At 40.2% G+C, this 59,380-nt stretch overlaps 2 protein-coding genes across 3 annotated transcripts in view; both read left to right on the forward strand.

Moving 5' to 3' along the window:
* LOC114688581 (solute carrier family 22 member 19-like) overlaps positions 1-1,244 on the forward strand; it is a 22,974-nt gene extending 21,730 nt beyond the window's left edge. The window contains exon 10 of the mRNA XM_028863153.2: positions 1,051-1,244. Coding sequence (XP_028718986.1) covers positions 1,051-1,111 — 61 coding nt within the window. The 3' untranslated portion in view covers positions 1,112-1,244. The remainder of the gene's footprint in view (positions 1-1,050) is intronic.
* Positions 1,245-26,886: 25,642 nt separating this feature from the next.
* On the forward strand, positions 26,887-53,529 carry LOC114688582 (solute carrier family 22 member 19-like). Of its 2 annotated transcripts, none has more exons than XM_037207566.1 (11): positions 26,887-27,085; positions 27,810-28,256; positions 30,797-30,900; positions 31,254-31,408; positions 31,510-31,678; positions 32,904-33,027; positions 36,957-37,072; positions 38,374-38,588; positions 40,254-40,362; positions 52,001-52,204; positions 53,356-53,529. In XM_037207566.1, exons 2-11 carry the CDS (start codon positions 27,855-27,857, stop codon positions 53,414-53,416), a joined length of 1,659 nt encoding a protein of 552 aa, XP_037063461.1. In that variant the 5' UTR covers positions 26,887-27,085; positions 27,810-27,854; the 3' UTR covers positions 53,417-53,529. The 2 variants fall into 2 exon arrangements, with proteins under 2 accessions (XP_037063461.1, XP_028718988.1); XM_028863155.2 differs by having other exon boundaries at positions 26,887-27,038.
* Positions 53,530-59,380: the final 5,851 nt, after the last annotated feature.

Below are 59,380 nucleotides of genomic sequence, written 5' to 3' on the forward strand. Positions count from 1 at the left end.
TGTGTTAATGTGGTGCATGTGTAAAGTATATATGTATGCAAAGGCCAGAGAAGGACATTAGATGTTCAACTCATTCTTTTCCCATTCTGAGGATTCCATCAATGAACCAGGAGCTAGGATGGAGCCCAAAGGGTACCACAATACTGCAATTAGAAGCATTTGTGTCCTTGCCCAGCTTTTTACATAAGTTCCTAGGATTTGGACTCAGGACCTGCTTCTTTTGCAGAAAATACTCAATGCACTGAACTTACCCATTAAACCATGAAACAGATGTTCTTGCCTATATTTCACAAGTATGCACAAATACAAATGGCATTTCATCCTTAAAAATCAGAATCATCTGTCAGCCTGGTGAGTGCTGGCAAGCTGTTTGAAACTGACAGTTTCTGGAGGCTTAGGGGTCTGCCATGATCACTCAGTAACTTAGAGGAAGGAAATAGAACCAGACAGAGGTGACAGTGAGTTTTTGCTGTGAGATTCAGATCATCTTGGTTTCATTAAGTATGAAAAGTTCACAACAGGAAGAATGACAAGGTCAATAATGAGATTAAACAAAAAGAATGAGCAGGATTTTTAAATGTGGGTGTATTTCCTGTGCTATTTTTCCTTCAAACCACCTTGGAGAATGTTATGACCACCAAGGTAGTAAGTATCAAAGCTGACTCTTTTTTTTTTTTTTTTTTTTTTTTTTTTTTTTTGGTTTTTCGAGACAGGGTTTCTCTGTGTAGCTTTGTGCCTTTCCTGGAACTCACTTTGGAGACCAGGCTGGCCTCGAACTCACAGAGATCTACCTGCCTCTGTCTCCCAAGTGCTGGGATTAAAGGCGTGAGCCACCACCGCCAGGCTCAAAGCTGACTCTTAGAGATTACTAGGGAGGAGTTGGTTTTTATTTCCCCAGATTTACTTAAATCCTTTGGTAGGAATCTTAGACTTTACAAAAGATGATGGGTGAAGGATGAGATTGTTCTTCTGAATTCAGGATATAACTTTATTCTCTGTGTCCTTTCAGGTTCGTTTACATGTTGATGGTATTTGTTGTGTGTGTTCTAGGTGGAAAGGTTCAAGGCATACAAATGAGGAAGGTGCCATCATCAAAGTGACACCGTTTTAAGGAACTCTGAGAATTGCCTCTGGTCAAATAGCAGGATAAAGAAAAAGTCACTCAGAATGTGCTGTCCCAGGAACATTCCTAGCTATTAGCAAATTTTTCAATAAATGCTGATGCAAATATGGATTGTATTTTATACCATTTTACTAAATTATTATACATAAACACCTATTATTATTCACAGTAAGAAATGTGGAGATGACACACAAGTGCCTGCCCTCATCCCACAGATTGGGGCAGCAGATGCCACTACAATGAACAAATGTGTGATGGAGACATGGGAAAGACAAAGCATGTGGTAGAGATGGGAGAGAAAGAGAAGTACAGCAGTTCATGTGCTGTGGATAGAGGTGGAGGTTCAAAGGCTGTGAGGAACAGACAGATATGAGGAGCCTTTGCTGCCTCTTGAAGCCATGTTGATGTCCTGGGGCCCTGCTGTTACTGGGACCACACAGATTGAGTGGCCTGTACTGCCACCTGAGGCCATGGGGATGTCTGGGCCAGGACTGTCAACAAAGGCCATGTCCGGGTCCATGGCCCTGTCACAGCTGGGGTCTGTGTGGATGTCCATGGCCCATGTTGCCACTGAGAACCACTCAGATATCTGTGGTCTGGACTGTTGCTTGATGCCATTCAGATGTCTGGGAGCCCTACAGTCACCAGGGGCCAAATTAATCTGAGTGTCCTGTGCTGCCTCCTGTGGTCATGGTGATGTCCTGGTCCAGGCTACTGCTAAGGTCCATGTCTGGGTCCAAGGACTTACTGCAGCCTGAGTCTGTGTTGATGTCCATGGCCTGAGTTACCACCAAAGATCATACAGTACTCCATGGTCTGTGCTGCTACCTGAAGCCATGTTTACATCCAGGAATAGCTGCTACCGAGCGCCATGTTTGGGTCTGTGGCCCTACATTGCTGGGGTCTATGTTGATAACTGAGGCCTGGGTTGCCATCAGGGATCATTTGGATGACTGTTGTCTGGTCTCCCATGAGGATGTCTGGGCCTGGGGTGCAACTGAGAACCATGGGTCCATGGTCCTACTTTAGCCAGAGTCTGTGTAGATGTCCATGGCATGTGATACCACCAAAAGCTGCGTGGACATACACCAGTCCATAGTCTCTGCTGCCACCTGAAGCCATGTTGATGTCCTGGTACCATGCTTATCTGACTCTACCCTTCACTGGATACGTGAGATCTGGTTTGACCCTATGCAGCTGCAGTACTCAGGAGAGCTGGCCTCGCCCCTTGCCTGGGCCATGTGGGATAGCTGGCCCTGATGGCATGAGTTTGGAGAGCTAGCCCCAACCCCTGTATGCCCTGTTGTGACTTAGACTTGGAACAGATGCCACCAATGGCTGATGTGAGAACAGGTCTTTAGAGTGGAAAACTGCCCCCACCCCTTCCCAGATGCAGCACTCAGGAGATCAAGCCCCACTCCTCACTGGGCAGCACTGTAGAACTGGACTTGGTGGTATAGGTACCAGTGAGCCAGCTCTGAGTGTGTAAATTTGAGAGAGCTGGTATCAAGGCAGTGTGGGAAACTTGGCCTGAAAGGCATGAGGGCTAGGAAGCTCTGAACTACTTTCTGCCTTAGCATATGTGAGAACACTATGAGAATGCTAGAATAGAGATAATATGGAGAATGTATTCAGCCCTAAAACTTATACACTCCTTCACTGCTGATAATGCTATGCAGCAGGAGTGAAAGCTATTTGACATTAAACTGCAGAATAATAATAAAAAAACAATAAGAATTAGACCTGAAATCAGAGATGGATGAAGAAAAGGACCCAAGAAGAGTTGGACAGGGGAGTAAGAGGTAGATTTGATAAAAAATTATATATAAAAGAAAAAGTGTAATATTAAAAGACAAACTAATGGAAAAATCTCCCATTACACATTTTTAAAGTTACCTCTAAATTTCAAATTTTAGCTATGTATCTTTTAGGGCAAATTTTGATAAATTCAAACTACTCTATTTGTGCAAACCATATATGCACAAATTTCACTTACTATGTATTATAAGATGAAATTTGCCCCATCAATGACAGTTTTATGTTAAAATCTTACTCCTATTACTGACGAAATGGAACTTTATTTGTAAGTAGAGGTTTATGTTTATAATTTAGTCAAAATGAAATCATCACTGTAGGATTTAATCCATTAGAATGGCATTGTGTGAGATAATTTAGAAGGAGATGCATCACAAAGAAGGACTCTGTGAGGACAAAGGTAAAGGACACCATGGACAATCAATGAAGGAGGCCTGGAAAGGAATGCTTTCAGCAAGAGCCAAGCGAGGCTGCTTCTTTTTTTTTTTTAATTTATTTTATTTTATTTTTCAATATAATTTAGTTCTACATATCAGCCACAGATTCCCTTGTTCTCCCTCCTCCCGCTCCCCTCTCCTTCCCACCATCCCACCCCCTATTCCCATCTCCTCCAGGGCAAAGACTCCCCCGAGGATTGAGATCAACCTGATAGAATCAGTCCAGGCAGTTTCAGTCCCCTCCTCACTGGCTGAGCCAAGCATCCCTGCATAAGCCCCAGGTTTCAAACAGCCAACTCATGCACTGAGCACAGGACCTGGTCCCACTGCCTGGATGCCTCCCAAACAGCTCAAGCCAATCAACTGTCTCACCTACTCAAAGGGCCTGATCCAGTTGGGGGCCCCTCAGCCATTGGTTTATAGTTCATGTGTTTCCATTCGTTTGGCTATTTGTCCCTGTGCTTTATCCAACCTTGGTTTTAACAATTCTCGCTCATATAAACCCTCTTCTTTCTCGCCAACTGGACTCCAGGATCTCCACCCAGGGCCTGGCTGTGGATTTCTGCATCCAGTTCCCTCAGTCATTGGATGGGGTTTCTAGCACGACAATTAGGGTGTTTGGCCATCCTATCACCAGAGTAGGTCAGTTCTGGCTGTCTCTTGATCATTGCCAGCAGTCTTTTGTCGGGGTATCTTTGTGGATTTCTGTGGGCCTCTCTAGCACTTTGCTTCTTCCTATTCTCATGTGGTCTTCATTTACCATGGTCTCCTATTTCTTGTTCTCCCTCTCTGTTCTTGATCCAGCTGGGATCTCCCGCTCCCCTAAACTCTTTCCCTCGACATGAGGCTGCATCTTGATTCCCATTTTTTTACCCCACAGAACTATGAGAAAGCAGACTTCTGTCATTTAACCTAAGAGAAACTAGACTGAGAAACAATTTTTTCCATTGTTTATGGAGAAAATAACTTAACTCCTTTTTTTGCATAGTTTTTGTCCATATTTTTAACATACTTTATGGGAAAAATAAAAATGCCTATGTCCTAACTTAAAACATATTTAAATTTATCAAAAGATTATTAATAGTCCTTAAGTCTGTTTACTTTGGTTGTGTTGAAAACAAAATGTACAAGGTGATAAATGGAACATACATACACACACACACACACACACACACACACACACAGAGAGAGAGAGAGAGAGAGAGAGAGAGAGAGAGAGAGAGAGAGAGAGAGAGAGAGAGAGTCTTAGTATTCTATTGCTAGGAAGAGATACCATGACCATGGCAACTCTTATAAAAAGAAACCATTTAATTGGGGCTTGCTTACAGTTTCATAGGTTTAATCAATTATGCTGATGGTGGGGAGCATGGTGGCACCTAGGGAGACATAGTATCTGAAAGTAATACATTCATATCCATAGGCAGCAGGTAGGCAAAAAACCTCTGCACCTGGCTAGGGATTCTGAAATGTCAAAGCCTGCCCCCAGAGAAGTATTTCCTTCAATAAGGCCACACCTACTCCAGCAAGGCTACATGTCTCAATCTTGTCAAGTAGTGCCACTCCCTATGATACTATTAGGGCCATTTTCATTCAAACTATCACAAGTGTGTGTGTTTGTGTGTGTGTGTGTGTGTGTGTGTGTGTGTGTGTGTGTGTGTGTTTCCTACAAATGAAATATATATGTTTAAAAATGTTTAACATTTTTAAAGGACTCAGCCCAGGCCTCTTTCATCCATTGCATTGTACTCAAGTAGTGCATCATGGAGGACAGGTTGGAGTATAGCTAAGTTGCTAACTTCTCAATGGTCATTAATTAAGAAAAAAGAAATGAGATTTCTAGTAATTTCTTAAAGACTACTACATCAGGCATCTAACACCCTGGAAAACAGAGAAGGCACTAACTACACTTTGTGGGGGATAAAGCAAAACAAAAATCTAATGAAACTGGAAAGAGATTTGTAAGGAATAAGAAGGTCTGGCAGAAGGGGTAGGAAGTAAGAGGGGACCCAGAGGTAGAATAACTAGAATACATTATGTCAAAGAATGAAATCTATCACTAAAAGCTTAAATTGGTTCAAGTAGAAGATGAAATACATGCATTTGAAAGTCAAAAACTTAAGAATTATTCAATTTAGTACATTTCAAATCCACTTGAACTTTTAACTCTTGGGATTACAACTTACTTAAAATACTCTGTGAATTAAATTAAAATGGATGCTGATATATCACTATTGGCCATCATAGGCTGTCTTTGTAGGAGATGGCGCATAACTGTACTGGCTAATTTTATGTCAACTTGACCCAATCTAGGGTCATCAAAGAATGGGGACCCTCAATTGAGAAAGTGCCTCCATAAGATCTGGCTGTAAGCAAGCCTGTTAAACATTTTCTTTTCTTTTCTTATTTTTGTTTTACTCATACAACATACCAAACACAAATTCCCTCTTATCCCTCCTGCTAAAACATTTTCTTAATTAGTGTTTGTTGTGGGAGGGACCATCCTGTGGGATCATCCCTAAGCTGGTGCTACTGCTTTCTATAAGATAGCAGTCTAGGCCCTTGGTACTGGTTTCTATAAGATAGCAGTCTAGGCAAGCCATGGTACTGGTTTCTATAAGATAGCAGTCTAGGCAAGCCACGGTTGAGCAGGCCAGTGAGCAGAACATCTCCATGGCCTCTGCTTCAGATCCTAACTGCAGGTTCCTGCTCTGCTTGAATTCTTGCTCTTGCCACTTTTGGGGATGAACTGTTACATGGAACTGGGAGTGAAATGAAAGATTTCCTCCCCAAGTTACTTTTGGTCCTGCTGTTTCATCACAGCAGTAGTAAGCCTAACTAGGACAATGACCGTCTAATAAATAGTAAATATGACCCCTAACAACATACATTTATTTCTTCCAGAAAGTATCATTAACCAAATAGTACATGAGCAAAAGAACCTTTTCAATCCTTTTTACATTGTAAAGAGGAGATTAAATGATCACCCAGAGAAAATGTACTATTTCTTGTGGTAATATTTTATCTGTGTGCCCCAATAAAGCTAATCTGAGGATCAAAGGAAAAAGCCAGCCACTACAGTAAATGTAGAATTCAGGTTATGGTAGCACATGCCTTTAATCCTAGCATTCAGGAGGCAGAGATCCATCTGGATCTCTGTGAGTTCAAGGCCACACTGGGAACAGAGGCAGGCATGGTGGCACATGCCTTTAATCCCAGCACTAACCATAGAGGTCTGGAGGTCTGTACAAACAGATAGGAAGTGATGTAGCTGGGTGGAGAGAGTAAGTGAGATGGCAGAACAGAAAGGCATATAAGTGTGGTTATACAGGAAGTAGATCTCTTTGGAGCCTGAGGAATCAGCAAGATGAGGTTGGCTGTGGCTTTTCCTTCTTCTGATCTCGCAATTTTAACCCCAATATATGGCTCTGGGTTTTTTTTTTTTTTAATTAATAAGACCATTTAGCAATTTGTCTTACAGTTCCTAAATACTTATTCTACCTAACTCCTTTTTGCATAATTTTGAAGTCAAACACCATATTTTACTAAAATCTATGTTACCCTTGAACCTGTAGGCCATCAGAACCTCTCAAGGCCGAGTGAAGATGCTTCCTGATACATTCAATACTTGAAGAGTAACTTTCAAGATAGGTCACTCATCACTTGGCAGCCAGCAATCATTCTGGTGCTATGTTACAATAAACCATAACTGTTCATCTCATGGTAGCCTCTCTGTGGTGTTGAGGGTTGTATGTAATCCCAAACAGCAAGTGGGACTAACAGGTAATAAGCATAGCTTTTCTATGACCTAGTATTCTGCAGAGTTTTGTGTCAACTTGACACAATCTAAATTCATCTGAGAGGAAGGAACCTCAATTGAAAAAAATGACTCCATAAGATCAGCATGCATACAGGGAAATCTGTAGGACATTTCTATAACTAGTGATTAATGGGGGAGGGCCCTGCCACTGTGACTGAGGATACCCCTGGTCTGGTGGTCTTGGGTTCCATAAGAAAGCAGGCTGAGCAAACTACAAGGAGCAAGCCAGCAAGCAGCACTCATCCACAGCCTTTTGCATTGGTTTCTGCCTCCAGGTTTCCATCCAGTTGTGAGTTTTTGCTTTGGGTTCCCTCAGAGGACTGTCATTTATGTAAGCCAAGTAAACCTTTTCCCCCACCAAAGTTGTTCTGGTCATGGTGTTTCATCACAGCAATTATAACTTTATCTGACACACCTACTGTCAGAGACAAGCATGTCATTACTGACTTGTTCCACTCACCAAAATTTAAACATTCTGGCTTCATAAATATATATGGACATGAGTCTGTGTCTTGGTACAAGGGATGATAACTTATGGACATATTTTCTATCCAGCACAAAATTAATCCCCTCTTGCTGATAACTAAGTTATAGATTTCTGCTACATGTAAACTCCACCTATCTTCCTCAAAATAACCAAATCTTTATACTTTTATACCAGCAGGTGAAAACACACAATGTAGCCATGTATATCAGCTCAAGGAGCTAGTCACATAGTCACCAGGGTTTGGCAGGCTTTTATCCTAGGTTACCTATAAGCTTATATTTTGAATACTTGTCCCCCAGCTAGTTGCACAATTCTAAAGTTTGGGACAAAACTGTCAAAAATAGATCATAAAGGCAGGCCTTTGTAGGGCATAGTCCATCTCTTTGTGCATTCTGTGTTTTCTGAAATGACAGATTTTTTTTATCAGTTTCTTCAAGGCTCCTCTCACTCATGTTGAACTTCATCAACCTACTCCTGAATGACCAGTTAAAAAGCTACTGTCACATTTATCAGAGTTTAATATAATGGCATCTGACTGCAGGGACCAAAGTCTATATTACTCATTCACTGGCACCAAAGAAACCACTTGACACCTAGTCAACTTTTGTTTTTTTTTTTGTTTTGTTTTGTTTTGTTTTTTTGTGAGACAGGGTTTCTCTGTGTAGCTTTGCCCCTCTCCTGGGACTCACTTGGTAGTCCAGGCTGGCCTCGAACTCACAGAGATCCGCCTGGCTCTGCCTCCCAAGTGCTGGGATTAAAGGCATGTGCCACCACCGTCCGGCGACACCTAGTCAACTTTTAACAACAATCTCTCATCACAAATAGTTTCTGAAGGTTTACCATTCTGTTGCAACCTAGAATCTTTGACTTATGTTCTTGTATGTGGTAGGACTCAAAATGATAGCAGTAGATACAGTAGTGAAAAGACTTGACCAGGCATATGTTTATCTTCAAGATGATGATGTGCTGGCATAGGACTTGATTTATCATGGGAATCTGCAGAAATTTGCATTTACTCTATGGTGTATAGACACTCACCTTGAGTGACCTCAGAGAGAAATGCCAAAACAAATGGCCATATTGTCTGTTTGTTGCGTGAGGTCTAAATCATAAGTCATCACTTCTATGGGATAGGGGTTGTTAGTTAATATGTGTCTATATGAATGGCAAATAGAAAATAGGAAAATCATTCTCTAATTCTTAAAGATGTGATTATCAGAGAACTCAGGGGAACTTTTCACTGAACAAAATTACACCACAATTTAACTTTCTTCTCATAATAATACTGAGACACATAAGTGTTGGTCCTATATACACCTCCTATCAAATCTCTGCACACAAGATCTACCTTAAACCCTCTTTACCATGTTGTGGGAGCACAGTCCAAGAATGGATTCATGTGAGATTCTGAGTGCTTATGAGAAAATTCCAAGAAACCAAGACAAGATTCTTGTGATCTCAGTTTCTTCAAATATACAGCATTGTCCTTGAAATGTGTTGTTGTGTCCTTCCCAGGAGTAGTGAATAGGAGCTAGTTATCTCAGATTATTGAATGCAACTGGCTATTGTCACTTGTTTCTGTGCCTCTAAGGAAAAAAAATGTGGTATTGCCCAGTGCAGCTTGTCTGCCATGTGTGGCTCACTGATGCCTGTGGCTTGCCCTAGTGATCAGACTCTTTACTCATTTGAACGGTCTAACCCTCAGAGTATAAATTGGTACTCTGAATAAAGTTGGCTATTGTATGAGATTTTAGTCTGACTCATTTATCAACTCCATTCCCCCAGGTCTCACTGCCTCCAGAGTGGTAAACATCTGGAATCACAAATTAGGGACCTGGAGTGGGCTAGGAGATAAGAGTGGAGACATTCACAGAAGGAGGTGAGTGAGAATAGTGGGGAAGAAACCAGGGAAGCTTTGCCTTGTGTTGATCTTGTGCACCATTTCTTAAAGTAAGGAGGAACACATGGATTAAAATCACAACTATCAGATTGCTTGCAAGTTGTTTATGATTATAACATCTGGTTTCCAGAAAAAAGGAACTATGGAACTTGTAATGAAAAGTATTGGAGAGAGTCTGAAAAAGTATTGAAACGCTAATCATAAGTTAGAGATGTCTAATTTCTGACTGAATATATACTTGAAGATCAAATCTTAAAACTGGGAAAGGAGCCAGGCAGTAGTGGCCCTTGCCTTTAATCCCAACACTCAGGAGGCAGAGTAAGACAGATCACTGTGAGTTCGAGGCCAGCATGGTCTACAGATCGATATCCAGGACAGGCAATAAAACTACACAGAGAAACCCTGTCTCGGAAAAAAAAAAAAAAAAAAAAAAAAAAAAAAAACTTAAAAAAAAAAACTGATACACAAGGCAAAAGATGATTTTTTTTCCCAGTCAGGCAAAATCAAAAGTATACATAGTGCATTACTGATAATTATGCTGGTGACAACTCCCTCAATCCTTTATTCGAACCTCCTTCATATAAGTAACCTCCCTGCCCCAAAATGACCCTGAAGCGCGGGAGGAAAATTTGATAATCAGTCCAAGCTCAAATTCTCTCCACTTTGATGAGGACTTAGGAATATTCAATGGTGAGGTGGGAAAGATAGAGGAATGGAGCAGTGAGTGAGCAGTGGAGAGAGGCAGAACTGGAGACACAATGTCATTGACTGGTGTGAGAGAAGTCTATGGTGGAGAGGGGAACATCTTGTTGTCAACTAGGTCCTACAGGGTGGTATGCAGCAGGCTGGAGCTTGCACTCCAATGGAGCCCTCAAACACACTGCCCAGATACATGATCACCCTGGTTCTGAGCAGCAACAGCATTTCCAAGATGAAGAACAGTTCATTTTCTGGATTGGACTTTCTCAAAAGACCTCTACAGTCTGTCATGTCCTTGGAGGCTACTTTGATACCTATGACCCACAGCCCAAGGCTGTGTTGAAGCTCAAGATTCATGTGGATATCTGTGGCCCTACAGTAGCCAGGAGCCACGTTGATGTCCTGGGCCTGAGTTACCACCAAAGTCCATACAGATGTCCTCTGTCTGTGTGCTGACTGAGGTTATGATGATGTTGGCAGTGCTTACACTAGGGGACATGCTGATGTGAGTTGCCTGTGCAGTCCCTGAGGCCATCTTGACATCTGTGGTCATGCTGCCATGAGGGCCATGTCTTGGTCATGATCCTGCTGCAGTGGGGGGCTGCCCTGAGCCCTGTGGCTGGTATGCCACTGAGGGACATGTAGATGTCTATGGTGTGTGCTGCCACCTAAACCCACGTTGATATCTGTGTCTAGTGTTACCACCATGGGCCAAGCAGATGTCTGTGAAATTCCTTCCACCTGAAGCCATGTTGATTCCCTGGGCTGTGCTGCTGCTGGCCATTTGGGTCTGGTTGGCTGCACTGCCACCTGAGGCCATGTTGATGTCCTTGTCCTGTATGGCTAACAGGGGCTCTGGTGGTGTCCATGGCATGTGTAGCATCATATAGCTGTGTTGATGTCTGTGGTCTGTACTACCACCAGAGACCATGCTGAGGTCCATGGTCCCTACTGCTGCTGGAGATCGTGTAGATGTCCATGGTCTGAGCTGTCTCCAGAAACTATGTGTAAGTCCATGATCTCCTGCTGACTCTATAGGGCAAGAAAGCTACTTTTGCCAGGATATTGAAGACTGCAAACTCACAGTGAGAAAGAGGAACATAGAAGGCTTCTGTGACAACTCCTATCCTTATCCCACAGCACCCCCTGTAGAGAGGTCGCAGTTTAGATAGGAAGTCACCAAATAGGACTCTTAAAATTGTAATAATGCTGAAGTACAGCTTTCCATAATTGATGGCTTCTGATAAAGGTGCAGGTGGGGAAGGACCCAGTTTTCTTAAGGGGCTGACAACCAGGAGTTTGAACATGCACAGTGAGTATATGTGTAATACAAATTGGCCTTGTTTTTGTTTGTTTGCTTGCTTGTTTTTTTCCTTTTTATTCTTTTTTTGGGGGGTGAGGGGGGATATAACAAGGGTGATGGGGTGGACCTGGGAGCACTGGGAAGTGTGTGCGCTCAGGAGATTTATGGTGTTAAATTCCCAAATAATCATTGCAGAATATTTGTTTACACTGCGTGAAGATGTTTCACTGTGACTGGATTAATAAGGAGTTGAATGTCCAATAGCTAGGCAGAATGGAATAGGTGAGACTTCCAGGCAGACAGAGGATCTCAGGATGAATCTAGCTTTACAAGAAATTTCAGTGAGACACTGAAGAAGTTGGACATATGGTATAGAGGAGAGGTAATTGAGTCATGTGGCAAAACAGAGGTTATTAGAAACAGCTTAATTTGAGTTATAAAAGATAGTTGGGAATGAGCCTAAGCTAAGGTGCAGCTGAAGGCTTCCTTTGTCCCACCTGGCCCATGGTCAGGACAAATCTCTTCCACCTGCCAGTCCTGCAGTCTCAAGTAAACACACAGAGGCTTATATTAATTAAAACTGTTTGGCCTAATGGCTCAGGCTTCTTGCTAGCTAGATCTTACACTTAAATTAACTTATATTTCTTATTTATGTTTAGCTACAGGGTTTGGTACCTTTTCCCAGTTCTGCTTTCATGTCTTGTTTATTATGGTGGTGGTGGCTGCAGCAGTTGGCAGTGTCTCCTGACTCCGTGTTCCACTTTCCAGAATTGTCCTCCCTCTTTGTCCTGCCAATACTTTCTGCCTGGCTAGTGGCCAATCAGCATTTTATTTGTCAATCAATCAGAGCAACACACTCACAGCATAAAGACATCCCCAGCACTAAGGCCAAGCTTTTATAATTAATAATAAGTCTCTGTGTTGTTATTTGTGAGAAAAGTCTGAGTATGATCAATAAAAATATTAGAAAAAAAGATGGCAAACCTCCAGCTAAAGGACAAAAGGAGATATTGAACATATGATCAGAAGTCAAGTCTGTCTACCTGTGGCCAGGCAAGGCCCTAGGCACCAAGGGAGAAGCTAATCTCCTTAACAAACAGAGTCCTATGCCACCTGAGAATATCTTTCTGGTAATGATAGCTGCTTTGACCTTTGTCTGCTGGGAAAGCCCCTGAGCACACATACCGGTCTTATGTTCTTCATCCTCCTTTGCTTCAACTTGTACATTGGATAGATCCAGCTCATGTTACCTTTACTACTCTGTGCTTATGACTGGACCTTGGGACATCTGAAGTAAGGATTGCATTTAATTTTTCCTTGGGATTTGAATCACATCCTATTTACATAGAACATCATACTAATTGTGTTCTTTTTAAATGGCAAATAGTGGCTTATGTTCTGTAAGATAACAGAACTACTAATCATATGGGTCTCATTTCAAGTTAGTCTCCAGATTTTTCTGATCAAAATGATAATGTAACCAATATTACTGAACTTAGTCTATATACCTGATCCTGATAGCACAGTATTACACACAATGCTTTCATTGTTTCAATATTATTTATTGGTGAAATTATTAAGGCCACTCCACTTAGTTAAAAGGAAGATTTATTTAGTGGGTAACTTACAAAAAGGGAAAGGTAGGTCGCAGGTTCTGGGGTGGTGTATCACAGTCTAGCGGTGTTCTCTGGAGCTCTGCTCGGTCCACCTCCACCGTTCAGGGTCCCGGCACAGAGAGAGCGCTCGCCTATCCAGCTCTCCAGTCTCCAGGCGCCTCCCCTGGCCCCACCTCATAGGCGTGACAGTTGCCAGAGTCTCAATGGGGGGTGGAATTTCCAGATCCAAGCTGGAATGGCTACCCACTACAATTATTAATTATGTTCACAATTTTTTCTTATACAAAACTCATATATCAAATGATAATTAAATTAATCTGCAAAATTTCAAATCAAAACCATTCTTGATATCCTGCATATAAAAATTAGTAAGGGGGAGTTGTCAGAACACAGTCTAAGAATGGAGTCATGTGAGGAGATTTCTGAGTGCTTGTAAGACAACTCCAAGAAACCAAGACAAGTGTATTGTGACCTAAGTTTCTTCAAACACAGAGTTGTTCTTGGATTATGATTTCATATCCCTCCCAGGTGTAGTGTATAGGACTGAGTTTACTTTGGATTATTCATTACAACTGGCTATTATTATTTGTTTATATGCCTCTGTGGACAATCATGTTTCTGCCACATGCAGCTTGTCTACCCTGCATGGTTTCTCTGTCACATGCAGTTTGCCCAAATTGATTGTACACTTTGCTCATTTGACCTCTCTTGTCCCTCAGAATATAAATTGTCTAATGCTCTGGATAAAGTTGGCTTTATTAATGAGACTTCAGTCCACCTCATTTCAGTTCCATTCTCCCAGATCCTACCATCTCTACTGTGGGGCGTTTACCCACCACCCCCACAGTTCCCCAGAGTTTTCTTGAGTGTGAGCAGCAGGAAATATTAGATAGAAGGATTTATAGTGGAGAATCTTGCAGAGATAAACAGATAAAAAATAAAGGATAGCCTCGAGAGGACCTGGAACCTTTTCCAACGGGCCATGACTGTCTCTGCCCCAGGGGTTTTATAGAGACGCCAAGGGGTGGAGCAAAAGACCTCCTCCCCCAGCACAGCCAAGTGCAGACCATCTCAGACACCTGCACTCAGGCCCGTGGTCCTGATCATCCTCCAATCGGACCTGCTGGGTAAAGCCACAAGGAACCCGAGAACAGGCTCCCACACTCTACCATGGTAAAGAAGAGGTAATTGAACCAAAGAACCTGTGGTGTGGATACATAAAACACATTAGTCCTATGAGCTAAATGTATGGAATACTACAAAATGCAAGAGTGCATGCACACAAACAATATAAGGAAAGGATAATGAGGATTCTGAAATCTGTCACCCCAATATGATGAAGTAGGTCAACCTCCAAACAGGGCAACTCTCCAAACATGAAAATGACAAACGCCATAAAACATGATATACTCAGAAATAGATAGCCAAGAATAAGAAGTTGGGTGGCTCAGAGACCTAGGATAGAACCAAATGTTACTGACAAAAAATAAGGCACAAAATGATTCCTAGTAACATTCTGTTGTACTCACAGATCAGTGCCTAGCCCAATGGTAATCAGAGAGGCTTCTTGCAGCAGCTGATGGAAGTAAATGCAGAAACTCACAGACAAATATTAGGTAGAGCTTGTAGAACCTGCAGAAGAGGTGGAAGAAAGATGTTTAGAGTCAGAGGGGTCAAGGACACCAGGAGAACACAGCCCACAGAATCAATTAAGCAGGGCTCATAGGGGCTCATAGTGACTGGAGTGGCAACCACAGAGCCTGCATGGGTCTGCACCAGGCATTTATGCTGTGGCTGTGTAGCTTGGGGTTGTTGTTGGACTCCTAACAAAGAGAGACAGGGGGGTTCTACTCTTTTGCCTTTTCATTGGACCTTTTCTCTCCTAATGGGTTACCTCATCAAACCTTAATATGAGGGTTAATGCCTAGTCCTATTGTATCTCCTTATACTGTCTTTCATTCCTATAAATATTCCATTGATTTCACTGGGAGGCCTCCTCTTTTAAGAAGGAAACAAAGGAGCTGTGGATCTATGGGAAAGGGAAGGTGGGAGTGAATTGGGAGAAGGGGATAGAATGGAGGCTGTAGTCAGGATGTATTATATGTGAGAAGAATAAATTTTAAAACATAAGTTCCATTTAAACAAAGAAGAATTCTCCTGTAATTATTATGGAAATATGACAGTAGCAAATAACTCAGTGACTAGCCACAAGACAAAATACTATGCCTCGACCCTTTAACAATTGTTGGACACTGAGCTCGTGATGATACTAAAATACAGTAACACAGCACTCAAGGGAAAAAATTTTGTTGTAAATACATTGTGGAAATAAAGAATGCAAAATGATATTACAAGGCTTTGTTTACATTAGATCATAGCTTCCTCAGATTTTAAAAGGATTATTCAGCCAGTTCCTGTGTTTATAACAAGATTCAACATGGACCTAAATTTAATGTCTGGGCCAATAAAGCCAGAACTCTTAAACCAATGGGAGAGAGCCAAAGGAATAATGATGAACTAATGACCACATCTGGTCAAGACAGCATAGCAAAGTTAAGACTACATTTCTGATCATTATGACAGGATATCCCATGCTCAACTGGCCTACAATACACCAAGACAAGGAGTCCACATTATGTCTTTACTCAATTCATTAGACTCTTTTATGAAAAAGGAAGGAATCAACTATTAACTTACACAGTGAACTTGAGTTTACTAAATCTTTCAATAGCTTTTTGTTTTTGTTTCTGTTTTTTTTGTGTTTTTATTTTGTTTTATAATTTTTTATTTAAAAAGACATTTTTTTCCTCTTACATACTAACCCTTGTTTCCACTCCCTCCTCTTCTCCTGATCCACCCCACAAGCCTCCATCCTAACCCCATCCCCTCCTCATAGAGCGAAAGGCCTCCCTAGGGTAGTCAATAGAGGATGGCATACCAAGTTGGGGCCAGACCAAGTCCTTCTCCCCTTCATCAGTGCTGAGTAAGCCAGTTGTAGGTGCAGGGAATCAGTCAGGGCCTCTAGAAGAGCAACCAGTGATTAACAACTTTAGCATCTCTCCAGCCCCCATTCAGGGATTTTTCACTTTTGATTTTTGTATGATTGGTTTGTTTTGTTTTGTTTTTGAGAGAGAAAAATCATGAAGTTGTGTGGGTTGGAAGGAGAGCGGGATCTTGGAGGTTTTAAGGGGATGAGGAAAAGGCATAATCAATATGTATTATGTGAAAAAATTAAAAAGAAAGCAGGCTCATAGAAGATACCGGTAAGATTAAGTTCAGAGTGAAAAAGGGATAAAAAATGCCCAAGAAGTGACATCAAGAGAAAAGAATTTTAGGTCAATGTATATACTGTGTGTTAAAGCTTATTTATGCATCAATGCAAAAACATGACACTCCTCTGAAAGCAGACAAAGAAACACACTGGACCCAAATACGAATGACAAGAGCTCAAGACTATAGAGTTTGCTTATGCCAAATCCCATGTTCCTATCTGGTAAGAGTTTCCTGCAGTTTATACTCAAAGATGGAAATTATGAATCAGAACATTTTACATCAGACATACAGGTCACAGAAAAGGGGGAACAAATCTCATCTATGGGCCTCGGGTGCTATCTGATGGCATTATAGCCTTTTGGATGTTAAAAAATGGGGTCACTTTGTAAATTCCAAAGACTTTGCCTAGTGGTCACAAAGTCATTTACTCACAAATAATGAGGACAGTAAATGGTTATTAGGAGGGTGAGAGATGGCCCAGAGTGAATAATTCAGCTCTGCACCTCCAACATTCCACCCTCTTCACATTATTGAAGTTCTAATCAGTTTATTAGCCATTGTAGTAACAACTTCTTTCCAGGAAATTTCATTCACATGTGTATGTATGTATGCCTGTAGGTAGGTAAGTGTGTATATTATACACAGATATTAATTTAAAATAGCAGAATATACCTCCTTGTGTGCCTCTCTATTACTCACTGAAATGTAAGAGCTCCAACACTTATCTTTCACTTACTGCATTTCTGGGAATAGAACACAAGTGATCCTCACAATTACTATCTGAATCATCAAACTTCTTTGGGAGCTTTGAACTGGAGCACTTTAAGGCCCTGTCTTTGTCCAGCCTCTCACAACTATGAATATGTATACATGGGAATGAATTGATCTAACTCATGTCAGATAGCAAAGGTGGAGAATTGCACCATAATTCTTTTGCATTTACTTTCAGATTCTTTTCATTAACTCTGTTAAACAAATTCATCATAAGCAAATTACTCCCAAGAAACAAATGAAAAATGCTTCACTATAGTTTCTGGAAATTTGTATGATGTATCAATGGCTGCATGCCATGGGACAGTTGAATGTGGTGATATTTTAATTGTGCTGAAATGTGTTTTTATTTGTATGGTAATAAATAAAGTTTGCCTGGAAATCAGAGGTCACATAGTGAGGTCACCTAGTGAGCCATAACAGAAGTCAGGGGGTGGTAGCACACACCCTTAATCATGTCATAACAGGGCAGGCAGAGTCTCTGTGTGATCAAGAACACAGCCAAGCATGGTGACATGAGCCTTTAATTCCAGTACCAACCATAGAGACCTAGAGGTCTTTATAGACAGGCAGTGATGAGGATGTCATGTGGCTGGGCTTAGAGCCAATGACAAGGCAGAACAGGAAGGCAATAAAAAATCGGGTTAGATGGGAAGAAGCTCTCTCTGGGGAAGCAACAACGGTGAGGTGGTAAGATAAGGCGAGTTTTGGCTCTTCGCTTGTTGTCCGATCTCTTTGGCTCTACCTCTGTATTTGGCTCTTTGTTTCTTGTTTTATAAGATGGTTTAGAAATTCATCTACATTTGGCACCAAATGTGGCAAGAATTCATTAAAAAATGGTTGGTAGCCCTACAGGCCAGGAGTTACAGGCCGCAGGTATTGCCAGAGCTACAAGTGGTCCGGCTACACACAGCTGGAGATACTTGAGTCCAGATTGCCAACTCACGTGGTCGGAGCTTAAAGGAGCCAGAGTACAAGTGGCTCAGGAGTGAAATGGCTCAAGCCGGAGCATGTGGCTGGACTTCAGCTTTTAGGTTTTTTTTCTTCTCCTGATAGGTAGTAGGCTCTCTCTCTCTCGCTCTCTCTCTCTCTCTCTCTCTCTCTCTCTCTCTCTCTCTCTCTCTCTCTCGCTCTCGCTCTCGCTCTCGCTCTCGCTCTCGCTCTCGCTCTGGCTCAGACTGCAGCCACACTAGGTAGCTGTTTTGAAACTCCCTCGGACTTCTACTGTTCTATGCAGACTTGGTAAGTCAATTAGATAAAGGGAGAAATCACTTAAAAGTTAAAATTTTTCCCACAATAAAAAAATGAGAAATATCTTTACAATGGAATGATATTGGTCTTTTTTTGATAAAACATTAGGCATTCTGTAAATGGAGCAATAAAATGAGAGGATTGATGTTGGTGGGATGTATATAACATCAATTATACATATTTGTTTAATTATCCTTATTTTTGTATTTAAAAAAATTGGTCAATTTAAGTGCCAAGATAAAAGCTTTAAAAAACCTGTTAAAATGAATTATAGAGAAATTCAGGCTCAGACAGAAGAATTTAAGGGTGAAACTATTTAAGGATTGGAGTATAAGGTTACAGAGAGACAGCCTGTTCAAATAATCAAACTTAGTTTATCTGGTAACCATACAGCAACTTCCTGATCAAGGGCATGTACAAACTAATTGGTCTCCAGTTGAAATGATAGATTTGAGGAAGTTTAAGGAAGCTATAGTATCCTATGGCATACATTCTCCATTTGTGAAGCAAATGTTAAACTCCTGGTCAACTTGTAATAGGATTATTCCTCAAGACTGGAAAGAATTAGTAACCACTGTCCTGGAACATGGAGCACAATTGCAGTGGCACATGTGGTACAGACATGAGGCTAAGACCATAGAAAGTCAATGGAAAGCTGGAGTTGCGGAAATGTCCCAGAATCAGCTTCATGGAGAATGCCAATATCCTGAAATACAAAGACAATGTTTATATGATAACCAAACATTAATTCTATGCCACATGGCAGCCATGAATGAATGGAACATAATTCAGGAAACAGGAAAGAAAATTGGGTCATTCATGAAAGTTACACAGGGCCTGAAATAATCCTTCATGGATTTCTTACAAAGGCTGTCTCCAGCAGTAAATAGAATGCTCCCAAATTCAGAAGCTAGCCACATAATAATCAAATTTGTGGCTTTTGAGAATGTGATGCAGCATGCAAAAGAATAATTAGGCAGTTAATAGCAAGATCTGCACCTTGGAGGATTGGATCAGGACACAGTTAATGTTGAATCTCATGACCATGATTATATGTGGATAGGAGAAGCAATTTCAAAATGTTTGAGGAATGTAAGAGGTTTTAGGTGTGGAAAGGAAGGTCATTTGAAAAGGGAATTGCTGTGGGATGTTCTGTATGTCCTGTGGGAGCCCGCTCTTGGGTTCCTCATGGCTTTACCCAGCAGGTCCGCATAGAGGATGATTAGGACCACAAGCCTGAGTGCAGGTGTCTGAGATGGTCTGCACTTGGCTGTGCTGGGGGATGGTCTGTATGTCAAGTTGCTCTGATTTTCAATAAATCCTGATTGACTGTGACTAGGCAGGAAGTATAGACGAGACTAACAGAGAGGAGAAAAGAAAGAACAGGAAGGCAGGAGGGGACACAGCCAGCCGCCACCCTGACTAGCCGCATGTGAAGATGCCCGGTAAGCCACAAGCTACATGGCAAGGCATAGATTTATAGAAATGGGTTAATTTAAGCTATAAGAACAGTTAGCAAGAAGCCTGCCATGGCCATACAGTTTATAATGCAATATAAGTCTCTGTGTTTACTTAGTTGGGTCTGAGAGGCTGTGGGACTGGCAGGTAAGAGAGATTTGTCCTGACTGTGGGCAAGGCAGGAAAACTCTAGCTACAGGGAATGTAAACAGTGCATTCCTAGAAAGAAAGTTTATTCCAGGAACAAAATGTCCCTCCCTTCTGGAATATGCAGAAGGTGTGATAAGGGTAAAAAATGGACCAATGAATGTAGATAAACAAGGGACAGACAAGGTAATCCTTTGCCTCTGTCCTCAGGAAACACCCAGAGGGCCCTCATGAAGGCCCCCACAGGAAATCTAGTTCAGACCTTTCCTGCATTCATTGACAAAACCCCTACTCAGAGCAATTAAATAACCAAATGCCTATTGGAATAAACTGGACTGCTCAGGATGATAGAACAGCTGAGACATAGAAAATCAAAATAATAGGAAAAGGTATAAAGCAAATTTTTGGCAAACTTCTATAAATGAACAAACACCAAAATTAAAAATGCAAATAAATGATGTTTTCTTGGATGGTTTAGTAGACACAGGTGCATACATGACAATGTTGGAACCAGAATTTTGGCATCCAACTTGGCCTCTTCAGGAGGTAAATGTTCAGCTGTTAGGGACTGGAACATTATCTCAAGTGAAACAGAGTGCAAGATGGCTAGAATGCATAGGTCCAGAAGGACAGAGAGTAAAATTGAAGCCATATGTGACTAACATAGCTATGAATTTATGAGGCCAGTCCTATGACAACAGTGGAATACTCGGATTAACATTTCTCCAACCTAAGAAACAAATCATAAACTAGCACATGTTTCTGAAAGAAATATTAGAAGGTATTATTCTAATGGGTGGTCACCAGCCATCCAGACTGTACAAGAACAGGGGAAAACAACTGATGATCTTCCAAAGACACCAACAGCTCTGCCTTTAAAATGGTTAACAGACAATCCTGTATGGGTTCAGCAATGGCCTTTAACAATAGATAAACTGCAGGCTTTAGAAGAGCTGGTACAAGAGCAGTTAAATGCGCAGCATGTTGAAGAATCAACCAGCCTTTGGAATTCTCCTGTATTTGTTATTAAAAAGAAATCTGGTAAATGGAGAATGGTAACAGACCTAAGAGCAACTAACAAAGTAATTCAGCCAATGGGCTCTCTACAATCTGGAATTCCTTTGTCTACTCTGTTACCTAAAGAATGGCCTCTTATAGTTATTGATTTAAAAGTCTGTTTCTTTTCAGTACCCTTACAAGAAAAAGAGAGAAAGATTTGCCTTCATGGTGCCTACTATTAATAATTCTTGGCCAGACAAGAGATAGCAATGAAGAGTTCTCTCATAGGGAATGTTGAATAGTCCAACCCTATGCCAATATTTTGTACAACAGCCATTGGAAGTGATATGTAAAAAATTTTCTAAATCTATAATTTATCATTATATGGATGATATTTTACTAGCTGACTCAAAGGCAGATGCTTTAGAAAGAATGTTTGAAGAATTAAAAAAAATTTGCTTTGTTGGGGATTACAAATTGCTCCTGAAAAGATACAAAAAGGAAATTCTATTAATTATTTAGGTGATAAAATAGGTCTACAAAAAATTAGATCCCAACAGGTGCAAATTAGGAGAGATTGATTGTGGAATCTTAATGACTTTTGAAGATTATTCAGAGACATTTCCCATCTACAAACTATTGCTAGGGTAAAAAATGATGAACTGAGTAATTTGATCAAAACCTTAGAAGGTGACAAGGACTTAAATATTCCAAGAGAATTACCACCTGAAGGTGAGAAAGAATTGGCCTAGGTAGAAAAGAAAGTACAAGAGGACACATGGATCATGTTGCTCTAAAGCTAGATTGCATTTTGGTTATTTTACCCTCCAGGCATTCTCCTCCAGGAGAGAATTTTAATGTGGAGGGAAGATATCATATGGGAGTGGATATTTCTACCAAATAAACAGAGTAAAAAATTAAAAACATATGTGAAAAAGATCTCTGCCTTGATTTTAAAAGGAAAATTGAGACTTTGTCAATTAGCAGGAATAGACCCATCAGAAATTGTTGTACATTTGACTAACAAGGACTTTAAAAAATTATGGGCAGAAATTGAACCTTGGCAAAGAGCTTGCAATTATTTTTTGGGAAAGATTAACAGCAAATATCCAAAAAGTGATAGAATTGAACTTATAAAGAGAGCTGATTGGATTTTGTCTCACATTGTACAGAAAACACCCATATCTGGAGCTTGTACATTTTATACAGATGCAAACAAACAAGGAAAGGCAGGTTTACAAATCAGAAAATTTAAGTAAAGTGGTTCAAAGTCCTTATAATTCAGTTCAAAAATTGGAACTGTATGCTATTCTGTTGGAATTAGTGGATTTTTCAGAACCTCTAAACATAGTTACTGACTCTTAGTATGCTAAAAGAGTGGTACTGCATACTGAGACTGCAGAATTTATCCCTGATGAGTCAGAATTAGCTTCACTATTTATTCAGTTACAAGACATAATCAGGAATAGGAAGCATCCCTTATACATAACTCATATCTGATCCCTAATGGCTCTGCCAGGCCCTCTAGCACAAGGTAATGGTGAGATTGATCAATAATTAATAGGAAATGTGCTAGAGGCCTCAGAACTTCATAAAAAACATCATGTCAATAGTAAAGGTTTTAAAAAAGGATTTTTCCATAACCTGGCAACAAGCCAAGAAAATTGTAAGGAAATGTCTTACTTGTTCCTTTTACAATCAGGCACCATTACCAGCAGGATGTAACCCAAAGGGTACTCAGAGGAATGAAATCTGGCAGATGGATGTGTTTCACTTTGCAGAATTCGGAAAATTGAAATATGTACACCATACCATTGATACTTATTCAGGATTTCAATGGGCAACTGCTTTGAGTTCTGGAAAAGCTGATTCTGTAATTACTGATTTGCTAGAACTTATAGATATCATGTGTATACCTGCACAAATTAAAACTGACAATGCTCCAGCATATGTCTCTGGTAAAATGAAGCAGTTTTTTGCTTATTACAATATGAAGCATATTACAGGTATACCACATAATCCTACAGGCCAAGCAGTCATAGAAAGATCAAATTGAACTCTAAAGAATATGCTAAGTAAACAAAAAGGGGAACAAACCCCCAGAAATGATTACATAATTCTCTATTTGAATTTTCTCAGTGCTAATGAGAAAGGAACAACAGCTTCAGAGAGACATTGGATAATAGAAAAAAACTGCAGAATTAAATCAGCCTATATACTTTAAAGATGTGCTGACCTCAGAATGGAAACTAAAATATGTGTTACATTGGGGACAAGATTTTGCTTTTGTTTCTACAGGAGAAGACAAGGTGTGGATACCATCAAAATTGATAAAGGTTCAATTTGAACAAGAGAGGCCTCTTAATTAGAGGAGGTGATAGTTCATCAACCAGCATGACCATCCAATTTAAACTAACTTATACCACTAACAATTGTTTTTCATTTAATCAGATATAACTTGCCAAAAGGGAACCTCCCAAACTTAGTCTTGGGGAAAGTTTTTGTTTTTGTCTTTCAGGAGAAGGAAGGCTAAAGAATGTCAAGGACAATGGTCAAATGAGACATCTGAAGAAAAGTGACAAATCCTCTAGAAAAAATGTCCTAAGAAAAGGAGTAAATTGGCCTATTGGTATATCATTTATAAAATTTCATAAGTCTTAATTGATGTTTGTTTCTGCTCTTCTCTACAGACACTTAACACAAAGGGTCTTCTTGTAGTTCCAGTTCAATTAAAAATTAAAGCTGGCTTTGGAGTTGGAAAATGGCTCTTTCCTTATTTAAATCTAAGCTTGTTGTTAAAAGGACAATGCAACATCTTTATTTCATGCCAGAAGAAAAAGCCATCTTCTGATATGGAACAGAAGAAAAGAAAACAAAACAAAAAATACGGGAATATTCTATTGCTACTAATCTCAATTCTTTGATTCTATTTTGATTCTTTAAAGTTTTCCTAAGGTGTAAATTTTATATCAAAGTCTAAAGAGATTAATATATATGTATTTTAAACTTAATATTAATGGTCATACAGAGTACTAACTAATTCAAAAAAGGCTTCAATTAGCTGCCTATACATATTTTTGTGTTTGAGTCTCTATCAGTTTTCTGCAGGAAATTATGAACAGGTCTAACATGAAATTTGAAGTATCCAGAAAGGTGATGGGGCCCCACAACAACACTCCATGTGGACAATAATAATACCACTAAGCTGACAAACATCACCCACAGATCAGCTTTGGACTACACACGTCTCCGAGCAATTTTGAGATAGCTAGCAGAGATGATCCAGTTTCAGACTACTTGAACAAGGACTTGAGGTAAACCCTGAACTTTGGCCTTATGCAGAGACTGGACAACAAATGATATAGCTACCTTTCCTAAAACTTGAAATTAACCCAAAATTTTTCTTTTCAGAATCCCATATTGAAGCCTTCACCCACAACCAGCAGGAAGTAATTTTAAGAACAAGATGCTTACATTCCCAAAGGGGTGGTGTGGGGCAGGTGGTTTTTGGTGTTTCTATGGGTTTTGGGCTTGGGATAATTTTTCATTGTTTAGGAGGGTTGGTTACAAGTTTTTGTTAATGGTTAGGAAAAGGGCTAAGCAAAGGAGATTAGATTTAAGGTTCCTGTTTGAAAAAATATTATATATATACATATATGATAGAATAGTGGGTAGACTATTGAATCTACTCTGAAAAGTAAAGAGAGGATATAGATATGATATAGATTTTAAAAAAAGTAGAATATTGAATCTACTTCCAAAAGAATATTACTAGTTTTTTTTCTTTTTTAAAATTTTATATGAGATTTCCCAGTCATTTTACATATCAGCCAAGGATTCCCCTGTCCTCCCTCCTTTTAATAACTTAGAATTTTTTTCTTTTTTTATGACTATGAGACATGTCACCCCCTGAAGTACCAAACTACTTCAGAGAAGATATGGGCATTGAAGAAACTGCTTACTTTCATTGTGGCAAAAGTTAGCCACTGGACAACAAAGTGTCCTCACATTGACTGCTGACAAACAGGACAAAATGGACAGACAGGACACAAAACAAAGGACTACTGATACTTGCCAAGATAAGTGTGGTTGTAGCTTTAGCAACAGGTGTCCTCTGAGGCCAGGACAATATGGTGCCATCCCTGAAGTGGCCTTTGCAATCTGGAAAAGATACAGTGCCCCTTTCTTTGAAGGCAGCTGAACAGGTAGTGGGCCCATGGCTTCTGGTGTGCAGTGGAACAGTAACTGAAACAGTTATTCTTGAAAGAGTAACTAGGATGACAGAGTCTAAACCCTCAATGGTAGACTGGCATTTAATAAAATTGATGAAGCCAAGCCAAGAAGAATGGACAGAGCTGAATTTCTAAAACGTCAACAATTTCCAGAATTGAAAATCCTGAATCATAACAGAACACTGGTGGAATTCATGTTTATCTGGTACATGGACTACTTTCACTGAATGTGAGGGTTGAATTGTAGGTCTTGTGTACATCCTACTTCACAAATGAGTCTGTCAGATACCATAAGCCTATAGGCTGAAGATGATGCCCTAATGCTATGGAGAAACCTCTGGTGACTGTCCAGGCAGCTGGCTGTTTCTGTCAACTCACATGTTTTTTGAAGCTACTTGCTTGCAGGTCCTGTTTTATTAGGTAATATTATTTCCTTCTTGGGTCTCTGAGGGAGTTGAAGATTAGATAGTTAAAGTTATAGTTAGTTGAAGATTAGAGAGTTATAGTTATAGTTAGTTGAAGATTAGATAGTTATAATTAGTTAAAGATTAGATAGTTATAGTTAGTTGAAGATTAGATAGTTATAATTAGTTAAAGATTAGATAGTTATAGTTAGTTGAAGATTAGATAGTTATAGTTACAGATTTCCCTGTTAGGAATTTCACAAATAACCAAATGTATGGAAACACATGAACTATGAACCAAAGGCTGAGGGGCCCCCAACTGGATCAGGCCCTCTGAATAGCTGAGACAGTCGATTGACTTGATCTGTTTGGGAGGCATCTAGGCAGTGGTACCAGGTCCTGGGCTCATTGCATGAGTTAGCTGTTTGAAACCTGGGACTTATGCAGGGACGCTTGGCTCATTCTAGGAGGAGAGGACTGGACCTGCCTGGACTGAGTCTATCAGGTCGATCCCAGTCCTGGGGGAGACCTTGATCTGGAGGAGGTGGGAATGGGGGGTGTGCTGGGGGGAAGGGGAGGGGGGCAGGAAGGGAGAGAACAAGGGAATCTGTGGCTATTATGTAGAACTGAATAGTATTGTAAAATAAAATAAAATAAAATTTAAAAAAATAAAAAAAGAAACTCACTAAAGAGGTATGAGTATATATATAAATTTGAAAGACAATATAAGATAGTTCTATGTTAGTAATACATGTTAGGATAGAAAGTGATTCAGGTACGTTACTTACCAAAATAAGACAGATAATGGAATATTTTCTCTGAGTTTGTCAAATGCAAATGGATTAGAATTGTTGAGGTATTTATTACATATATATATGTAATAAATATTAAATAGCTTTTGTACTTATTGTATATAGTTTTTCTTGTATTAGTTATAACTTTCTTCTATTTTCTTTTTATTAGAATAAAAGTGGGAAATGTGGTGATATTTTAATTGTGCTGAATGTGATTTTATTTGTATGTTAATAAATAAAGTTTGCCTGGAGATCAGAGGTCATATAGTGAGGTCACTTAGTAAGCCAGGAACAGTAGTCAGGCAGTGGTAGCCCACACCCTTAACCTGATCATTTGGCAGGCAGAGTCTCTGTGTGGTCAAGGACACAGCCAAGCGTAATGACATGAGTCATCAATCCCAGTACCAACCATGGAGACCTACAGGACTGCATAGGCAGGCAGTGGCAAGGAAGTCAAGTGGCTGTGCTTAGAGCCAAAGAGAAGGCAGAACAGGAAGGCAATAAAAACACAGGTTAGATGGGAAGAAGCTCTCTCTGGGAAAGTGATGGCGATGAGAGGGTAACATATGGCTAGTTGTGGCTCTTTGCTAGTTCTCTGATCTCTTTGGCTATTACCTCTGTATTTGGTTATGTGCTTCTTATTTAATAAGACTGTTTAGAAATTTGTCTACATGAAGGGGTGTTGGATTTTGTCAAATGCCTTTTCTGCATCTAGTGAGATGATCATGTGGTTTTTTTCTTTGAGTTTGTTTATATGGTGTATTACATTGATGGACTTTCGTATGTTGAACAGGGGAATCTGTGGCTATTACGTTGAACTGAATGGTGTTGTAAAATAATAATAATAATAAAAAAAAAAGCTCTAGGTTTCACATTTCCGGGATAAAAAGAAGGAAATTTTGTTTACTATGATTAGATCGAATGTGTGCTACATAGTTGTGTTTTAAAATTAAAAAAAAAAAAAGAAAGAAATTTGTCTACAGATGAACTCTGGTTTATTTTCAGGGAGTTACAGGTCACTTACCAGAAGTGACCATGGGGGTGGTGCTCAAAATTTCTAATAAAGTAAATGTTTAACAGACTGGATTACAGGGAAAAAAAATAGCAGGATTTTTTGTTACTTGGTAGAAAACAGGTCCTTCCCTGAAACCAACAACACAACAAATCACAGTTCTATGACTGGTGTGATGTGAAGATGGGCATATTAAGAAGAGCTCAAAAACAACCCTATTTAGGGTGTTTCTGTGAAACAGAACTTTATTTCAATATTTATACTCCCCTAGGTGTAAGTATTACTGCTTCGCATTGGAGACAGTCATTCAGCCCTAATGGCCTTTCAGGATCTCTTGAATCAAGTTGGAAGCATGGGGAGATACCAGATCCTTCAGATGGCTTTCCTTCTAATTTGCAATGTCATGGTGGTTCCTCATACTGTTTTGGAGAACTTTACTGCAGCCATCCCCGGTCATCGATGCTGGGTCCACATCCTTGACAATGTCACTGTCTCTGACAGTGACAGTGGAACCCTGAGCCAAGATGACCTCCTGAGGATCTCCATCCCTCTGGACTCCAACCTGAGACCAGACAAGTGCCGTCGCTTTGTCCAACCACAGTGGCATCTGCTTCATCTGAATGGCACCTTCTTCAATGTGACAGAGCCAGACACAGAGCCCTGTGTGGATGGTTGGGTATACGACCAAAGCACTTTCCTGTCCACCACAGTGACTGAGGTAAGTGCCTTCAATAAAATCACCCCCTCAGTGAATTCATTACTGCAGTTCGGCAATAGCTCAAATATTGTATGTTATTGGAGCTTACTTACTGCCTGATTAATTGAATAAGACTCTTATTCAATAATTTTAATGACTCAAATATAAATAAAGATGTATGTTTCTGATCCTTTTGTTCTAGTAATGAGCTCATGATAAGAAGTAATACTTAGAAGAAAATTAGACAACAGAACCATTTAGCAAAATAACAACAGTAGCTTCTTCCTCAGGACCTTTCTCCTTCTAAGTCATGGGATTCTAAGCCACTTTACATTTTCAGGCATGACTTTCTTCCTCTGTAGAATCAAATCCAATCAGAAATGGTTGTTTTCATATAAGTTATGTCACTATTGCACCAATGACCACACTGCCTTGTAGGTTGGTACTGTAGAGTGTAGGGTAAAGTGCTAGGTAAGGCCATTGATAACCTTTTTCTACCTACAGTCTGCATAGCAATATTTGCAACTAGGAAAGGTAGCCAACAGGGAGAAAGTGTCCAGTTTGCTTTGACAGTGTTCTCTATGTTATGCAAAAAAAAAATGTGTGTGGTGTCTTCAGGAATAGGGTCTTAACATTTAGTTACTGTAGGTAACCATGAGCAATAGTAACAGCCTGTGTAGTTTTGGAGTCCTGTGGGACCTCTCTGACCAGTAACTTGTATAACATTATTCTGTATGTCTGGCACTGGGATTGTTGCTTAACATCACAGGTCTTTTTGGAGCATCATTGTCCAACCAAGTATTGTACTTCCTTTCAAATTCCTTATTTTAAATTATATTTTAAAATTAGCTTACTCAACATGAATTTTGATAATGCTTTACAGACATCTGTCAGAGAGATGTTGGAGAGAGGTATTGAGGGAAGAATGAGAAGGATGGAAGTGATATAATTATATTTTAGTTTAAAAAATTTAGAGCAACAAAAACAATTTGAAAGATGAAAAAACATCCTTATATGTGAACTCTCAGAAATAGTGGTTACTTGCACAAGGCCAGCACAAGATCAAGCCAATCAAAATTCCAGCATAGACTGGAGCAGAACTCAAAAGGCCCCATTCCTAGCTGGAGATCTATTAGGAGTTGATGGTTGCTAGGGGAGGGACTATTACTCTACTTTAGGGGGATGGCCAGTACTAGGTTACCTGTACTCCAGTGCACATACAGGCAACATTAAGCAAATAGTAGACTATAGAAAAAAAGAAAAGGGACATGAGGTTTGGAAAGGGATGTGATCATGAATTTCAGAGGTTGTTGTAGGGGACATAAAGGTTGGATATTATCAAAGTGCTTTGTATACATGCATGAAATTTCAAAGAATAAATTAAATAATAATCAGAAAATATATGTAAAAGACATGAATCTGGTGTGCCTTATTAGTTTAAGTGCCCAAGTATTATGACAAGCAAGCACTATTCAGATTTGATTTAAAATTTAAAATATATAGGAGGTTTACAAAGCCACAGTTCTGGCTAAATATGAAGGTCCATGACAGAATGCATCTGCAGCACTTGTGAGGACCAAGATTCAGTACTGAACACTGCAAAAAAAAAATCCCAGTGGTTCACATTTCCTTATAGACCAGAATGTGGGTGATTGCCAGTACACTGCACCCATGCAGTTGCCCTGAGCTCCATCCTCTGTATTGACAAAAGTTTATAAATAAATAAGTAAAACAAAAACAATGATCAGGCACTAGTTGTGCTGTACTCTGTGAGGAGTCATAGAAGAGGCTGTGCACTGATGAATAGGATCTGGTACAAAAAAATTAAGGTCCATGAATCATTGCATTCTAGGGTCACTGTATATGAATTTCTAAGTGGTCTTATTAAATAAAGAACACAGAGACAAATATAGGGGTGAACACTGAAAGATCAGAGAAACAGAACAAGCCATATGCCACCTCACCTTGCCAATTCCTCAGTTGATTTGTTTCCTCAGACTGAAAGCCTCTGAATCATCCAAATGGTTCTCAGCTGAACTGTGGCTAAAAGCTAAAAGTTTCTGGTCCTCATACCTTATATAACTTTTTGCTTCTTGCCATCACTTCCTGGGATTAAAGGCATGTGTCACCATGCCTGGCTGTTTTCAGTGCAGCTTTGAACTCTGGAATGTTAGGATTAAAGGCATTTACTACTAAGGCATAAACCTATGTTTAATATGATCGCTGTTCTGTCTTGGACCCCAGATATATAAACCACAGGCCACATTTAAGCACTTCTTACCACAGGTTACAAGATACTTCATAACCTATATAATTATAGAAAGACTACTGGGAACAGATTTATTCTATTTATTGTATATAGCTGGATATATATATATATATATATATATATATATATATATATATATATATATATATAAAACACTGGATAGTAGAAGTCATGTAATAATGCAAAGGGAAGCTGGAGAGGAAGATGGGCTCAGTGGAACGGGAAGCTCATGTTGAATAATTTTGAACCAATTACAATGACAGGCTGTCTTCCTGATTTCCTTCTCTTCCAGTGGGACCTGGTGTGTGGATCTCAGGTACTGGGTTCAGTGGCTAAATTCGTATTCATGATTGGAATTTTGGTAGGAGGTTTCCTAGGTGGCCATTTATCAGACAGGTGAGTGTCTGTGCTTTGCAGTTCTCTCTACATGTGAGTATTTCCATCATCTACAACTCATTCATCTAAAAAACAGTCATTGCAGATTATGTTCCTCTGGGTGTACCTTTTACACTAGAGATCACTAAATACAAACAGACATTTTATTTGGTGTTTAAAAGTTTGTGTGTTGTGTTGACTCAGAACTAACAGTCCATTAAACATGGAAGAAGTCAAAAAAGATTAAGAGACAAAGAAAAACATGGTATAGAAAAATGAGAAAAGTTAACCACAGGGATTACACAAAATGCTTCCTGTCTCTTCTTTTTAACAGCTGCATTATTCCACTGAAGGAGTCTTTGTCTTTTCCTCAGGTTTGGGAGGAAGTTAACCTTCACATGTGCTTTACTTCCAATGGCCATCACTGGGACCTGTGCAGCTTTGGCTCCCACCTTCTTCATCTACTGCTTACTTCACTTCCTGAAAGGGGCTTGTATCTCACTCATATACATGAATACTGTTTTGCTCAGTAAGTCAGAGCTTTGGATGGACATTGTTCAAGCTTTTGTTTGATGTTGATGTCCTTCCCATCTTGAGTAGAAATCAAGATTCATTTTTCTTTCCTTTCAGTGATAGAATGGACAAGCCCTAAATTCAAAGCCTTGGTGACAACCTTGACATTATGTGCTACCAGTTTTGGAAGAATAGTAATGACAGGCCTGGCATTTGCATTTCGAAACTGGCACCACCTCCAGCTGGTAATGTCTGTGCCAATATTTTTCTTCCTTATACCCACAAGGTATGAGCTTTCTTTCCTCCTCTATGGTTTGCACTCCTGAGATGACCATGTCCATTAAATCTGAACATAAGAAATGCATTGGTCACTGTCTCTGTTAGCTCATTTATGTGTCAGTCCTGTTGTGTCTCGAAGACAATGTTTCATTGTATCATTGCTCCTCTGGGTGATATAATTAGGGGAAAAATTATTCATGGGTTCTTTTTTTTTTTTTTTTTTTTTGGTTTTTCGAGACAGGGTTTCTCTGCGTAGCTTTGCGCCTTTCCTGGAACTCACTTGGTAGCCCAGGTTGGCCTCGAACTCACAGAGATCCGCCTGCCTCTGCCTCCCAAGTGCTGGGATTGAAGGCGTGCGCCACCACCGCCCGGCTTATTCATGGGTTCTTAATTTAGGGAACAGACATATGATGAATAAATATTCCTGTTGCATGAATCTTAAAGGTCTTATTAATAAAATCAAACCTGAGCCAGGTATTGGGGTGAACACTGGAAGATCAGAGAGACAAAACAAACCACAGCTAACCTAACCTGGCCAATTTCTCAGCTAATCTTGTTTCCTCATACTGGAAGCCTCTGTGTCCTCATATCCAAATGACTCTCAGCTGAACTGTACTACTCAAAACCTAAAAGCTTAACCAAATGCTTCTAGTTTCTGGTTCTCACGCCTTATATACCTTTCTGCTCTCTAACATCACTCCCTAGGATTAAAGGATTGCTTTCTGTGATTAAAGGCGAGAGTCACCATGCTTGGCTACATCCTTGAACACATGGATTTCTGCCTCTGGAATGCTAGGATAAAAGGCATGTGCTACCACTGCCTATCCCAAGTATCTAGTGGTTTTTCTGTTCTCTGACCCCAGATAAGTTTATTAGGGTACACAATATTTTGGGGAACACAACACCACCACTTATTCCCTACAGTCTAACAAGAAATTTGGAAATTATCTGGAGAAACATCCTTCACATTCTAGTTCTATGACCTTCATTAAATCCTATATCCAAGTGAGGGGGACAGATCAATGTGACTCCAGGTCTTCATTCTAGGAGTGCAGATGCACTGCATGGCTGCATCCTTCCTGTTTTCCTAGGCAACGAACCTCATGATGTAAGATTATACATTTTGTTATAACTGAATAACTGATAGGTATTCATTTTAACACAACTATTCAAGAATATTTAGTATAGAAAATTACTTCGTGAGAATTTGTGAACAATATCTTCTTGACTAGGTGGCTGTCAGAGTCAGCTAGGTGGCTGATTGTGACCAACAAACCCCAGAAGGGCTTACAGGAACTTAGAAGAGTTGCATGCAAGAATGGAGTGAAGAATTCTGGAGGTGCACTGACCATGGAGGTAAGCATAATGCAAGCTTCTTATGACATAAAGTAAACACAAGCTTGATATGTGTATGAGTTAATACCCAGGAAACAATGTGCCATCATTAAATCATTGAATACAGTTCTTTCATTCAAAGAAGACTTTGTAAAAACAAACAAACAAAAAAGAAAAACACTTCATTGATGATTTCTTTCACTCTAAACTTTTTATTAGGATATATAAGTTATACATATTGCATTAAGTCTGAAATTTTTTACATGCATATAATGCATTGATTTATTTATACCCCCTCATTATTACCAAACCTATGATTCTCATATACTTCTAACTAGTCCTATTTCTACTTTCTAGTATCCTAGCCTCTCTTTTTGTATCTTCTTTTTTGTGATCTAATTTGTCTAGTTTAGGTCATTTACAGAAACATATTGAGGATTTACCTACAGGAACATGAACCACTTAGATGTGGGTACATGACTGAAGAAATGTCTATTTCTCTCTCAGCAAACCTTAGCTGCCAATATATCCTCAGGAGGGAGTATGGCTTTATGAGCCCCTATGCACTAACAATGACTGACTACATACCGGTTGTGAAATGGAGATGGGGCTCCTCAGCTGTTCTCTCAATAATGTTAGCATTTCAGACATGCCCCTTGGGGACCCGCCAAGCATCCTGACAACATCATCTTATGTAAAGTCCTCTTTAAGAGAAACTCCCCTATCTATCTCTCTCTTCCTTCCTTTCCCTTGTCAAAAAGGCACACACACCTCTATCTCTCTTTGTGTCTCTGTCTCTCAAACCTCTGTTCTCTCCTTTACTGACTCCCTGACTCGCACTCTCTTTCTCTACCCTGTCTTCAATCTCTCTCTCTCCCTCTCTTCCCCCTTCTCACTTTCCCCCAATAAAGCATTCCATGTGGGTTCTGTGTCTGCACGGTGTGAGTGACTTTCTGCCCTGCACCCTTGCCTGCTTTGGCCATGTCTACAAGGCTTATCTCCCTCACCTACCATGGAGCACATTGGCTCAAACCCACCAAGGCCTCTCTCCCGACATTTTAACAAAAATACACCATCTACCCTCACAGACGGTATATTGACTGGCATAAAATTGGCAAGTCTTATGCAGATAATCACAGCTGATGAAAGTTCATAGTCCAATGCATGTCTGTAAGATGGAATCACACATTTTTCCACCACTTCTTCTAGACCTTTCTTCCCCTTTTCCATGATGTTTCTGTAACCTGGAAGGGGGTGACAGAGACATTTACCTTGGAGATAAACACTGAACAGTCACTTACTTTGACAATTGTGAGTCTTCAATGACTGCTCACTAAATACAAAAAAGATTTTTTTAAGATATTAAGGCTGACAGCAGCACTAATCTATGGCCATGAACAAAGATATTTAAAGACTACTTAATTTTTTAGTGCTTAGAAGATTCCATTATGAGCCCCAGAAGCCAGACATGGACCTTTAGTATTAAATGTTTTCATTTCTGAGGTTCAGTCCTGCATAGGTTCAGTCATTTGTTCTTATATCCCCACACTTCTCTTTTGAAATAGGAACATTTATTCTGTTCTCTTGAATACTAGAAGTAAAACATATAGTTTATTATATAAAAGTTTGAATTATGAAGGGAAAAGCATTGTTGACATATTTTATTGATGTTCAAAATGAAGTATTTCACAGGGCACTGGGGAAAAAAGAGACTCTCTTGAGTCTCAGATAAACCTTGGACTCTGGACTTTTAAATTATTTGTATAACTCCATCGACTAATTCCTATCAGAACCTGGAGACAAGAGTTGGAAAGTTATGGCTCAAAGGTGATGTGTTCTGATGTGAAGCTGACAAAAAATAGAGCTGTGGTGGTTAATTTTGATTGTCATCTCAACAAGATCATCTAGAAGAAAACCTCCAGGCACATCTGTGAGGGATGACTTAGTTTTTAGTTCAGCTTCTGGCCACCCCTCTGTGGGATTATCCTGATAATGTTAACTGAGGAGGGAATATCCACTCTAAAGAACAGAAGACCAGCCATGAACTTGTGTCTCAGAGTACATAAACAGAAACCTAGCTCAGCATAGGCACTCATGACTCCCTCTTCTTCACCATGTCATATCCCAAATGCTGTGCAGTCTTGAATTTTCTCTGTAAATAAATTAGTGCACTGCTTTGATTCATCCTCACTCACATTTTCAGAACATGGTCAGAATATTGCCAGAATTTGTTGTTGCTGTTCCTCAAAATGGAAAGATGAATGTCCTCCACCCAAATACTCAATGATGTGCCCTTTCTCATCTGAAATCTCACGGAGAAGGCCTTCACTGTTAAGATTTGTATCAGCATTTCAGTATAGTGAACTTCCAAAGAAACATTCTCTCTAACCTGCCTCTGAAAACTCTCTAAAAATCCACCACCAAATCACAACACATGGTCTACACCATGGTCAGATTTTTAAGAATAACAACTGCACATACGGCACTGAATTATTTTGCTGGCTACATTTGCTTTGCTGTGACCAAGATCGATGTGACTAAGCCTTATGACAGAAACAACAAAATGGAATAAAAAGGATTTGGGATCACGGATTCACAACATTCAGTTAATCATGAACAGGCATGACAATACTGAGACAGGATTTTGTGGCAAACACTCATCACATCATTTTGGGCCAAGAAGCATAGCCCTAACCAATGGCAGCTACCACCTTCAAAGCTCCCCCCCCCCATGAGGTAAGCTTTACCTCCTGAGAACTCCTCAGCTTCTGAACACAGAACCAGCCAGAGACTCAGCATCTCAGTATCACACTATGTATTCTTTCAAATATCAGGACTCCAAAATGGACATAAAGACCTTGAGAGGAATTCCTTTTTCTGAGTCTATTTTTCCATCAGTGATGGGAATGAATAAACATGGGATGATCATTAGAGAAGAATGAGACAAAAAGGAATAAATCAAAGAAAACAGGCAGACACACACACACACACACACACACACACACACACACACACACACACGTGAATGCACAAATCAGAGAACCATACTAAGATGCTATATCATTCAAATTCATTATGATATGAATGGAGATTTGGACCAGAATTATAACTCTTTACTTGCTGTCAACATTCTGTAGCCAACTACTGTTTAAAAGGTTCTCTCTAGAAATACAAACGTTTCCTTTAATTCTTTGGCTCTCAATTCTTAACATTTTTTTTTTCTTTTTGTGGCTGGAGAGACAGCCGTGGGTGCTGGGAACCGAACTCTTATATTTTTGGTTGTGAGCCTAGCCTTTAACGGCTGAGCCATCTCTCCAGCCCAATTCTTAACATTTTTATTATGCTTACTATAAGTCTCTTGGTGTCTGTGTTGTTCAATAGACAGAAGTAGTTGTAGTAGAATATTTTAAGTGGTGTTACGTCTGTTTATGTTGCATTTGTTTAATTCTGTGAAGCTGTATAACCATGCCTGTGCAAAACACCTGATGGTTTAACAAAAAATACTGGCCAAAGCAAGGCAGGAGAAAGGGTAGGTGGGGCTGGTAAGCAGAGAGTGTATAGAGAAGGAGAAGACTGGGAGGAGAGGTGGAGATTGAGCAGTCATAGGAGGAGGACCCCAGGGGCCAGCCTCCCAGGTACACAGCAAGCAACAGAGTAAGAGTCACACTTACCGAAGTTAGAGAAAAAGAAAGGCCCAGAGGCAAAAGGTGGTTGGGTTATTTTAAGTTAAGGAAAGCTGGCCAGAAACTAAGCAAAGCTAAGGCCAGGCATTGATAATTAAGAATAAGCCTCCATGTGGGATTTATCTGGGAGCTGGATGGCGGGCCTCCCAAGAAAAGAGTAAAAACAACATCTAGTAGATTCTGACCTGGTGTTCTGTGAGTGCCCAGTATGCTCCAAAATGCTCACCATTTTGTGAAAACTAAACAGTTCTTGATCTCTTGCTGAAGGTTGTGAGAACCACCATGAGGGAAGAGCTGGAGGCAACACAAACAAAACCTTCTCTGCGTGACTTATTCCGCACCCCCAACTTGCGAAAGCGTGTGTTTCTCCTGTGCCTTTTGAGGTAGGCTTCATACAGTGACTCTTAAAACAGTAGAGAGATGAATTTTCCCAACTCAGAGTTGAAGATAAAAATGAGGGATTTCTGTATCTGGTGGTATTCTAGAGGTTTGGAATATAGAAGCACAGAACTAATTATAGAGTGAGGGGTATGTTTTTACAGCACCCTGGCAGGGTTATCAATGAATCTTCAATCATGTTCCAGACTTCTCTGCATTTGCCATTTGTCATTCTCCATTTCAACAGAAATAAAATTTCTAATGTAAATTACACACTTATATACATTTCAATAATATATACAAATGTAAAGTGAAAATATCCTCCCTTGGGGAAAGCCCAGTTAAGGACACAGTCAACTTGCAAATGAAATATTAGTTTCTGCAATGGAGTCTCACTAGGGAAACAAACCACTCTTAGGGTAGGCCCCTATTCCTAACAGTACAAGGCCAGCACACATACACACAAAAAACCACAATGGTATCTTTGGAGGGATTTTTTGTTTCATATTGTTGTGTCAGGGCATTTTTCTAATCTTGCAGATCATTTGTGTATACATTATGGCTTCCAGTGTTTGTATAGGATCCTGTGTGTGTGAACATGTGTGTCTCTGTATCTGTATGTGTTTCTTGTGCTTTACTCTTTTGCTCTTTTGTTCTATCTGCTCCTTTGTCCTATTCTGACCGGTTTTTGTTTCATCTCACCTTAGTTTATTATGATTTCTTAGATGTCTGTGTGCTTTCTAAAAAGAGACAGAAATGGTGTGGACCCTCATGGAAGGGAAACTGAGGAAGAACTGGGATGAGTTGGGGGGGATTTAACCAGAATATGTTATATTAAAATATACCTATTTTTAATGAAAAGAAGCCTTGAAGCTGCAAGTGGTCAGGATGTGCTAGTGGGCTAGGGAGAAATTGTGAGGAAGAATTAGGGAAGAATATCATCAAAATACATTGTTTATATTTGTCAAAGAATTAAGAAAAAAATTTAAAATTAAAAGAAAACATTAAAACCTTCACTAAGATCAAGTTAGAAAAAAAAAACTCTAAAAAGCTGATTGGAACTATCATGCATTCCACAAATACTCTGCCTCTCCTTAAAAATCCAAGAGTAATAAATATATCCTGTCAGGATACAATGATTTTATGATGATTATTACATTATCACTCAAGTAAAACCAAATAGGCCAAAATACAGAAAAGCCATCATACTTAACAACAAACACCATCTTCTTGGGATGGTCATACACTTGCCTTTGGACGTCAACTCTAAGTAGTATGATGTGACTCTCCTCTTTGTTTCTTACAGATTTACAACAGCAATTCCTATATTTGGCTTCAGCATCCATCTCCAGCACCTGAAAAGTAATGTCTTCCTAATGCAATGTCTCTCTGCTGTAATGTCCATCCCAGTATGTGTTGCAGCCGTGTTTTTACTGAACCACATTGGCCGTAGAATAAGTCAACTCTTCCTCTGTTTCCTGTTTGGAATCACCATCCTGGCTACAGTGTTCGTTCCTGAAGGTGAATAAAGAGCTTATAGTGAGAGGGGAATAAATATCCAGTCCCTTTCATCAGTGTTTTTCAGATCCTACTTACCAGAAAAAAATACATCCAGAGATTTTTCTGAAAGTAGACATTTAGAAAACTTTCCTCCATTCAGACACTGGGGGAAAACCAAAATCAGTAAGTGGTTTAATTATATGAAAGTCTAGTACATTCAAGAAGTATTTGGAACATTGAAGCCGTTTATTCCCAAGTTTCTACAGGTCAGTAATAGATCATTTACTCGTTGTTCAATTACATTTTTAATGTAATTAAATTATTTTCTGCTTCATTGTCCTCTTTCCAATCCCTTGGAAGTATCTGCCCCTCTCTCATTCATTCTCAATGATATTTTCATAGTGGTCATGTAGGTTTCAGCTCTTATAATTCTGATCCAAAATGATCTAAATGTACTGTTACAACCTCTGTCCCACTGAGTCTTGTTGCTTCAACTTGAGTGACAAGGTGTTTCCCAAACTGTATGAATGTAGTCATGACTCTCGGGACACTGCAAGTACAAACCTAAATTGGAGAGTTGTATCAAGATAATAAGCATTGCCTGTGTTGATTACAAAACAAGTGCAAGGAAGTAAGAGTGGTCTAGGCAGCAGGACTGCCAGGCTGAAGCTGGTGGTGTTATGTGGATGTGGGCAAGGAGCACAGTTCTCAAGTTTTGCTGAAGCTCGGGACTGTGGTATGTTTTAAAACCTGCACAACTCTTGAATGTCAGCAGCAGCTCCCTTATTCTTAAATCTTGAAACACCATTTCAAATCGAAATGATTCCAGCTTGCCCACGTCTCTCCTTCCATGACACTCTTCTACCATATTGAAATAGAAAATGAATAAATATCTCATGTGCATATTTGGAGTCACCCAAAATGCAAGTGCCATGAGATCTACAACTTCTATTCTTCTAATTTTTATTATGTTTTTTTTATAACATTTACTTTTGTTTCTGACATTCATGCAGCTATAGATAGAATGTACTATGGTCAGGTTCACCCTCCCTCATTCTTATCCATGGCACATTCCTGCTGAATATTCAAATGAATACACAGTCCTCTGTAATTTCCCTATGACAGCTCTACATTCTGTTGGAAGGACAGTGAGATGCTGGGTAGAAAACAGGAAAGTCGATGAGTATCTCCTTGATTCATCAAGCTCTCTACTTCTGAAATGTGTCAGAGATACCAGGTGTAGGAATACAGTGAACCACAGTGTTGATTCTCTAAGGCGTGAGGAACAGAAACTAGAAGCATTTGGTTGGTTAAGCATTCAGGCTTTTGAGCATCTGTTCTGCTGAGACCCTTTCTGGATGAGGACTCAGAGGCCTCCAATCTGAGGAAACAGGATCAGCTGAGGATCCGGTGAGGTGAAGTAGCTGTGGCTTGTTCTGTCTCTCTGATCTTCCAGTGTTCACCCCAATACCTGGCTCAGGTTTGATTTTATTAATAAGAACGTTTAAGATTCCTGCTACAATTCTCCATAAACCAGTACATGCAGATAGGTCACCTTTCTTAACTTATTACCCACTGAGGACTTTTACTCCCTTCAGCTTCTCCACTCTGTATTCCCCACTTACAAGTGGAAAGTTAATTCCTTCACCTCAGAATGACAACTGTCCCTGATTTTCCTCTCCACAGAAATGAGGACCCTGCATGCGGTTTTGATAACACTGGCAGGAGCAAATTATGCTGTGATTACTAGCAGTATTATTCTACATTCAAATGAGCTACTCCCCACCGTGATCAGGTACATGACTTGGTGTAAACACTGGGTAGTTATCAACAGCAATCAATAGTAGTGATTACAGGAGTGACCAAAGTTTCTAAGAAGTTTGCTTTTTGCAAGATAAATTAGTCCAGCTGTATTAACTAATAAAGATCTCATGGGGATGTTTGGAGCTGCCCAAAAGGTAGGTGTTATGAGAAATAAGACCTCTGTCCCTTTCATGTATAATTAGGTTTTTATGAAATTTATTTTGTTTTAGCAATTTCATGCAGATGTAGACTGTACTGTGTTCACACTCTTATCACTCTTACCTACGTGCCATTCATGCTGAATTCCTTCTTTGGAGCTGCTGCCACATCTACCGTCCCATCTTTGTGTTCATGTGTGTGGGTGTGTGTGCATACGCACACATGCACACATGCACTCGAGCACCCCTGCATGTGCTCATGTATGTGCCGTAAAGTGGGTGTGAGTAATGGATCTGGTCATCACATTTTCACAAATGCTTTGTCATCCCTTTGTTCCCTCTTCTGCAAGCCCTTCTTCCTGACAGTGGAATCCCCTGTCCTCGTCATTTCAAATCAATGCCAACTTCTCAGCTGATTCTGTTTCCTCAGACTGAGAGCCTCTCAGTCCTCATCCAAATGGATCTCTGCTGAACAGTTGCTAAAAGCTAAAAGCTTAAAAAGGCTCTAGTTCTTGGTCCTCACACCTTAGAAAACTTTCTGCTTCCTGCCATCACTTCTTGGGATTAAAGGCGTGTGTCTTCCCAATCAAGACATGAGATCTCAAGTCTTGGGATTAAAGGTGTGTGTGCCATGCTGGTTTATTTCTGTGTCTTTGTTCTTGACAGTAGTTTATTGTGCACAATTACCACAAACATTACCTTTTTTTCTGAGCTGTGTGATTGTGATCTTATTTTTTTGTTTTTTTTTTTTTTTTTTTTTATTTTTTTTTCATTCTTTTTGCACTACTTTTTTTTCTTTTTCTATTTCACATATACATGACAGTGCATTTTCTGTAACTGATGTAGTGCAATGTTTATGTCATGCAATTGCTATCTTTTATTTGTCTTACTTTTTGAGTCTATTTTGTTTTATTAATTTGCCCCATACCAACAGTGCATTAGTGATTCTTTCTCAGCACATTTTCTCAAGTATCTGGTGTCAGAATTCTTGATGATAGTCATTCTGATCAAGGTGAGGTGATATCTCAAAGTAGTTTAAATTTGTCTTTCCTATACCACTAGGGATACTGAACATCTTTTAAAATACTATTGGCCATTTATGTTTCTTTCTTCCTTTTTAAAAGCTATCTATTCAGTATATTAGCCCATTTATTGACGTACAGGTTTATTTATTTGGTGTTTAATTTCTGCACTTTATAAATTCTGCATATTCCAAATTTTTCTGAAGTGTAGCTGGTAAAGCTTTTCTTCAAAGCTGCAGGCTGTCTCTTTACTCTGCTAATCATTTCTTTTGCTGTGCAGAAATCATATTTTCACTTAGTCTCATCTGTTGGTAACAGGATTCGATTCTGTGCCATTGGTGTTCCATTGGTGTTTGGAAAGTTGGCTTGCCTCAGTAGCTTAAATGGTCTCCCTTATGTGTGTTCTAGACATTTCAGATTTTAGGTTTAAAATTGGAGGTGTTTATTCAATTTTGAAGTGATTTTTGCACAAAGTGAAAGAATCAAGTTTTATTCTTTTGATGATAGTTGGCCAGCACCATTGGTTGAATAGGTTATCTTTACTCCAGTGTTAATTGCTTCCTCCCTTGTCAAAACTCACTTTGATTTTTAGCACAGTTTTGTCATTGTATTTCCATGTCCTCTATTCTTTACCACTGATTCTCTCTGTCTGTTTTTATGTGAGTCCCAGTATAGCTCTATTGTGTAATTTGAGATTGAGTATTGGAATACTCCCAGCATTGTTCTTTTTTTTTCCTTTTACTTTTTTTTAATTTTATTTTTTTTATTTTACAGTACTATTCAGTTCTACATAATAGCCACAGATTCCCTTGTTCTCTCCCTTCCTGCCCCCTCCCCTTCCCCCCAGCACACCCCCAATTCCCACTTCCTCCAGATCAAGGTCTCCCCCAGGACTGGGATAGACCTGATAGACTCAGTCCAGTCAGGTCCAGTCCCCTCCTCCCAGATTGAGCCAAGCGTCCCTGTATTAGTCCCAGGTTTCAAACAGCTAACTCATGCAATGAGCCCAGGACCTGGCACCACTGCCTAGATGCCTCCCAAACAGATCAAGCCAATCAACTGTCTCAGCTATTCAGAGGGCCTGATCCAGTTGGGGGCCCCTCAGCCTTTGGTTCATAGTTCATGTGTTTCCATTCGTTTGGCTATTTGTCCCTGTGCTTTATCCAACCTTGGTTTCAACAATTCTCGCTCATATAAACCCTCCTCTTTCTCGCTAATTAGACTCCCGGCGCTCCACCCAGGGCCTAGCCGTAGATGTCTGCATCCAGATTCCTCTGTCCTTGGATGGGGTTTCTGGCACAACTATTAGGGTGTTTGGCCATCCCATCACCAGAGTAGGTCAGTCCCGGCTGTCTCTCGAACATTGCCAGCAGTCTTTTGTGGGGGTATCTTTGTGGATTTCTGTGGGCCTCGTTAGCACTTTATTTCTTCCTTTTCTCGTGTGGTCTTCATTTACCATGGTCTCCTATTCCTTGTTCTCCTTCTCTTTTCTTGATCCAGCTAGGATCTCCCGCTCGCTTTCCCTCGACCCTGGCCCTTCATTGCTCCCACTCATGTCCAGGTTGTTTATGTAGATCTCAGCCATTTCTCCATCATTGGGCAATCCTCGTGTCTTTCTTGGGGTCCTGTTTTCCAGGTAGCCTTACTGGTGATGTGAGTATCAGTCCAGTCATCCTTGTTCCACATCTAGCATCCTCCTATGAGTGAGTACATACCATATTTGTCTTTCTGAGTCTGGGATCCACCTGGTAGACACAGTCCAGACAGGTCCAGTCCCCTCCTCCCAGATTGAGCCAAGTGTCCCTGCATAAATCCCAGGTCAGCATTGTTCTTACTGTTGGAATTCCTTTCAGTATTCACAGCCTCTTGTGGATCGATATGAATTCTTGTATAGTTTTTTATATAAACATGTGAAATATGACACTAGAATTTTGATAGGTATTATATTTATTCTGTAAATTAATTTTAGTAGTATAGCCAGTTCCACAATGTTAATTCTCTTAACTCAGGAATGTGGAATGTCCTCCAATCATCTAGCTTCTTTTATTTCCTTCATACCTTTAATTTTCATTGTAGAGGTCTTTCACCTCTTTGGTTAGATATATTCCTAAATCCTTTTTGGGGGAATTATTTTGAATGGGATATATATTCCTTGTTTCTTTCACTGAGAGTACACTGATGGTATAAATAAAGGCTACTGACTTTTTATAATGATTTCTGTTCTGCAACATCACTGTAAGTATTTAGTAGGTCAAATAGTTTTCTGGTAGAGTCTTTTAAGATCCTTTGTCAGGGTCTGTCAGAGTCTAGCTGTCAGAATCTGACCTGTAAAAAGGTTCCTGGGGGTAGGATTGGAGAATGAGGAAGTATTAGATAGAAAGATAAGAGATGATAAGAAAGACAGAGACCCAGGATAGCTTTGTAAAGGCCCGGGGTCAATACCCAGTCACTTTGAGATTTATTCCAAAGGGCTTTTTATACAATGCCACGGAGCAAGGCAAAAGATCTCCCCCTTTCAACATCAAACCACAACATACAGCTAAGTGCAGACGCTTCAGAACACCTGGTAAACACACCCGTGCTCAAATCATTTCATTATGTAGCCCTACTAGGTAAAGCAAGCTCAGATTCTCTGACCTTGAGTAAGGTGTTACTAGGAGCCTCTGAGGGCATCCACAATCTATTAAGTAAAGAATCATGCCATATGCAAATAGGGACAATTTGACTTCTTCCTTTACTGATGTTATTACCTGTTTTATGTGTTTTTCTTGTCCTAGATGCTATAGCTAAAACTTCAAGTACTATATAAAATAAGAAAGAACAGTATGTGCATTCTTTTATCATTCTTAACTTTAGAAGTATTGCTCTCAGTTTTACTCCATGTAATTATTGTATTTAGCCCTTATTATTTTGAGGTATGTTCCATATATTCCTAAAGTTTCCAGAACTTTTATCATTGAAGCATACTGAACTTGTCAAGTGCCTTCCCAGCATCAACTGAAGTAACTATGTGATTTCTGTCCTTCAGTTGGTTTATATGGTATATTATATTTTTGAGTTACATATTTTGAACCAACCTTGCCTTTCTGGGATGAAATCAACGTGGTCACAATATACAATCTTCTTCATGTATTCCTGAATTCAGTTTGCAAGTATTTTGTTAAGAGGTGGGAATAGGGGGTAGTTTGGGGAGGTGGGAAGTCTTGGTGGTGGGAAGAAGGAAGACAGGGAAATCTGTGGTTGATATGTAAGATGAATAGAAAATCTCTTAATAAAAAAAGAAAGAAAGGTTTAAAACAGATTTTTTTCATAGGTTAATCAAAGAAATTGGTCTCCAGTTTTCTTATATTTTCTTTCTTTTGTGGTGTTTTTACATGGTTGTGGTATCTGGATATTACTAGATTTATTAAATGGATTTGGCAGTATTCCTTCATTTTCTATTTTATGGAACAAATTAAGAAGGATGGGTCTGGTGTCTTCCTTGAAAGTTTAATGGAATTCAGCAGTGAATCCATCTGGTCCTAGGCTTTACTTTGAGGGAAGACTTTTCCTAACAGCTCCAATCTCCTTACCTGTGATGGATCTGTTTAAATTTTCATGTCTCAGGGGCTTAAGTTTGGTAGGTGATATTCATTTAGAAGTTCCTTTACCTCTTATGGATTGTCCAATTTTTCAGAGAATATGTTTTTGCAATCAGTTCTAATAATATTCTATATTTCACTAGAATCAGTTGCAATGACACACTTCTGAGCTCTGATCTTACTAAATTTCATCTTTTCCCTCTTTGTTTTTATCAGATTAGCTAGGGGTTTGTCAATTTTATTAACTTTTTGAAAGAAAAAACTCTTTGTTTGGCTTTGTAAATTGTTCTTTTAATCTCAATTGCATTAATTTATTCCTTACTCTTTATTATGTCTTGCCATCTGGTGTGTTTAGAATTGGCTGTTTGTTGTTTTGAAAAGCCATGAGGTACATCATTGGGTTGTTTAGTTGATATGTCTCAGATTTCCATATGAAAGTTTGTTGCTATAAACTTTCCTCTTGGGACTGCCTTGGCAGCATCCCAGGTGTTCTGATAGGATGTGTTATCATTTTCACATGTCTCTAGGAATTTTCTTATTTCCTCTCTGATTTCTGGGATGACCAACTGTTCAGACAAATACATGTTGTTTTCTCAGGGACTATGGGGGTCCTGCCCCTCAATAGTCCCCTCCCAGGATCCTGGAAGAATCTACAACCAGTTGATAATTAATTTTGATGATAAGAAACTCCTTACACTTTATTATTCTGTGTCAGTTCTCTCTACACAGCTTCTATTCTGCTCTCCTGCCTCGCTCCACTCTTGCCTGATTTCTTTTTATATTTATCTGCTGTCTCCTCTAAATTCTATCTTAATTCTTTCATATTAGTTCTGCCCATCTAAGTTCATCCATCTAGTTCCTTCCCATCTTAGCTCCTCTCCAATCTTCTCCTTTTCCCTCTTGTTCTTCCTAATCTTGTTCTTCCCCATCTGGCTCTTCCTCATCTTCCATCTCATTCCTCTAGTCCTCTCTTCTAGCCCTTCAATCTAGTTCTTACCATCTAGTTCTTCCATTCTCTTCTCCATCTCATTCTCAACTTCTCTCCCCCAAAATCCTCCTCTAAGTCTCCTTATACCTCTCCATGCCCTCATCTCTGAATTATTTAGTTATAAACCCAAGCAATAGCAATCCTCTGGCAGAGCAAGGTCACCAGGCTTGAATTTTTGCATGGTCATAAAGGCAGATAAGAGTTTTCCCCTAGGCAGTGACCATCAGGCTTTTTTTGCAACCCAAAAGAGGAGTGGTAAAGGAGGAGGTCAACTGAGAGCTAATGATTGGTTAGTATATCAGAAAAAGGGAATTGATGTGCTCAAACTACATTCCTAGAAGTGGTTAGGTAAAAATGTTAGGAGTCTATAATGTTAGAAAGACTTCATAAGAAAGGAGAGTCTCAGCTAAAATTGTACAAGAAATAAAGCTATCCACCTGACCGAGGAAACAGGCATCATTTCCACAAGGGTGTTACCTTAGTTCAGGAGATCCTTTGACATTAGATGCTTTATAGGTATTTTAGATAAATACACTGTTAGGAGTTCTTGGAAGCACACATAGCATTACAAGAAAATCATTGAAGGAACAAAGTACTATATACACAAAAGCTAAAACATCAGCAAGACCTCTTTAGCCATGGCCTTACCTTGGGTAATGTCCTTGAACTTTCCAAGCAGTAGCTTTCGTCATAGTAGCTGAATTCCATTACATTTTCCTGGAGCCTGCAGCATTGTTTAGTGTCCAAGTTTTTTGTGGTTTCTGTAGGTTCTCTTATGGTTGATTTCTGGTTTTATTGCATTATGGTCTGATAGGAGAAAAGGAACTGACTCAAATTTTCCCTTCTTAGATTTCGCTTGTGTCCTATGGCATGACTAGTTTTGGAGAAGGTTCCATTTACTGCTAAAAAAAAAATGCATATGTCCTACATGATGCATGGAATATTCTGCATATATATGTTAAGTTCATCCATAGTATACATTAGCTCTAAAGTCTCTACTTCTACTTTGGAAGACCTAACTAAATTTGAGAATAGAGCATTAAAATCACTCACTATTATAACATCAGAACCTACAGATATTTTATGTCTGTTTAATGTTCATTTTATGGAATTGGAAGCTCCAATATTTGGAGCATAAAAGTTTACAATTGTATATTATTTTGAATAATTGTTTGTCTTATTAGTACATAGTGCCCATTTCTATCTCTTCTAAGCAGCTTTGATGTGAAGTTTGGTTGGAATGATAGCTACACCTACTGGTTTACAATTGTTTGGCAGTTTGTTTTCCATCATTTGACAGTAAGTTTTTTAGTATTTTGCTGGATGAGATGTTTTGGCCACAACATGCAATTGGTTCTTGCTTTTTTAATTCTCTGAATTGGTCTGTGTCTTTTTTTTTAGAATTTTTTTTAAATTTTATTTTATTTTACAATACCATTCAGTTCTATATATGAGCCACGGGTTCCCCTATTCTCCCCCCTCCCACCCCTTCCCCTTACCTCCAGCCCACCCACCATTCCCACCTCCTCCAGCGCAAATCCTCCCCCGAGGACTGCGATCAACCTGGTAGACTCACTCCAGGCAGGTCCAGTCCCTTCCTCCCAGACTGAGCCAAGTATCCCTGCATAAGCTCCAGGTTTCAAACAGCCAACTCATGCAATGAGCACAGGACTTGGTCCCACTGCCTAGTTGCCTCCCAAACTGATCAAGGCAATCAAATGTCTCACCTATTCAGAGGGCCTGATCCAGCTGGGGGCCCCTCAGCCTTTGGTTCATAGTTCATGTGTTTCCATTCATTTGGCTATTTTTTTCAATAATTGAGAAAAACCAAAATTTATTATAAGCCACAGTCATCCTAGGGACCTCCATGCTATATATATAGCTTCCATGGTTCTATGGGTTGTGGTCTGATTGTTCTTTATTTTATATCTAGAATCCACTTATGAGTGAGTACATACCATGACTGTCTTTCTGGGTTTGGGTTACCTCACTCAGGATGATTTTTTTTCTAGTTCCATCCATTTGCCTGCAAATTTCATGCTTTCATTGTTTTTCTCTGCTGAGTAGTACTCCATTGTGTATATGTACCACATTTTTTTCATCCATTCTTCCATTGATGGGCATCTAGGTTGTTTCCAGGTTCTGACTATTACAAATAGTGCTGCTATGAACATAGCTGAGCATGTATCTTTATGATATGAATCAGCATTCCTTGGGTATATGCCCAAGAGTGGGATGGCGCTGGGTCTTGAGGTAGCTCAATTCCTAATTTTCTGAGAAACCGCCATACTGATTTCCACAGTGGTTGTACAAGTTTACATTCCCACCAACAGTGGAGGAGTGTTCCCTTTGCTCCACATCCTCTCCAACATTGACTGTCATTGGTGTTTTTGATCATAGCCATTCTGACAGGTGTAAGGTGGTATTTCAGAGTCGTTCTGATTTGCATTTCTCTGATGATTAAGGATGTTGAGCATTTCTTTAAATGTCTTTCAGCCATTTGTAGTTCTTGTTTTGTGAATTCTCTGTTTAGCTTTTTAGCCCATTTTTCAATTGGACTGTTCAGTATTTTGATGTCTAGTTTCTTGAATTCTTTATATACTGTGGAGATCAATCCTCTGTCAGATGTGGGGTTGGTGAAGGTCTTTTCCCATTCTGTTGGCTGTCTTTTTGTCTTATTGACTGTGTCTTTTGCCCTGCAAAAGCTTCTCAATTTTGAGAGGTCCCATTTATTAATTGTTGTGCTCAGAGTCTGTGCTGTTGGTGTTTTATTTAGGAAAAGGTCTCCAGTGCCAATGCATTCAAGAGTGCTTCCTACTTTCTTTTCTATTAAGTTTAGTGTAACTGGATTTATGTTCAGGTCTTTGATCCACTTGGACTTGAGTTTTGTGCATGGTGACAGATATGGATCTATTTGTAATCTTTTACATATTGACATCCAGTTATGCCAGCACCATTTGTTGAAGATACTTTCTTTTTTCCATTGTATAGTTTTGGCTCCTTTGTCAAAAACCAGGTGTTCATATGTACATGGATTAATGTCAGGGTCTTCAATTGAATTCCATTGGTCCGTATGTCGGTTTTTATACCAGTACCAAGCTGTTTTTATTACTATAGCTCTATAATAGAGTTTGAGGTCAGGGATGGTGATGCCTCCATAGGTTGCTTTATCGTATAGGATTCTTTTAGCTATCCTGGGTCTTTTGTTTTTCCATATGGTCTGTGTCTTTTTAGTGGTGAGTTCAAGCTAATTACACTTAAGTTTATTATGGAAATGGTTGATATTCCCTAACAATTTGTTAGGTGATAGTCTGGATTTCTGCATTATTGATTGACTGGAACCTGAAGGAATAAGGGTCCCAGATGTAGAGGTGTCAAGAGGAGAGGACAATGGTGAGAGTATAATGAGGACAGAAAGCTGGGTCAGGAGGTCTGCATTAGCTGATGACTCATGACAGCAAGTTGAATGAAAAGGTACAGCCTCCAAAATACTGTTTGCAGGGGGAAATGGGACAGAGTCATAAGAAAGCTAACACATAATGGGATAAAGTGAACAAGAACCTGTAGCTAGAGTTTTCCTGCCTTGCCCACAGTCAGGACAAATTTTTGTCACCCTCCAGTCCCACAGCCACTCAGACCCAGCCAAGTAAACACAGAGACTTATATTGCTTACAAACGGTATGGCCATGGCAGGCTTCTTGCTAACTGTTCTTATAGCTTAAATTAATCCATTTCCACAAATCTATACCCTGCCACGCGGCTCATGGCTTACCGGCTTCTTCACATGCTGCTTGTCCAGGCGGCGGCGGCTGGCAGTGACTCCTTCTGCCTTCCTGTTCTTTCTTTTCTCCTCTCTGTTAGTCCCACCTATACTTCCTGCCTAGCCACTGGCCAAACAGTGTTTTATTTATTGACCAATCAGAGCAACACATTTGCCATACAGAACATCCCACAGCAAGAACCTTATAAAGCAATGTTGTGAAAAGAGATCACAAGATATGTCACAGACCAATGACAAAGAAGCCTTGGGACCATAAGACCCAAATCCAGAGAAGACCCTACCAAGTCTGCCCCTAGACAAGGACACAGAATTAGCATTCCCTTTGCTCTTTCATCAAGGCAGTTAAAAAAGGCTTGGACAGGCCTGGATTGCAACAGTAGATATTTATTTTCTTCCACCAATATTGACTTTGGGGGTTTGCAGGGTTGCTATGTTGGGCATGGTTGTTTCTTTCCCAAATGTACTTTATTCCTCTGTGCTTTTCATTAAGTTTATGCATGCATATATTCACTTGAAGAAAGCTGCCTCTCATCTTCCTCCCTGCAAATCATTAACTAAGAACTTTCTGCATTGCTCACCTGCTTGTCAGGAATCGCTTTCATTTGTATTTGTCTTGAAATGCCCTCATTTATCCATTGGTTTTGAAAGATAAATTTACTGGCTATGGCGTTTTGTGCTCACATTTGTTTATATTCAAAACTTGGAATGTTTCATCTGATGCTCTTCTGACTTGTATGGTTGCTGGCTAAAAGTCTGGGATAATTCTGCACTGGGGCCTTTGTGTGTGAGTGGAGGCCTTTCTCTTGCCGCTTTCCAGATTCCTTCGTTACTTGTATTTTGACATCCTGATTGTAATATATCAAGGAGCATTTCTTCTCTTATTTTGTCTGTTTGGAGTTCTATACACATCTTGAGTTTGGATGTCTGCCTTCTGTACTTTGGGGAGTTTTCTGTTATAATTCACTTAAAGGTTTGTCTATTCCATTTCATTTTTCTTTTTCTTCTTCTATACCATGAATTCTTGGGCTTGGCCTCTTGGACATGTCCCAGATCCTATTGGGATATGCTGTTCTAGTGCTTCTTCTAGGAGGAATGTCTACATGGCATTCAGCTATGAGGACTGATGAAACATGATGATATTGAATGAGTTGATAAAGTTGTCATGGTTGTTTGCCCAAGGACCAAGGATGGGGCTAGATACTAAGCACCAAAGTGACCAGCTGGAATCAAATCTTGGCCTTTTAGATTCTATGAACCTGCTGGAGGCAAGATACCAAACTTAAGAAGTGAAATCTGTCTGCTATCAGAGGGATGTGGTTGGCACCACAGGCCAAAGTAAACTATAGGACTACAGAAATATAGACTCTTGGTCCTGGAGTGACCTTTAACACTGGAAATGTCAGAACTCTGCACCAATAATGACTCAGAGATGACTAAAACCAAAGCTCCAGTTTCTCAAGGGATGCTGGGAACACTGGAGACAAAGCTCTGCACTGAACTCTGATTGCACTGGGCTGGAGACCAGGATCCAGTGTCCTCTGTGACCCTGCAATAATGGGAAGCCTGAGTGCCCTGTGCACTCTGGTCCTGTTGTAGCTGGAGGTCTTATCACCTGGTGATCTATTATTTCTCAGAAACTTAAGGCTGTTTACCCATAGCTCAGTCTTCCTGAGAAACTGGAAACCTGGACACCTGCTCCTCTCTGGTCCTAAAGAAACACCTAATCTCTTCTCCTTTAGTGATTTTTTCTGCTTCCTTCCTGTTGACATTCCTAGTTTCACACCCTATACCCATATCACACACACACACACACACACACACACACACACACACACACACACACACACTTCCACGAAAACTAAAATGTAAGATCTACATGTAAGAGAAGATACATGGTATTTATCGTTCTGAGCATGTTATAAATGACTTTATACTTTGACCTTGACAAAAATACTATCAAATTAAACAGAAATTTCCAAAGCAAGTAACAAAAATCTTAAGTTAAATTATTCTGCACGTTGAATCATGGTTAATGTAATCACAAATACATTAAGTTCCAGTTTACTACATTTTTTTCTCAATTCTGTTTTATTTTCCAAGGGCAACGGCATTAGGAGTCACTGGTACTGCTGGTAATGTGGGGGCAGCCGTGGCTCCCGTTTTAATGACCCTCATGATATACTCTGCCTCTTTACCCTGGATCATCTATGGAGTCATCTCCATCCTTGCTGGCTTTGTTCCTCTTCTCCTTCCTGAGACCAAGAATAAGCCTCTGCCTGACTCCATCCAAGATGTGGAAAATGAGTGAGTAACACCTCTACCTCCCACTTGAGGGGACTTGTATGTCAATGGTCTATGATGTAAAAAGCAAAATAGCATTCAGACCATCTCTCTTCCAAGGAATCAGACATTTGGGCTTTTTCCCACGTGGTCCTTGAGTTTGGTATAGGAGTCTATCCTGTATTGCTTCATAAGGTAGATATAAATGGGTTGGATTTCTCTAGACACAAAGACCAGTTCTACTAGGATGTACTAGGAGATTTATTGATAAATAGACAAATTGATGTCTTCTGCCCACTATGCCTTTATGTAAAACACATAAAGCATATGTGTTAATGTGGTGCATGTGTAATGTATATATGTATGCAAAGGCCAGAGAAGGGCAATAGATGTTCAACTCATTCTTTTCCCATTCTGAGGATTCCATCAATGAACCAGGAGCAGGGATGGTGACCAAAGCGTACCACAATACTGCAATTAGAAGCATTTGTGTCCATGGCCAGCTTTTTACATAAGTTCCTAGGATTTGAACTCAGGAATTGCTTCTTTTGCAGAAAATACTCAATGCACTGAGCTTACCTATTAAACCATGAAACAGATGTTCTTGCCTATATTTCACAAGTATGCACAAATACAAATGGCATTTCATCCTTAAGAATCAAAATCATCTGTCAGCCCAGTGAGTACTGGCAAGCTGTTTGAAACTGACAGTTTCTGGAGGCTTAGGGGTCTGCCATGGTCACTCAGTAACTTAGAGGAAATAGAACCCGACAGAGGTGACAGTGAATTTTTGCTGAGATTCAGATCATCTTGGTTTCATTAAATATGAAAAGTTCACAACAGAAAGAATAACAATGTCAATAATGAGATTAAACAAAAAGAATGAGCAGGATTTTTAAATGTGGGTATATTTCCTGTGCTATTTTTCCTTAAAACCTCCTTGGAGAATGCTATGACCACCAAGGTAGTAAGTATCAAAGCTGACTCTTAGAGGTTGCTAGGGAGGAGTTGGTTTTTATTTCCCCAGATACTTAAATCTTTTGCTAGGAATCTTACTTTACAAAAGATGATGGGTGAAGGATGAGATTGTTCTTATGAATTCAGGATATAACTTTATTCTCTGTGACCTTTCAGGTTTATTTACACTTTGATGGTATTTGTTGTGTGTGTTCTAGGTGGAAAGGTTCAAGGCATACAAATGAGGAAGGTGCCATCATCAAAGTGACACCGTTTTAAGGAACTCTGAGAACTGGCCTCTGGTCAAATAGCAGGATAAAGAAAAAAGTCACTCAGAATGTGCTGTCCCAGGACATTTTTAATTTTTCAATAAACACTGATGCAAATATGGATTGTATTTTATACCATTTTACTAAATTATTATACATAAAACACCTATTATTATTCACAGTAAGAAATGTGGAGATGACACACAAGTGCCTGCCCTCGTCCCACAGATTGGGGCAGCAGATGCCACTACAATGAACAAATGTGTGATGGAGACATGGGAAAGACAAAGCATGTGGTAGAGATGGGAGAGAAAGAGAAGTACAGCAGTTCATGTGCTGTGGATAGAGGTGGAGGTTCAAAGGCTGTGAGGAACAGACAGATATGAGGAGCCTTTACTGCCTCTTGAAGCCATGTTGTTGTCCTAGGGTCCTGCTGTTTGCTGGGACCACACTGATTGAGTGGCCTGTGCTGCCACCTGGGGCCATGGGGATGTCTGGGCCAGGGCTGTCAACAAAGGCCATGTCCGGGTCCATGGTCCTGTCACAGCTGAGGTCTGTGTAGATGTCCATAGCCCATGTTGCTACTGAGAACCACTCAGATATCTGTGGTCTGGACTGTTGCTTGATGCCCTACAGTCTGGAAGCCCTACAGTCAACATGGGCCAAATTGATCTGAATGTCCTGTGCTGCCTCCTGTGGTCATGGTGATGTTCTGGTCCAGGCTACTGCTGAGGGACATGTCTGGGTCCAAGGACTTACTGTAGCCTGAGTCTGTGTTGATGTCTATGGCCTGAGTTACCACCAAAGGTCATACAGTACTCCATGGTCTGTACCTCCACCTAAAGTCATACTTCCATCCAGCCAGGACCAGCTGCTACTGAGCACCATGTTTGGATCTGTGGCCCTACATTGCTGGGGTCTATGTTGATAACTGAGGCCTGGGTTGCCATCAGGGATCATTTGGATGACTGTTGTCTGGTCTCCCAAGAGGATGTCTGGGCCTGGGGTGCAACTGAGGGCCAAGGGTCCATGGTCCTTCTTTAGCCAGAATCTGTGTTAATGTCCATGGCATGTGATACCACCAAAAGCTGAGTAGACATACACTACCCCATGGTTTCTGCTGCCACATGAAGCCATGTTGATGTCCCAGTACCATGCTTGTCTGACTCCACCCTTCACTAGATAGTCGAGATCTGGTTTGACCCCTATGCAGCTGCAGTACTCAGGAGAGTTGGCCTCACCCCTAGCCTTGGCCATGTGGGATACATGGCCCTAATGACATGAGCTTGGGAGAGCTATCCCCAACCCCTGTAGGCCCTGTTGTGACTTAGACTTGGAACAGATGCCACTGATGGCTGGTGGGATAACAGGTCTTTAGAGTTGGAAAACTGCCCCCACCCCTTCCCAGATACAGCACTCAGGAGATCAGGCCCCACTCCTCACCTGGGCTGCACTGTAGAACTGGACTTGGTGGTATAGGTCCCATTGAGCCAGCTCTGAGTGTGTAAACTTGGGAGAGCTGGTCTTGCCTCTCACCTGGGCAGTGTGGGAAAGCTGACCTGTAAGGCATGAGGGCTAGGGAGCTCTGCTGTTTGCTAGCTGCAGCATGCCAGAGAGCAAGCCCCTGAAGCATGAATATATTTTGTCTTATCAATAAAAATCAGGTCAAATATCAGGGTAATAACCTGAAAGATCAGAGAAGCAAAGGAGCAGCCACCAGAGACTTCTTACCTCCCCAGATCCTCTACCAAAGGGGCCCGAGATCCTGTCTCCATCTACCTTATGTTTCCGTCTCTACCTCCCAATTGTGCTGAGATTAAAGGACTGAGCCTCCCAAGTGCTTTGATAAAAGGCATGCATAACCACTCCAGGCTTTATGGTTAACTAGTGGCAAGCTCCAACCTCTGATCTCCAGGCAAGCTTTATTTGTTTTAACACAAACAAAATACTATATAACAAACTCCACATATTACCAGGGTAGCACAGTAAAGCTGACCATGGGGCCATGGGGCCCTGAGAGCCAGCCTGAGGGTGTGAGAGCAGGAGAGATTTCCCTGTCTCTTGCTGGCTGTGGTACTCAGGTGAGCTGGTCCTCCCCCTCACTGGGCAATGCTGGAGAGGTGGCTCTCATTATGTAGGTGAGAGAAAGATAGCCCTGATAACATGGGAGAGCTGGTCCCACCACATTATTGCTACCACAGACATGAGAGCTGGCCAGACTCCTCACCTGGGCAAAGTAGGAGAACTGGCCCTGGCACTTGTGTGCAGGAGTGCAGATGGACTGACCGACTCAGCTACCACACAGGCCCTGATCAGGGCATTAAGCTGGCACACTCTGACATTTCCCCCATCTAAGAACTGTTGGAGCATATGAAGGGACTATCCCAGGATCTCCATGACACAGGGCAACAACAGGATATCTGAGAGGAATCCTCATAACAATACAATATTGATAGTGTAGTAGAAGCCAGAGGCCTCAAACCAGTCCAATGAGTCATTGCAATGAACATTGGCAAGTAAAACAACTTGGGCAACAGGGTATATTATGTGACACCCTGAGACACACTGCAGCTTCCAGAGAGGTTTTTGTTTGTCTGTCTGTCTGTTTCTTTGTTTTCTTTGGGGAGTTGTAAGAGTGGAAGGCAGACATGGAGATATGTGGCGATGAGTGAAATTGGGGTGCAAGATGTGAAATTCACAAAAAATCAATAAAAAATTGAAAAGCAAGAATTGTGAAGAAAGTAACAATATATTAAAGGGAATTCTGACAGTATTTTTATAGTCAGAGATAATGGCCAAGTTTCTGGATAGTATAGGGATGGCCTTCTTCCCTTAGCTCTGATGTAGTACCTCAGACAGATCGTCATGGCTGGCCATTCACTGGTGTCTAGTCCTGGCCATTGTCTGCAGTATCTAAGGCCTGTGTGAAGTGGTGCATAACAGCAGAAGGATTTCTGGAGGAAGCTACTTATTTCCAGTGGGCAGTAAGGTGTGTGGGGAAGGAGCATGAGGAGGGACGGGGTAATAAAGAAGAAGAGAAAGAAGAAAATGACAAGAATATAAAAGTGAAAAGAAGCCAAGAACCAAAGACCTCTTTTCAAAGGTATGCCCCATTAAGCTTCTGCCTCCAAATATACCCCTGTGGTGGTTTGAAAGAAAATGGCCCCAAAAGGAGTGGCTCTGTTAGGAGTTGTGTCTTTGTTGGAGAGATGAGATATTGTTGGAAGAAGTGTGTCACTGTGGAGGTGCACTTTGAGGTCTCCAATATACTGACTGTAGCTACTCTCAATGTCACAGACCGCTTCCTGATCCCTGACACATGTAGGACTCTCAGCTCCTTCTCCAGCACCAAGTCCCACCATGACGATAATGTACTAAATCTCTGAGTTGTAAGTGAGCCACCCAGTTAAATGTTTCCTTAATAAGTGTTGTCATGGTCGTGGTGTCTATTCACAGCAATAGAAACCCTAAGACAGAGTTTGATATGAGGGACTGGGGTATTGCTCTGATAGGCCTGACCATTCTTTAGTTTGGAGGAATTTGGACTTTGGTACTTTGGGTTAGGAAAGCAGTGAAATGCTTTAAGCACTGCTCAATGGCCCACAGTAGTAGGAGTATGGAAGACAGTAGTACTGAGAATGATTTAAACTGGCAGTGGTCTGGCTCAAGATGTTTCAAAGGAGAGGAATTTTAGTATTTTCCCTGGAAATCATTCTTGTGATAGTTTGATAAAGAACGTGGCTGCTTTTTGCCTTTGTCTGAAGAGTCTGCCTGAGGCTAAAGTGAAGATTTTTGGATTAATTCCTTTGGCAGAAGAAATCTCAAAAGAGCCTAGCATAGATTCTGTTGTAGGTTTATTAGTGGTAACTCTAACAAAAATATATAATGAAAAGTGGAAAGCTGAGCAAATAAAAAATAAAGTTTACATATTAAGAAAAGACACTTGGGAACTGGAATAGAGATAAATCCTGTGATCAAAGAGTTAAATGGATCAAGAAGTAGAATAAAGGAAGTGGTGACCTCAGGCCAAGATCCCACCCAGCAGATTTCCAGCTTGTGAAAAGGAATTAAAGAAGAGTTTAGAGCCAGGTGAGGTGGTGCATGTCTTTAATACAAGCACTGGGAAGGCAGAGGCCGGTAGGTCTCTGAGTTTGAGACTAGCCTGGTCTAGAGATCCAGTTTCAAGAATGCCACCCTTAGGCAGTGAAGGACAGAGCTAGTAAAGATGTAATTGTACAAGAGGGGCATGATCCCACCATAGTAAGAAGCAGAACTTGGCAACTTTGACCACATGGTTTAGGCTTTAGAGTTAAGGCTAAAAGAAACAGGTTATAGAATTTGCTCTTCAGATTAAGGAAAACTGGTGAGGCCAGGCATGTGTCAAGGGTGTCTCTGAATAGAGGACTAGAGAGGCCATTGCATGAAGCTGTGGAGTTGAAGCCTGGCTTGCCTTGGAGAATTCAAGATGTTAGAGATGCAGAGTTGTGGGATACTTGCTGAGGAGAGCTGCTAATGGGGAGTGGAGCCAGCCCAAGAGAAAGAAGTATGTTACAGTCAACAAGGATGAAAGGAGTTGGAGAACTGAAGAACATTTTGAAATCAGACATGGAGTTGCAGAGTGTAGTGATTGCCCAACTGGTTATCTGTCTTGCTTTGTTCCAGTATCTTTTCACTATACTGTCTTCCCTCCAGTTTGGAATGGTAATGTATATCCTTTTTCCATTTTAAGTTAAAAATATGTGATCATTTTTAAAATTTTCATTTTACATGGGAGTACATTTAAGAGATTATATGAATCTCAGGAGACTTTGAACTTTAGACTTCTGAATAAGTTTGAGACTGTTATAGACTATGGGAATTGTGGTAGTTTGAATGGAATTGCCCACCATAATCTCTTAGACTGTGGCACTATTAGGAGGTATGTCTTTGTTGGAGTGGGGATGGCCCTATGGAAGAAGTGTGCCACTGTGTGGCAGGATTTGAGGTTTCCTATATGTCTCAGTCAACTTCTGGTTGCCTACAAGATAAAGGACTCTCAGCTATGCCTCCAGGACCATGACTGCCTATATGCCACTACATTCCTTGTCATAATACTAATGGACTGATCCTCTGAAACTGAAATTGAGACACCACAATTAAATGTTTTCCTTGTAAGAGTTACCATGTTTATGGTGTCTCTTCACAGCAATAGAAACCATAACTAAGACAACCCCCAACTTAGAAAGCTTATCAATTACCTTGCAAAAGTACTAACACCAAGGACCAATTCTTCTACAGATGAAAATATGAGATCCTTATCCAAACTGTAACAAAACAATAGATTAGGTTTAAAAACATGGCTCTTCCACAGTTTATAGAAAGACAAATTGGTGTGTTAAGAATAATGAACATCATTTTTGAAATACCTTGAAGAAAATTCAAATTTATCTAAAATTGATAATTCTATGTTAGTCTGTTTTCTTTTGTATTGAAAAATAATGTAAAAGAATTACCCTATAATAGGGCAACAATTCTCCGATTTGACACCAGAAACAAACCAATAAAAAGCCCAGAGCCCAAAATGGGTTCTTTTGGAATTTTTAGTCAGTGAGGTTCCATAGACCCCCAAACATTACAGGCTGATGCCATTGCTCTTGCCAGTAAAATCCTGTTTCTGATGACACCACATGCTTGAGTCATAGAATGTTGAAAAATGAAGCAAGTTGATTGGCCTGGAAGTTTTATCCCTACTGGCTAGCTTTCAAAGGATGGGAAGGAGCTTTTTAAGCTATCAGAAGAGAAAAGTAATCAACAATTTTACCTAGCTGTAAACGTTGCAAGGTAAAAGAATGGCTGACCTAGACAGACATGCCAGCTGGTACAATCATGGCAGAAACATCAGAGGAGTAACTAAGTACTTTCTGATTTGATTGAAGGTTCATAAAGATGCAGAATCTGGTACCTGGAAGACTACAACTCAGTCAGTTAGTGGCAT

This window comes from Peromyscus leucopus, chromosome 1, assembly GCF_004664715.2.
Source record: "Peromyscus leucopus breed LL Stock chromosome 1, UCI_PerLeu_2.1, whole genome shotgun sequence".
Classification (NCBI taxonomy): domain Eukaryota; kingdom Metazoa; phylum Chordata; class Mammalia; order Rodentia; family Cricetidae; genus Peromyscus; species Peromyscus leucopus.

Bases quoted from the DNA above. Each gene is read 5' to 3' on its own strand.
- LOC114688582 (XM_037207566.1), top strand. From the start codon at position 27,855: ATGGCCTTTCAGGATCTCTTGAATCAAGTTGGAAGCATGGGGAGATAC. The intron at 33,028-36,956 runs GTAAGCATAATG...CTCTTGCTGAAG, and splicing joins GAGGTGCACTGACCATGGAG to GTTGTGAGAACCACCATGAG. The intron at 37,073-38,373 runs GTAGGCTTCATA...TGTTTCTTACAG, and splicing joins TTTCTCCTGTGCCTTTTGAG to ATTTACAACAGCAATTCCTA.